The 71,338-nt window shown below is 48.6% G+C and overlaps 1 protein-coding gene and 1 long non-coding RNA gene across 3 annotated transcripts; one reads left to right on the top strand and one right to left on the bottom strand.

Annotated features, from left to right (window-relative positions):
• Positions 1 to 5,931: 5,931 nt before the first annotated feature.
• On the bottom strand, positions 5,932 to 22,375 carry LOC134736475 (uncharacterized). Of its 2 annotated transcripts, none has more exons than XR_010120501.1 (4): positions 22,197 to 22,375; positions 14,907 to 15,205; positions 12,024 to 12,190; positions 5,932 to 7,908 (listed from the first exon to the last, which is right to left on the bottom strand). It is a non-coding gene; the product is annotated as an uncharacterized lncRNA (long non-coding RNA). The 2 variants fall into 2 exon arrangements; XR_010120502.1 differs by having other exon boundaries at positions 6,039 to 7,556.
• Positions 21,341 to 44,919, top strand: XKR5 (XK related 5). The gene is made up of 7 exons (XM_055289124.2): positions 21,341 to 21,398; positions 23,926 to 24,109; positions 31,381 to 31,565; positions 32,346 to 32,555; positions 34,021 to 34,190; positions 39,978 to 40,089; positions 43,548 to 44,919. The coding sequence occupies exons 1-7, from the start codon at positions 21,341 to 21,343 to the stop codon at positions 44,687 to 44,689; spliced, it is 2,061 nt and encodes a 686-aa protein (XP_055145099.2). The 3' UTR covers positions 44,690 to 44,919.
• Positions 44,920 to 71,338: the final 26,419 nt, after the last annotated feature.

Raw genomic sequence — 71,338 nt, forward strand, 5'->3', positions numbered from 1 at the left:
CTCCTAAGGTGGTTTTGCTGCTTCTGTGGATTGAAGAGCCTCCAACTGTGGCCTAGAGTATGACTCAGGGCTGAATCAGAATATATGTACGAGAAGACAGAAGTCAGGTACAACTGGAAACTTGAAAGGCTTTGGAGCAGAAAGGATGTCACAGTTGAAGCTGAACAGACTAGAAATCATCCAGAGAGGTGAAGGCGAAGGCCTTGGTTCCAGTTCCTCTTCCACCACCCACCAGCGTGTCTACCTGGACAAGGACTTAAAACGCTCGGACCCCTGTTTTTCTCCCTTAAAATTATGGCAAACATGGTAACAGAACTGCAAAACGTTTATGGGAACTAATTCAGCAAAGTGTTATAACTGATTTGACTGATGCGACTCGTTAGGTATGTGAACCCCCCAAATTTGAGACAGGTTTCAGTTAATTTAGAAAGTTTATTTTGTCAAGGTGGAGGGTGCGTACCCATGACACAGCCTCAGGAAGTCCTGACGACATGTGCCCAGGGTGGTTGGAGCACAGTTTGGTTTTACACATTTTAGGCAGACAGAAGACATCAATAAATATATGTGAAAAGTACATTGGTTCAGTATGGAAAGATGGGACAATGTGAAGGAAAGCCAGGAAGACTCGAAGCAGGGAGGGGCTTCCAGGTCACAGACAGGTGAGATACAAACTTGCCTTATTTTGAGTTTCTGATTAGCTTTTCCAAAAGAGGCAATCAGATATGCATTCATCTCAATGAGCAGGAAGATAACTTTGACTAGAATGGGAGGCAGGTTGAATAGAATGGGAGGCAGGTTGAGTAGAATGGGAGGCAAGTTGAATAGAATGAGAGGCAGGTTGGCCCTAAGCAGTTTCCAGCTTGAGTTTTCCTTTTAGCTTAGTGAATTTTGGGGGCCCAAGATATTTTTCTTTCCCAGGGAACAAACCTGAAATGGTTTCTTCTTCCAAAAACTGCTAATGGTCTCTCAGTCCAATTCCATAGCTTTTTAGCAGCTTTCCATTGTTAAAGAATCTCCTTCTTTTTCCTGATGCCCCACTCACTGGCATGAGACATGGGGTCAGGCTCAGCCTCTCTCCTCCATCACCCCCATCAAAGGCAGTATCTTTATCTTCTGGAACGCTTTCACTCAACAAGTGGCCCTCTAATGAGAGGCAGCACAAAAACCACCTTTGCAAAATTATAACTGAGGAAATAATATCAGTGAAAGAGATCAGACCTAACGGACCCCTGGACCCCCATCTTCCTTCTAACCTCTGAACTGTCTTTGTTCATTCCCCCGCCCCCCTAAACCGAGCTAGCCTTGGGAAGGAATTTATAGTTTAAACTCTGAAACAAAATGGATAATGGCCCTTTCCCCCAAAAAACCCCTTTTTGCCTGGAGACCAGTCTGCCTTTGTAGGACTAACCAATTAGCTACAACATTAGATTTCAGAAAAACTCCTTCTTGCCTGGCGACCAGTCTGCCTTTGTAGGAACAAATTAGCTACACAGTCAGATATCATGGTTCAGGGACCATGCAGCCTCTGGCTACAAGAGTCTGGACCTCTCCCAGTTGCTCCCGGGAATAACATCACTATAGTAAAACCTAAGATCAGTGCTTGAGATATTTTGCAGACCCTATATTCTGGTGCAGCAGATGACACCACCCGGAATGATAATATGGCTCAACCAGTTCTGTGATCCCACCCGGGAATAGAAGTCAGCAAGAACTCACTTTGACCCCCTGTGATTTCATCTTCAACCTGACCAGTCAGCACTACCCACTTTCTGAGTCCATACCTGCCAAATTATCCTTAAAACCTCTGATCCCAAATGCCAGGGAGACTGATTTCACTAACAACAAAACTCCAGTTTCTGCATAAATTACTTTTTCTCCATTGCAATTCCCCTGTCTTGATAAATCGGCTCTGTCTGGGCAGCAGGCAGGGTGAACCCATGGGGTGGTTACAGGACAACACGTCAACTAAATGATCTAAGTCCAGCCGCTTTCACAGGGACGCTAGCAGAAACTAACAGATCCTTGAATGCAAGCAGCAGGCGTTTAGACCACCCACCCCAACACAAACCTCAGCTCTCAGCCCCTCCCTCCCTGCTCCTCCGTTTCCACCCCAGAATAATCCACTCCACAGAGTCAGCAATGTCCAGACAAGAGCTGAGCCCAAGTTAGCCTAGTCTAAGGATGCCCTCCAAGCTTGAAAAGAGAAAGAGGACATGATGTGTATTTGGGCTCCACACTGCGAGAGGAGTGGGACATTCCAGGTCTGCAAAGGCTGGTGACATCACAAAGACAGAGAGGGCCAAATTTACTGAAAACACAGAGGCCAGCGGGAATGCATTCAAAAGAGAACCTGGGCCAGGCGCGGTGGCTCACGCCTGTGATCCTAGCACTTTGGGAGACGGAGGAGGGAGAATCACTTGAGGTCTGGAGTTCGAGACCAGCCTGGCCAACATAGTGAAACCCTGTCTCTACTACAAATACAAAAATTAGTTGGGCATGGTGGTGGGCACCTGTATCTCAGCTACTCCGGAAGCTGAAGTAGGATAATTGCTTGAACCCAGGAGACAGAAGTTGTGGTGAGTCAGGATCCCGTCATTGTACTCCAGCTTGGGTAACAGAGTGAGACTCGGTCTAAAAAAAAAAACCAACCAACCAAACAAACGAAAAAACAGAACGTGAAAAGTCTTAATCTGAATGAAGTAATTTGGAGAAATATGATATTGAAAACTAGATGCGATTAGTTAAAATGTTCCAGCATGTAAGGAAAAAACAATCAAATCATTTGACAAGGAAAAAAGAGGAGAGAAAATAAAAGGAAAGAGAAGAAAAGAGAAAAGAAAGCAAAGAAAGAGATGGAATGAAAAACAGAAAGAAAAAGAAGGAAGCAGAAATAGGGAAGAAAGAAGGGAGTGAGGAAAAGAAAGAAAAAAGTATGAAGGAAGGAAAAGCATGAATTTTAGTCTGATCTGTTTGACACTGATTATTCTTTTCTTTTTTTATAGGCGTCATCATGATTGGGTATTTGCCAGAACAAAGAAAACAATCACAGAAGACCATAAAAGTCCTTTAACCTACAGATTCGTATGTCCTGAATAACGAATTCCCCCTGGGAAACCAACCAACAGGACCACTGATATCCCAGGTCCTGGGGGCTGACCTCTCAGATTAGTAGAAAGCCACCTCTGCAGGGAGCATCCTTAACCTTGCCTGCTGTCCTCCTGAACGGCAACTTTTAAAGTTAAGCTCTTAACAAATTTGAATTCTAAATCTGTTCAACAAAATTAAATCATCCTTGTGTTTTTCTGTGAATCTCTTAAAACCCTTTCCTTCTCCTTCTTGCCAGTGAACAGCCCTGTTACCAACTAAACGAGAAAAGACTCTGAAGGCGGACATGACACAGGAGATTGCTGTGCTGTCCATCTGTCCATCTGTAGCTATAGGGGCCCCTTATCCACCCACTGCCCCCACCAGGGAACCTTCGCAGGGCACTGTTAAGAGAAAACCACCTCCTTCGCCGTTCTTGTTTATACGACATTTTTAAATGAGGTAGTCCTAGGTCTCAGATTCCACCTATTACCTCACCCTGCAATATCTGGTGAGCACCTGCATTTTTTTTTTTTTTTTTTTTTTTTTTTTTTTTGAGACACAGTCTCTATCACCAGGCTAGGACGCAGTGGCATGATCTCGGCTCACTGCAACCTCTGCCTCCCAGGTTCAAGCGATTCTTCTGCCTCAGCCTCCAAGTAGCTGAGACTACAGGTACGCACCACCACGCCCAGCTAACTTTTGTATTTTTAGTAGAGACAGGGTTTCACCATGTTGGCCAGGATGGTCTTGATTTCTTGACCTTGTGATCCGCCCGCCTCAGCCTCCCAAAGTGCTGGGATTACAGGCGTGAGCCACCGCTTCTGGACTTGCATTTCATTTTTTAATGTAAAACCCACGGGCTTCAGGCATCCACTTTTACAGAAAGTTTGGTGGAAGAAGAGCTGGTTTCTGAAGGGTCCAAATCTTTGCTTTCTCAAGGCCGCCTTCTAGTGGCCAGTAAGGGTAACCTGGGTAATTTGGGCTCCAGGTCTCTTTCCCCAGGGCTCCAAGTCAAATCTCTGAATGACTGATTTTCCATTATTTAATTTTCCAAAAAAACAACTCGCTGAATACATTTTTCCCAATGACCTATTGTCCCGCAACTTCAAATTGTGCCAAAGACAAGTCACCAGATTCTTTTAACCTCCAGAGCAAAGAAGGACCAGGGTGAAACAGGGCTGGATGAGGGAGGGGGAAGGGGTGCTGGAGATGGGCAAGGAGGGGAGTAAGGCAGTCCCTGGGACGAGGGTGGAATGGGAGGGGCAGAGGCAGGCACCAGAGCAAGATCAGAGGTGGGAATCACACGGGGCCCAGGCAGGCATGAACCTGCCAAAATACAGATCGCAAACTTCATTTCAGGACAACCTCACACACCTGTCTATAAAACTGGGCATTTATATTTATTTACTTTTTGGAAATGGAGACTCACTCTGTCACCCAGGCTGGAGTGCAGTGGCACGAACTCAGCTCACTGCAACCTCCGCCTTCCAGGTTCAAGCAATTCTCCTGTTTCAGCCTCCCGAGTAGCTGGGATTACAGGCGTGCGCCACTGCGCCCGGCCAATTTTTGTGTTTTTAGTAGTGATGGGATTTCGCCATGTTGGCCAGGCTGGTCTTGAACCCCTGAACTCAAGTGATCTGCCCACCTCAGCCTCCCAAAGTGCTGGGATTACAGGCATGAGCCACTGCGCCTGGCCAACACTGAGTATTTTTGATGCACCTGGATTTGAAATATGAAACAGATATTTGTGACAAATCACAGAAACAAAACTGATATGGTGAAGACACAGAGAAGCTGAGGACTTTGAAAATTCTTACGTCCAGCACACCGGTCACTTGAATAGTCCACTTTTAGCAAATTCACCACTTGGCAGAAGATATGCTTTCAGTTGGGAGGGTTGCAATGAACTGACTTTCTGTCATTTCTGCATTCAGACACACTTACATTTTGTAAAATATGTTTGTACGAATATCTTCCTCTAGTTTTGAATTGACTTTCACTTCCATTATAGTGTCTTTAGCATAAAAAGGAAATTCTTGATTTTAACGGAGTAGAACATATCAGACTTTTTCCCATCAGTTCGTAGTTTTCCTGACTTCAGAAAAATTCTTTCCTCAGACAGGCATCATGGCTCACTTCTGTAATCCCAAGACTTTGGGAGGCCGAGGCAGGTGGATCACCTGAGGTCAGGAATTCAAGGCCAGTCTGACCAAAACAGTAAAACCCCATCTCTACTAAAAATATAAAATTAGCCGGGCATGGTGGCTCATGCCTGTAATCCCAGCTACTTGGGAGGCCGAGGCAGGAGAATCGCTTGAATCTGGGAGGCAGAGGTTGCAGTGACCCAAGATTGCACCATTGCACTCCAGCCTGGGCAGCAAGAGAGAAATTCCATCTCACCAAAAAAAAAAAAAAAAAAATTCTTTCCTACTTGAGGTAATCAAGATCACACACTACTTTACTCAAATTAACTTAAATTTCTGCCTTCACAAACAAGTCCTTAATCCATTTGGACTTATTTTTCTCTGTGATTTTAATTTTCCTTTTATATGTATGCATAATTTTTCTATTATAAAAATGGATATTATTGTAATTGGAAATGAAAAAATTCAAGCAAATTAATTATGTCACAATACTTGTATAAGTCTTCTGAATATTAGTACAAAATAATGTATTTTTGCCTCAAAGGTTTTTTGCATTATTTTTTAAGGTTTTGAAAAGTGAGATAGGTATTTTTTTAATTGTAGTGTCAGGAAGTAAAACATCACCAGTTTTCCACAAACATGTGTTAAGTGTCTAGTATATCCCAGGAAGTGAACTCCACCAAATGTCAAGGACACGAAGAATTTAAAATACTTTTAAAAATTGCTTTCCTTAAAGAATTCACCTGCTAATGTGAGCTGTCACATCCCAAAGGTAATTACAAATTGTAATATGATACAGAGCATACAAAGATAAAGACGTTATCAATGTTTTTCGCAAGACGGGGAATGTAACTGTCACAAAGTGGGAAAGACCTAGAGGATCAGAAAAGGCATTCTTTAGCTGACTGGGAGTCAGGCCTGTTGGACAAGGGAAAAGTTGGGATCAGCAAACAATCCAGGAGCCGAGGCATAAACAGGAACGGTTTGATGGTGCCTCATTGGAAAGCATTAGAGAGAGAGCCGATGGCTGAGTTGAGCTAAGATGAGATAATCCGTGCAGCATAACTGCACAATTTAACAATGTTGGGCCTTTTCCCATAGGCCAGAGCTGCTTAGATGCTCTGCAACATGCTTCACCTGCGTGGGCGAATGAGAACAAAGGCCCTACTGGTGCCAAAGGGGCTACCTGCTGGATGTTCAAAATACCTTCAAAGCCGCATCTTATCAGGCAAAGGCATGTGTCCCTTCCATTCTATTCCATTCCATTGCATTGCAAGGTAATCGTTTTTGAATCCTGAGAGGAAAAAGAACGCTCCCGGAAGGTAGACCATGTATGCCTGTTGCTGTCAAAGCTCCAGCAGACAGCTCCTGACCTTTGGTGGGGCACAGCCCGGGAGATGACGAGCCTCAGGAAGCTTTGTGTCCTTGAAGAGGTGACACAGTCAGACATGAAGTTCAGATACATTATGCTATGGCATGAATTGTGTCCCCAAGAAAAGAGACATTCAAGCCCTAACTCCAGTCCCTCAGAGTGTGACTTTATTTGGGAATAGGGTCTTTGCATAGATAATGAACCTGTAACGGAGTCATTTGGGGGGGCCCTAATCCAATAGGACTGATGTCCTTATATAAAGGAGAAACTGGACCCAGAGAGAGGGGCGTACAGAGAGAGGACGACGTGAAGACATACAGGGCTGTGTGACTGGACATGATGCCTCTACAAGCCAGGGAAGGCAAGGACTGCCAGCCATTAACAGAAGCTGGAAGAGGCAAGATGGGATCCTCTCCCAGCATTGTGAGATGGCGCATGGCCCGGCCGACACCAGATTTCAGACTTGTGACCTCCAGAACGGTGAGGCAATACATTTTTGTGGTTTTGAGCCACCTAGTTTCTCATACTTTGTTACAGCAGCCCAAGGACACTAATCCTAGAGGGAGCCCTCTAACAGCTGGGTGGAGTACAGATGTGAGGTCCAAAGGCAATTCCGGAGGTGGGGAGCCCACGTGGGAGCCTCTTGTATTGATCCTGGGAAAAACAATGGAAGCCAGATCCAAGATACTAAGAACAGAGAGGAGGAGAAAGATTCGAGAAACATTTAGGAGGTAAAAACAGGCAAGGTAAACTTGCCTGGGTGAGCCGTGTGAGGTCAAAGACAAAGACAGCCTCGAAGATCTCCTCCTGCAGTGTGGAAGTCCCACAGGACCAAGAGCAGTTTTCAAGGTGGCGGGAAAAGGTGAAGCCTGCAGTATAGATATGAAGTTGCCGCAGCTCTTGGAGATTCCCGCACATCCAAAATCCCAGGTCTGAGTACTGATCGCCTTTTGCTGCAACAACAAACATCCCCAAATCTCAGATTCTGGAAATCACAGACATTCATGTCGCCATTCACAGCTGGCTCTGTGGCCTCTGCAGCCGGCTCTGGACTGGGTTCAAGGCTGCTCCACGTGTGGCCCTCTCGGGGACACATGCTCAGTGAACACGGGCTGCCTGTGACACGCTCTCCCCATGGGAGCTGAGGGCTGAAGGCTGTGGGCTGAGATGAGACACACGCTGTCCTTTCTGGAACACGCACGCAGGCACTGCTTCCTGCTGGTCCGCACAAGGCACACTGTCAGGCCCAGGGTCAGCGGGTCCGGGAGTACAGTTTACCTGCTGAGAGCCACTGCAAAGCCATGGCTGAGGAAAGGCATGTTGGAGCAGTGGATTAGCCGTATCTCTTGTTGTCTGTATTCTCACGCCTTGATATCTGGGGCCTTGCCCCCTCAGAGTTAGCCAGTTCTTAGAGATAGTAGGCAACTCCCAGGAGCACCCCTTTCAAACGCAAACCAACCAATCGAAAGTGCACACCCCCAACTGCCCTCTTCAGAAGCTCTCGTGCTCCCGTCTCTATCCACCAGCCCTTACCTCCCCAGGGCCAGATACCAGACAACTAGGGACAGCCTCTGCGCCCCAGAACTGCTGAAATTATTCATACTAGCAAATCCCAAACCTGCTTGCCCTGTCTTCTCATTTCTTCCCATGGAAATCACAAGAAAGGCTCTCGCCCACAGTTCCTTCTCTCTCCATCTACTTCCTAATCCCAGTCTTCCCCGGGTGGCCCCCATGCTCTGTGTGCCCCTCCTGGGATTTCTGAGTATAACAAACTCCCTTTTCAATGGCACCATGTCCTGATCCATTGGCCTTACTGAATCTCTGATGCTATATTTTAAAGCCAGCAAAACTCTGATTCTATCACAGCATCCTAAAATTTCATATCCCCTTGACACACCAAAAACTCAAATCTAGGGGATCACAGAAGCCTCATTGAACCCAGGTGCCATGTCTGCAGAATGGAAAATTCAGCAGAAGTATCTAAGGTCTGCAAAAGGAAAATAAATCTTGGGGTCCCCCCACAAATCACTAAGCTAAAGGGAAAGGTCCAGCTGGGAACTGCTTAGGGCCAACCTGCCTCCCATTCTATTCAAAGTCACCCGTCTGCTCACTGAGATAAATATACACCTGATTGCCTCCTTTGGAGAGGCTCATCAGAAACTCAAAAGAATGCAACTATTTGCATTCTTGGAAGCCCTTCCTATGATTTGGAAGCCCCTCCTCGCTTTGTCTTCTCGCCTTTGCTTCAAGTTGTTCTGCCTTTCCAGACCGAACCAATGTTCATCTTGCACATGTTGATTGATGTCTCATGTCTCCCTAGAATGTATAAAACCAAACTGTGCTCTGACCACCTTGGGCACATGTCCTCAGGACCTCCTGAGGCCCTTTCACAGGCGCACAACCTCAACTTTGACAAAATAAACTTTCTAAACTAACTGAGAACTGTCTCAGATTTTGGGGGTTCACAGGCCAGATGGAGCACTCCAAACTCACTGCTCTTTCTAGACCAAGCAGCGTAAGGAAGACATTTGAGGCTAAGCAGGGAGTTGATGGATTCCCCATGGTCAAGTCCTGAAAGCTTTGTCTGAAGGTTGTAGAGAGTCTGTGGAGGTGCTTGGACCATGGCTCCCCATGCAGGTAGGCATTGCAAACTCCATCCTCACCACTCTTTTCAGTGGGTGTTTGCAATTTGACTTGTTTGTTCTTGAAACAAGATAGTGAAAGAACCAGGTGAAGAAGATTTAACTTGTGGTCTCTGCTTGGGGAAAGTTTCCGGGAACAAGACCTGAAGGGTTGGGGCTGTTTTGAAGGCAGTGTTTCTCCTCCAGGGCAGAAGCCAGCTTCTCTGGCGGCCCCCTGGGATGGGACCCAGTTCAGAGATCAGATAAACCATCAGAAATGCAGCAGAGCAGAATGCGGGCAGTTAGAAACATGTCTGTCTCCCTTTGACTGGCTGTGTGGAAAGACTTAGCAGCTGATCAGAGGGAGAAGCCAAGTGAGGAGGTTGTAGGAGAAGCATACAAGTACTCCGAGGTTTACAGCCTCAGGAAACACCCATGATTTGAGAAGCACTGCACCCTATTGTCAACGCAGGCGGAAGCTGCAGTCCTGCCCTGGGATGGATGAGTGATTTTCCCTGCAGGCAGCTCAGTTCCACCACAAATATTTGAGGACAGTGGGAAGAACACAAAGAGATTTACGTGCCAAGAGACTAATATTTAACAGCTATAAATCAAACTATCACACTGTTGACTAAAACATGTTCTATCCTCCCACCCTGAACAAATATACTCCCAAGACAACCTGGACCTCCAGGAAAAATGTAGGATCCTTGGACTCCCCCAAGTCCCGCACCAGAATCAGACGGCACGAAGAGGGCAGGGCCTTGGCCTGCAGCCCCTCCCCTGTCTCTCCCTACAGCCAAAACCATCCTCAGCCTCCAGGGTCTCATGCACTCCCACACAGGACCTCTCGGCTTGCATCTCTAAGCTGTGACACAGTCTCACAGCAGCCACCACTCGGGCCTATGACACACCCTGGGAGCATGTCTCACCTTGGGGTTCCAACCCAAGGAAGAAACTTCCAAAGGCCCTAGACGAAGGCTGGGGGCAAGTAATTCTTAGGTCATAGGAACCCAGAGAATGATTAATGAGAAGGTACATAGATCTGGCCAGAGAGAAGACCTCTTAACCCCAGGCCCGAGCAGAACCCCTCCTGCCTGGGTCTCCAGCTGGACAGAGATGAGGAAGCCCAAAGAAGTTTCCACTTGGCCCCAAAGGTTGGATTTAGAAAGCTTCCCAGGTTAAGAAAGGGAGTCATGTGCTAACCTTGATCCAGCCAAGGTGAAAACAGATTCCTGCAGGAGACAGAGATGCACGCTGCAGACACCCTCCTACTAGTAAATGGGAAAACAGACACTCAGACCATGTATGTGTGTGTGTGTGCATGTGTGGGCATGGGTGTTTGCAGGTATGCATGTGTGTGCATGTGGATGCGTGTGAGTGTATGGGGGTATGTGTGCATGCATGCTCGAGTGTGTGCAGGTGTGCATGTGTATCTGCATGTATGAGTGTTTAAGTGTGCATGTGTGCATGTATCGACATGTGTGCATGTGCAAGTGTGTGTATGAGTGTGTGCAAGTGTGCATGTATGTGTGCATCTGCATTTGAGGGTACGAGTGTGCATGTAGGTGTGTGCGGGTGTGCATCTGTGTATACGTGCAGGAGTGAGTGTATGGGGTGCGTGTGGATGTAGGTGTGTGCGGGTGTGCATGTGTGTATATGTACAGGTGTGCGTGTGCCAGTGTGAGTGTATGGGGTGTGTGTGTGCATATAGGTGTGTACAGATGCACATGTGTGTATATGTGCAGGGGCACATGTGCAGGTATGAGTGTATGTGGTGTGTGTGCATGTAGGTGTGTGCAGGTGTGCATGTGTGTCTATGTGCAGGTGTGCATGTGTGTATATGTGCAGAGGCACACGTGCAGGTATGACTGTATGGGGTGCATGTGCATGTAGATGTGTGCAGGTGTGCATGTGTGTATATGTGCAGGTGTGCATGTGCAGGTGAGTGTATGGGGTGCATGTGCATGTCGGTGTGTGCAAGTGTGCATGTGTGTATATGTGCAGAGGCACATGTGCAGGTATGACTGTATGGGGTGCATGTGCATGTGTGTATATGTGCAGGTGTGCATGTGCAGGTGTGTGTATGGGGTGTATGTGCATGTAGGTGTGTGCAGCCATGGATGTATGTTCATGTGTGCATGTTCCAGTGTGACTGGGTATGCATGCATGTGTGTGTGCACGTGTGAGTGCACACATACATGTGCAGCTATGGGTGTGTGCATCTGCATATGTATGGTGGGAAGCGGGTTCTGGTGTGTGGGATTTCCCCTTGCAGCGACCTGCCCTGGGCCCCTGGTCTCCCCTTGCTGAGTTGTCCGTCACCAGCTGTCCTAGAATCTGGCTTTGTGGCACAAGTGGACACTTGGTACTAACTTCTGCAGTGAGCTGACTTCTCACTGCAGAATTCAGCACCAAGCAGGGTGGTTCTGTGCTGGGCCACGACAGAGATCACCTTCAAATTCTTTAAATGAGAAGGTGACAGACATTTCCATCCCTCTCCTGGCCCTGGCTGTCTGTGTTCCCTGAGGCCCATTGAACTCTGTGGTCAGGTATGTGGGCCAAGCGTCCAGCCTTGGAGCTAAATATGAGGCCGTTCCCACCTAAACGTGTGGCTGGCCAGCAAAAGGGTAGGAATGGAGCTGCTCAGTCGGAAAGCACTCCCTGTGCAGGTAAGAATCAGTCTCTACAATTAAGTCTCATAACAGGCAACATTTCCAGATCTGTTGTATAAGCAGCCAGAAGCAGTATAAACAGAGGCTCTTCCAGCAAGCCTCGTGGTCTCAGAGGGACACATACCTTTTCCTTCTGTTACCCATCAGGTTCTCTGTTTTGGCTCCTGGCCTTGCGCATTCTTGCTGGTCAGGTTGCCCCAGGTAAGACCCGAAGCCAGGCAGCGTGGGGGGATGCAGGGTCTCCGGCCCAGGGAATGGGGATTAAGCTGTGTTTTGACAACGGCTCAGGGTCTAGAAATAAGAAATAAATCTGAGCATCAGGAAGAGGATCAAAATAATACAGACTCAAGGAAAATTCTTATATATTTTTTAACTTACTGAGACATCCTCCAGTATCTCTTTAGACTGAGGGTTGTTTCCCTGGAACAAGAACCGAGTTACCAGGCAGACAGTGAAGGGAATGAGCCAGGCTTTTAGGACAGCAGATATGGTTAGTGCTAGAAATAGGCCTTGCAGATAACTGCCTCATAGGAGGCACCTGTCCCCAGGGCTCACTTCCCACCTGATTGATTTCTCGGCCTGGGAGAAAGTGCAGGGTACAGAAGAGGGCTCGGCCTGGCAGCCAAAGTACAGTGTGTGGTTCCCAGCTCTGACACTCACTCGCAGTGGGCCTTCCTGCAAGTCACTGAGTTGTTCTCAAATTCAACCCTGTCTGTGTAAAAGAGGAATAAAAAACCCCACGTGGCACAGAGGGTTTCAGCGATGACACCTGAGGCTAAGCTCAGGCGGAGCCTCTTAAAGCATCACAGACATTGGAGGTACCGGTGATGTTTCTGTTGCTGTTGCTTTCCGGCTTCTGTTTTCTGTATTCTCTGCCTCCTCTCCCGCCGAGCCGGCCCACCACGCCGGCCTTCTGAGGCTGTGGATGTAGTTCAGTGGCCTGTGGGGTCCCAGTCCCCCGAGTCCTGTCCACTCTTTCTGCCCAGTGCCTCCTGCACTTCTATGCCCAGGGCAAGTAGGGACTGTGCTCTGGCTTGTCTTCACACTCATAGAAGGTTGCAGACATTCCTGTTACGGAATCTCCACCCCATTCTATCTCTTTAGCAGGGACTGGAAGCTGGGGTGCAAGAGGGAGCTAAGAGTCAGCATTTGGGGCAGATACTATGGAATCTGGCATTTTTAGAGTTGAGGCTATCCTGCAAGCCAAGAACCACTGACGGCGTGGCACAGATGGACACAGACCACAGCACGGGATTCACAGGGAATACCATTCTCAGCTGAGGAGCTGAAATACACTTCCCTCCCCACAGGTGATGGCCAACGCCTTCGGAAATCCCTGAGTGCTTCCGGAATGGCGGCCATTGTATATTCTCTTGCACAATATGGCAGATCCCCATTGGTTCTGTTACAGTGGAAGAAAGGAATACAGCCAGGGCCTGTGACGGGCTGAAGATCACCTGAGCACAGGGAACCTGGAGAGTGAAATAGAACACTCACTTTAGCTCTAAAGATTCTACCGTATTACCTCTTGAAAATAAATAAATGACCAGGTGCTGGATTTAGGAATGGCGATTACGATGCATGTTTGGGAGAGACTGGTATCTAGACGCAGAGAAGGAAGGAATACTGTGTGTGCATGAGAAGTAACCTCAGGTTACTTCTCTCAGTCCCGGAGGCTGGAAGTCTGACATCCGGTTATTGGCAGGGTTGATTTGGTTCCTAGATGGCCGTCTTCTTCCTGTATCTTTGTGTGTTCGTCCCTTTGTGCATGTGTGTGTCAGTATCCAAATTTCCTTTTCTTATAAGGACACCAGTCCTACTGAATTGGGACCACCTTAAAGGCCTCATTTTAACTTAATTACCTATGCACAGACCCTATTTCCAAATACTGTTACATTCTGAGGCACTAGGAGTTAGGACTTCCACACACGAATTCGGGTGCACACAATTCAGCCCTTCCCACTGGGCTTACCCCCGCATCTGCAGTTAGCTTCCAGGTCCACTTGGGGCTGGCTGCTACCAAGGCAATGTGAATTGTGGAGCCGTGTGAAAGGTGTCCTGAGGCCTAGGTTCATAACTGGCCCCTTCTGCTGCTTTTATTGGTCAAAACGAGTCAAAAGGCCAACTGGATTCCTGAGCTGGGGAAACAGACACCACTGCAGATGGGAAGAGCTGCAGAGTCAGATCACAAAGGGTCTGATTCAGGGGGGGATTCAGGGCCACAGTGGTGGCCCACCTCGCCATCGACCACAAAGAGTATCCAGGCTCCTTCTGCCTTACGTGCTTTGTGTGTGTGTGAGGGGCTTAACGTAGCCCAGTGTGCCTTGGAAGACCCCAAACACTGCCCTTCAAGCAGAAGATTCTCTGACAAAAATCCATGCGGATCAAGGATGTGCTTCAGAGTGAGATCCCAAGAGTGTGATGAAGCACAGCCCAGGAGCTCTGATGCCGGTGAAGTATTAGTTTTAAAATGTCATGCATGAGTAGTCGTTGAGGGGAAAATAAGAATTTCTGGACTTCTTTATACTTTTCCATTTATATTGCATTGGTTATTGGTTACAGGGAGGGACGGGGACCTAAAATATTTTCTGTTACAAAATCTAGACTTTGCCCATTCCTGGTGAGCTGAAAGTCACTTGAGGTGATTGTGTATCTAGGGGCAGTAGTAGGACTGAAGGAGGGGTGACAGAGTGTACTTTAACTTCCCAAAAACCTACTCCCTACAGCTACCCAAGGAACATGCAAATATTGATAAAAACAAAGAACTTGTAAAACAAATGTACCTTCAAAGCCATTCCACAAACCCTCTTCCAGCTTTATAGCTTTAGCTAAATCCTTCCTGCACAGTCCCTGCCTTTGCCCACACAGTCCCCAAGCAGAACAGTGCCTCAGAGCACCAACCAAATGTTCCTGCTCCATCTCCCCCAGCCCTCGCCCTCCTCGCGTGCTCTCCCACACACAACTGCCTGATCCCTGCGGACCAGGAAGGGCCTTGCCCCTTCTTCACCTGGCTTACAGGAGCCCCTTTTTCATAATGGTGGAACTTCATCCCTTTTTTCTCTGTGCTCCCAGAATATGCATTGAACCAATGCTGTTCAATCCTAAAGAGTGCAGGCGAGGAGAAGAAAAGAAGAGTCTTCACGGCTACTGCCTGGGGGGGCATGCTGTCTGCCAAATAACCATCACTCTGGTCCCCAGGTCCATTCATGCCTTCAGCCCATCGGTGTGTATTGAGTGCTCCCTCTGTGCCAGGGCCTGGGAGACAGGGGTGAACAAGTCAGATGAAGTCCCTCTCCTCCGGTGCTCCTGTAGAGGGAGACAGACGATGAGAAAATAAACAAATGAGATGATGTAAGTGCAGGAAGAAAAAGAGAGCAGGATGAGGGGGTGCAAGTGTCCAGGAAGAGGCCTGTGAGAACCGCCCACCTCTGCCCCACAGCCCCTCACAATTGCAGGATCCCCACCTCAGTTCCTGCTGCCCTCAGCCCACCCCATATACGCAACACACAGGCCCTGGGGAGGGCAGCCCCAGGGACACCTGGGCCGGAGCATCACAGCAGACAGAAGAGGGATGGCTGCTCTGGGCTTCTCCCTTACTGATTACTACTGCACTCACAGAAGACCTATTTCCTTCTTTGTGCCTTGTGTCTGCTTAGCCCCAGGAGGAGAAAGAGAAAGGAAACAAAAACGGGCCGCCACACTGCTCAGAGCAGCTCTTCCCATGTCCGGAGACCCTCCTTTCACTCCACACGCTGAAATGCGTCTCTGGAAACACTGCGGCTTGCAGGAGTTCCCGCTGGACTGGGGTCAGACACGCCTTGGCTCTGTGCCCGGCTCTGCATCCAACTCTGCCTCCAGCAGCCGAGAAACTGCCCTCTCTGGATCTCAGTGAGCAAATACCTGCCCTGCCCACCCCACGGTCTTGTGTGCAGTAACTATGGAGAGAGTATTCCCAAAGCATTCAGAAGCTAGCTGAGATTTTCAAGTACTAAGGATTATTTCAGTGGCGTTAAAATACATTTATTTTCACATTAAGTCATCTTCAAACCAAATGACGTGATTTGAAGACACAGGTTTTCCACTTCCTCTGTCCCAGAGTCAGAGAGCTCTGTTTAAACGTGCTCTGAGGGTTTGCAACGGCCGGTGTAACAGCGCCACCTACTGGGTGTTTGCCCTGGGACAAGACTAGACTGAGCTGCAGCGCTTCCTCGCTGCTTTCTTTCATTCATTCACTTACTTGTTTATTCACTTATTTATTCATACACCCAACATGCACTGAGAAGGCATTATATGCTGTGCACACTCTCATGATCTGCTATCTATGCAGGTGCAAACAAGCCATGGCATTACAGGGTCTGGATGGGCTTAAGGGAGGATTTGTTTACATGGCTTGGAGGAGGGGGCAAGAAGAGCCTTGGCAACCATGGCTTTCTCCTACGCACTAGAAGAGGGATGCTTAAGAAGTTGGGTGGCCTGACTGGCTCGTGGATCATCCCAGGGTTAGCGACAACAAAAGACACCAGCATCTTCCACATCAACTCCTTCAACTATTGCTACAAATTTATAGAGCCAAAACATTCTGTTTACTCTCATTTCTAATAACGTACTCCTGGAAAATTATCTAAAAGTAAACATTCCAGCAGAGGACAGTGGAGGAACTATGTTCCACAAATGGTTGTTGCAGTGGTATCAACACTACAAAAATAGGTAAACAAATAAAATCTTCAGCTGTGTCGGATTTGCTAACAATAATAAGTGCTATACAAATATTTGAAGGTACTCTTGATACATTAAGTGTAAAATGCAGAATATTAACTTCAAGGCTTATTCTTATTTCATTAATGTAACAGAAAAGATAGACAGATAAAGACCAGAAAATATATGCCCAACATTAAAATAAGAATCGCCTTAATTATGAAGGCACTGCGTCTGATTTTTAATCAGACTGTACCACACTTAACCTGAACTGCTCTAATCACACCAGCAGTGCCAGGGTCCCTGGAGCCTGGGACCTTATGCTTCTACTGAGGCTGGGCATCACCCAATTTGTAATTTTTGCCAATCTAAATATGTAATGTGATGTCAGGCTGGGAGTGGTGGATCACGCCTGTAATCCCAACAGTTTGGGAGACGGAGGCAGACAGATCACTTGAGGTCAGGAGTTCAGGACCAGCCTGGCCAACATAGGGAAACCCCGTCTCTACTAAAAATTAAGAAATTACCCAGACACAGTGGCACGTGCCTGTAATCCCAACTACTCACAAGACTGAGGCAGGAGAATCGCTTGAACCCGGGAGGTGGAGGTTACAGTGAGCTGAGATCATGCCATTGCACTCCAATCTGGATGGCACGGCAAGATCTTGTCTAATAAATAAATAAAGCGATGTCATTCACTTTGCACTTTTTAAAATATTGATAGGTTTAAGCATCACTTAAATTATCTTCAGTTTGGGAACATTTTCTTCAGTAAATGAGGCCTTTTCAGGTTTTTCTCTTCCATAAATTGCCTTTTCCCCTTTTTTACTGAGGTTGCTACCTCCCCGTTTTTGTTGAAATATAGGAGTTACTTGTATATTTCATATATTAATGACTTGTCAGTTTGAGAGATTGCAAAACACTTCTCCCACTGTATCTAACTTCTGTCTGTTAACATCCAGAAGGTCCTTCATTAAACAGAAGGCTTCAGTTGTTACACACACAAAAATGCAATCCATTTTTCCCTTGTGGTTTGTGTTTTGAGGTGTTGTTTAAGACATCCTTCTCCATTACTAAGTCATAAAAATATTCTGCCATTTTTTATACTTCTTTTGGTTAAAGTCTTATCTTTCATATGTAGGTCTTTACTCCACCTGGCGACCACCTGTGGCCATGTGCTAGGTGGAGATCTAGTTTTATTGTTTGGATCTAATGAGCTCATTTTATCACACATTCACTAAACAATTTGTATTTCTCCATTGATTTGTGGTGCCGCTATTGGTCATATATTTCAAGTTCTATATATTTGTAGGTCAGCTTCTGAGCTCTCCACTGCATTCTATAGATTTTTTGTCTGTTCTGTGCCAATACCATAATGTTCTATGAACATGACTTTTTCTTGATATATCTTAATATCTAGAAGGGTAGAAATCCCTCTTTATCCTTCTTTACAAAGTCGGCTAATTTGTGGACCTCCTCTCTTCATTCACATTTTAGAGTAAGTCTATCAAGTTTCATAAAGATTTAATAAGTTTGCACTGAATGTATAGATTAATTAAGGAAGAACTGACAACTTTATTAAGTTGTTTGAATCAAAAACAAGAATATATCTACTCAGATCATTTTTTACGTTCTTTATTAGAGTTTTATGGTGTGCTCCAGACAAATCTTATGTATGTTTTAAATCAATTCCTAAGCACTTTACAGACATTGTAACTACTACAACTATCTTAATTTTTCCAGTTTTGTATAGTAGGTGTACAGAGAAATGCTATTGGTTTTTGTAAGTTATATTAGAAGGCCTTTTGAACTTTTTTTTTTTTTGAGACGGAGTCTCGCTCTGTTGCCCAGGCTGGAGTGCAGTGGTGTGATCTCGGCTCACTGCAAGCTCCACCCGCCAGGTTCAGGCCATTCTCCCGCCTCAGCTTCCCAAGTAGCTGGGACTACAGGTGCCTGCCACCATGCCCAGCTAATTTTTTTTTTTTTAGTAGAGGTGGGGTTTCACTGTGTTAGCCAGTATGGTCTCAATCTCCTGACCTCATGATCCACCCGCCTCGGCCTCCCAAAATGCTGGGATTACAGGCGTGAGCCACCGCACCTGGCCGCCTTTTGAACTATTTTATCAGCTTGACAAGGTTGATTGTTCTAGGTAGACAAGCATCTGCAGATGATGAGTGTCTCACTCTTCCCTTCTGCTAGTTACATGTTCTTATTTCCTTCAGTTTCCTTATACATTAGGTATATCCTCCAACACAACATTAAACAGTAGTTGTGATACTGAGCATGCTTGTCTTCTTGTCTGTGAGCCACTGTGCCCAACCAAGAAAAATCATTTGATTATTTCAATCCTAGCACTTGGGGAGGCCAAGGCAGGCAGATCACTTCAGCTCAGGAGTTCGAGACCAGCCTGGCCAACATGAAGAAACCCCATCTCTACCAAAAATACAAAAATTAGCTGAGTCTGGTAGCACACACCTGCAATTCCAGCTACTTGGGAGGCTGAGACATGAGAACAGGGCTTGAACCCAGGAGGTAGAGGTTGCAGTGAGCCGAGATTGCGCCTATTCACTCCAGCCTCATGTCAGAGCAAAACCCTGCCTCAAGAAAGAAAGAAAAAAAGAGGATTTTTCTTGTTCAAAATGATAATGGAGTGACATCAAAGGATTTCTGGGTTGTGAAAATTCATAGTAAAACCTACCTTATCATATCATACTATTTTAATGTATTTTGAATTTATCATTTTACGTAGGATTTTTGCATCTGTGCTTGTCACTAAAATAATTTTCTTTCTACGTATATCTTTGTTCACAATCAAAACTACAGCAGTCTTTTAAAATAAGCTGGGTAAAGTCTGGTCTTTGTTTCCCGGAGCAAATTATATTAGGTAGCAGTTAACTGTTAATTGAAACTTTCGCAGAATTAATCTGTAAAGCTACCTAGACCTGAATAGTCTTCGACTACCAGTTTAATTTCTCTAACACTCACTGGACTATTCAAGTTCTCTCTCTTTTTTTTTTTTTTTTTTTGAGATGGAGTCTCGCTCTGTCACCCAGGCTGGAGTGCAATGGCACGATCTCGGCTCACTGCAACATCCACCCCCCAGGTTCAAGCAGTTCTCCTGTCTCAGCCTCCCAAGTAGCTGGGATTACAGGTGTCCACCACCATGCCTGGCTAATTTTCGTACTTTTAGTAGAGACAATATTTCGCCATGTTGGCCAGGCTGGTCTCAAACTCCTGACCTCAGGTGATCCGCCTGTCTTGGCCTCTCAAAGTGCTGGGATTACAGGCGTGAGCCATCGCGCCGGGCCAAGTTCTCTTTCTTCTTATGCTAATTTGAACATGCTTTCACCATGGGATGTGCCTGCTCCCCTTTCACCTTCCCTTATGAGCATAAGCTCCCGAGGCCTTCCTAGAAGTAGAGCAGATGCCAGCACCATGCTTCCTGTAAATCCTGAAGAACGGTGAGCCAATCAAACTTCTTTTCTTATAAATTACCCAGTCTCAGGTACTTCTTTATAGTCATACGAGAACAGCCTATTACAATATATGGGTATATACATGAATGACAAACAATGTCTCCTTGATCAGACTTTGGACAGCCTCCTCGGAGCTCTCTGCACCACTGGGCCCAACCTGGGCATTCCTTTCTCTGTGCCTGCAGAGTTTAGTTTTAGCAAGAATCCTGCTAAGTCAGTTTAACTCCAATTCCCCACCCCAGGTGTCTGAATACCCTCCATATCTGACCAAATTCCAACCCCTGCTCCACCCCACCCCCCATCCCGGATGTGGATCACCTTGGCCCACCCTCAGCAAGAATCCTGTTAGGTGAGGGGAGCCAGAACCCCCACTTGATGTCCCCTTCTCAATGACTTTCCATCCACCATCCCCCACCCTGCTCCTTGGCTATAAATCCCCGCTTTTCCTTATTATTTTTGGACCCCAATCTCTCTCCCCTGCTGAAAACCTCAGTGCAGTCCCTTACATCTCAGGCGATGGTTCTGAATAAAAGTCTGTCTTGCCGTTTTTAAAATGTCAGAATGTTTTCAGATATGTGTGTGTATATATCTCTATATCTGTAAATATATATAAATATAGATATAGATATCTCCGAAGAGAAGGTTTTCGAATGTGCAGTTTTTCTTCTGGCACATTGGGTTCTTAACCCTCAAGCACATCTGGAAAAAGCTTTCATGAGGATACAGCCTGGGACAGATTTGTGGGGGAGGTGTAGACCACGATACCGGGTACCGTGCCCTGTGTTTTCTGGCCACACAACTGTAAGATTTCAGAAAGACCCAATCAACAATTCTAACCCAACTCTACATATATTTACTCAAACACAGTATTACTCCCTGACTAGTGGTTAACGGACTTGCATTCGGCGGCCCCAGAGGCGGTGGCCAGTTTACCACCTCCCGAGGAACCTGCGCAGTCCCGACGCTCACCAAGCGCTTTCCTGGCGGTTGTAGGGTTGGGGGCAGCGCAGAACCCGCTTCTGCCCTTATCAGTAGCCCTGACCTGAGCTGGACTCCACCACCCCATCCCCACCAACCCTGGAAGCCAGAAACCCCAAGCATCCTCCCTCCCTCCCCTGCTGGCCACTACGAATAAACCAGACCTACACTTCGCGCCTAACGGCTCAGGGAGAAATGCAACCCGCAGTCGGGCCCCGGGCCGGAAACCTCCCCGACGCGGGGCCGCGGGCAGGGGAAGGGGCGGGCGCAGGCTGCGGGGTCGGCAAGGAGGATGCACGCGGGGCTCCTGGGGCTCTCGGCCCTGCTGCAGGCGGCCGAGCAGAGCGCGCGTGAGTGCGACAGCCCGAGGCTGTGCTCACCCCTGCAGCCCCCAACCCCACCCCGGCGCCAGGAGCCGCACAAGCTGCCTATGCCCGGGCGGGCACTGCCCCGGCCTGCGCCCAGCACTGCGCGCCGGTGACGCACGGTGGTAGCCACCCCACCTGCAGAGCACGTCCCCCCGTCCTTAGTGGATGCCCACGCATGCACGATCCCCCCAAGGATGCATGATTTTCCTCCACCCATGCTCGGTCCCCCGCCCCTCGACTGGTGCTTGACTTCCTCCCGCCCATGCACGATCCCCCCGCCCCACGCATGCAAGATCCCCTCGCAGAACCAGGGGAGATGTATCTGCCCTTCCTTCCATCACAAGCTTTGCAAAGTGCTGCGATGCCAAGATGTGCTGAGCGCAAGTCTGGGGGCGCCCGGGCTCTCCCCCGACCCCCGGCCGGCCAGGGGGACCCTGCGACTTGGAGGCCGCTGGCAGGAGGGGTGGCGGGGGGAGGGGGACAGGGCTCCGCATCCACGCGGCCCTGTACGATGGCGACTCCGCTTCGGGGTTTTGGACGGGGCGGGACGCGGCCCTCTTGGGCCACCTCCGTCGCAGAGGGAGCCCAGAGCCCGCCAGCCGCGGCGGAGCAAGATGGCCCCATTTTTCGCGCCCTTCTGGTTTGAACTCGTAACTCCTTCAGTGCCGGGAGGAGCGTCTCCGCCCACTTCCGCCGGGCTCCCTGCGGAAGCCTCTTCCGGGGCAGAGTCCCTGGGGTAGAAGAGGGGGGACCCTGGGGACGCCGCCTCGGGACTTTTACCTGAGATCGCGGGCGTCCCCGCAGGTCCGGCCGCTTCCGAGGCGCGCAGAGCAGGACGCACACGGAGGACGCGCAAGCGCTCTGGCTCCGCGCCCCGAACTGGAAGGGCTGAGAGGGCCTGCGGGGTCGGCACCCACCCCAGGTGTCCTCTCTTGCCCTCCAGCTGGGCACGGACTGGGTGTCAGCATTCCCCACCCCTGCAGTACCCAAGGGTTTTTGTGCAAGGGAGGCTGCCGCAGGACGCTCGGGGTGGTGAGAGCCGGACCCAGCCTGGGCGCTAAGAACGGCTGCCTGAGCCCGCGGTCCAGAGCTGCAGCGTCTGCAGCTGTACCTCAGGGGAGTTTTCCCAGTTTCCCTAAAATCCGCGGCTTGTGTTCATTCATCCACTTAGAACTTTACTACTGGAAAACCTAAGTGACAGTTGTGTGAAAGGATGCCTCTGTGCGGTGCCTCTACCAGCGCACCGCCTCCACGATCAGCCTCAGACAACCCTCAGGAGGGGGTGCTAGGAGTATTGGGGAGGCCCCAAGTTCCAGGCCAGGGAGTTCCCCATGTGAAAGTAGGAGAAGAGGGACCCCACAGAGCGAGCTGTGACCCCACAGGGACTAACTGTTCCGTAGTGCGGAGTTACTGACTGGGGAGTGCAGATTCTCTCTCCACTGTGTAACCAACATCAAAAACAAACAAGCTAACAAACCGGAGAGGAGGTTTCATCGTTCTCGAGGATGCACAAGATGCTAGGCTCTTCGCAAATGTCATATATTGCCCAACAGCTCTGGAAAGCCCTGACACTGTCATTTAGTGAGTGCCTGTCCCTGTTGCCAGAGGCTCTGCTGGCTCCCAGGCTGCTCCTAGGAGACTCTTGTTGGTGATGGGGACACTGTGTTGGTTGGTTACTGTTTTGTTTTGTTCTGAGACAAGAGTCTCACTCTGTGGCCCAGGCTGGAATGCAGTGGTGCAATCTGGACTCACTGCAAACTCCGCCTCCTGAGTTGAAGCCATTCTGGTGCCTCAGCCACAGGCACGCAGCCACCACACTTGCTAATTTTTGTATTTTTAGTAGAGAGGGGGTTTCACCATGTGGCCCAGACTGGTCTTGAACTCCTGATGTCAAGCGATCTGCCCACCTCGGCCTCCCACAGTGCTTTGGTTTTGTTTTTAATGAGATAGTTAGGTGTGGCCACAAGACGAGACACAGGAGAGACTCTGGAAAGCAAAGTTTGCTGTACTCACAGGTCCTAGGACAGAAGACGTAGCACACCATGCCGGGCCACAGGGGAATGTCACCAGGGTGGTCAGGAGGCAGGAGACAGGAACCAGGGGAAGTTAAGGCCAAACCCTTTGCTGGGGCAGGGCACCAGCTTCAGATTAGCTCTTTGAATAATTTCTGTGGCTTCGGGGTATAAGGGTGGTCCCTAGTTGCCTGGCACTGGGCCCTGGGATGATTAAGGCAAAAGAAGATTGCCTTCTGCAGGGGTATGGGCCAGGTAGGGGATGTCTGGCTCTGGCTAGATTTAGTTCGCATGTCAAAGGCAAGCTCCTCCTGGCTGGGCCCTTTGCTAGCTCAAATAATTGCGAGCACTGGGAGGGGCAGTCACTCCCCAGCCAGAAAAATTTGAAGAGGTCAGAACATCATAACATCCAGAAAATGTTAAATTGTTTAAAATGCAGGTACCCAGTCTCACTCCAGCCTTCCAACAACCTGCTTGCCTTTCCCCTTCTCCCCCAGGCCTTTACACCGTGGCTTACTACTTCACCACAGGACGGCTTCTGTGGGGGTGGCTGGCCCTTGCTGTCCTCCTGCCTGGGTTCTTGGTCCAGGCCCTGAGCTACCTATGGTTCCGAGCAGACGGGCATCCAGGGCATTGCTCCTTGGTGATGCTGCACCTCCTACAGCTTGGTGTTTGGAAGCGGTAAGAACAGCTGCCTCTTTCACCTCTGGAACACAATTGCATAAGTGCAGTGAGAGGAATCTTCTGTCCATGTGGATTCTGTCCTCAAGGTCATAAAAGTTCAGCATTGGGAAGAGGTTCAAAGCTGCCACAGCAAATCCCTGCTCTGATATTAGCATGCCCGGGTCCAGCCTGCACGTTGTTGAGCATCTCCAACCTCAGGGGCTCTTTCTCTGTGCAGCTGTGACCTTACAAAAGGCTTTTTCTTGTGTTCAGCTGAAGTCCTGTCTTGCTGTTTTGATTTGTTGGTTGAGCTGTTAGTTCTATATAAAGCAACTTGCTTAAGGCAGTTCCATCTGCACACCTGTCACCTTAGAACAGGAAGGTGGCATAGCTTTGGTGAACCACAGACTAGACAATGAAGCCAGCCTGTTGACATTTGCTTCAAGACTTCGTCTCAGGAAATAGTCATTTGGATGCCAGGGCTAATTTTTTCTCTAAAGAAGTAGCCAGGGATTGTTCTGGGGCCTGGTGGGCTTATCCGTGATCGACAGACCATCTCGACAGGTGAGGGCTGATTTTTTTCTACTTTGAGAACCTGGATTCAAGGAGCTATGAGAAGAGATGTGTCAGTGAGTTTATATCAAGGGCACATTTCAGCTGTCGGCTGCTGCCTCGTAATTCCATTGGGTTGATAGGGATTTTTTTTTTTTTTTTTTAGATGGAGTCTCACTCTGTCACCCAGGCTGGAATGCAGTGGCCCGATCTTGGCTCACTGCAAGCTCCGTCTCCTGGGTTCAAGCATTTCTCCTGCTTCACCCTCTCTAGTAGCTGGGACTACAGGCGCGTGCCACCACACCCAGCTAATTTTTTGTATTTTTAGTAGAGACAGCGTTCCACTATGTTAACCAGCATGGTCTCGATCTCTTGACCTCGCAATGCGCCCAACTTGGCCTCCCAAAGTGCTGGGATTACAGGCATGAGCCACCGCGCCCAGTCACGCATTTTTTTTAAGGGAGAAAAATTCAGGGATCAGAGCAGCGAAGCCCTGCCGCTCAAGTGTTCATTATATCATAGGCACTGAGGGTTGGAAAGGTGTTCAAGGGGTCGTGGCCAATGCTGCTCTGTGTCCTGGGGGTTTATGTCTGCAAGCTACTCTCAAGAATTTCTCCGGAGGCACTGAAATGAGTGTTGAGCCCCACATAGAGCATCATTGCGAGCAGGGAATGATGCCATCCCGCCCAGAGTAGAATCTCAGCTAGCAGGTAGAGGGTGCTCCTGAGAAAGACTTCAAGCACCCACTCTCAGTTTCACTGGACCCTCAGAGTTGGACCCTAAACCTCTAAGAGCACCAAAAGCATATTTGCAGCCACAGGCATTTTGTCAAAAGCTGAGCCTTTGTGTTCAAGTAGTGCCATTCCTCTGAAAAGATAGGGCCTTCCTTCCATGGAGGAGAAGGCAGAGAAGGATCTTTCGGAGGGCCTCGTAGGGTTAGAGCCTCTCCTGTGCCCTAGCTGCCATTGTCGTCCCCTTCCCTGATCGGCGCAGCCCAGTAATCAATCCATAAGGGCTCTGGGTCTTACTTGGCTTTGACCATCACAGTCGTGAGGCAGGAGCCCCTGAGGACAGAGGCCTGTTGAGTGAGTCAGCTGCCATAAGCCCATGTTTGGTAGCCCAAAGAGAGAGGTAAGCCCAGTTGGTCACTTAGAGAAACTTCCTGGGTAATAGACAAATCTGCTTTCTGAGGCTGTGTGGACCCTCAGGACCCATGGAATCCACTGCCTTCCTCAGAGATGGGGGCTGCCAGGGGACCACGGTGTGTCCAAATTCATGCTGCTGGTATTTCACAGTGGACTCCACACTGTCTTTCCCATGCACTCTTAATTTTCTTAAGTGATGCCATGATTTTCTGGTGTATATAAAAAAACCAACTTGAATAATCTGGTATATACTAGTGAGCTCATATAGATAAGTGAAGAAATACATGAAAATTATAAATTAGGAAAAACCATTGGTCATATATATTTATTCTTGTTTTTAAAAAGAAGTTAAGGTGACTTTAAAAATACACATCCTTAAAAGAACAAAAAAGAAAAGAAAAGAAGTGAGAAAGGCCAGGTATCGAGATGAAATGTTATAAAACAAGATAAAGCCAGAATGCACAGTTATTGGAAGCTGGTCACAATTTGGCCCTAAGGTTTATCACAGCCAGTGCAAGCATAAAAGCCGCAAGATTTGCAGTGTTTCTCAGGCTAAACATGAACCAAAACACAGAAATTTACTTCCATAGAGGAAAGCTTTGAAAGTGAAAATAGACAGCAGTAGATCTATTCCTCATCCTGAAACTAGCACATCGCGTTCAAAAACACTGAGAAGCGTTTTTAGCGAAGCAATCCAGCTTTCCAAATTGCAGTTCTGCAAAAGGACCTGTAGGGGGAGCCAAAACAATTGCGTTTTGCACAATTTTGACTTGCCTAAGAATAGGTCCCTTTCAGTGTCCTCATAACAAAATACAAAAGAATCTGCTAACTGAGAATCCAGTAAAACACAAAGTTGCTTATAAAAATGCAAGGATTGAGGCCTGGCGCGGTGGCTCACGCCTGTAATCCCAGCACTTTGGGAGGCTGAGGCGGGCAGATCACGAGGTCAGGAGATCGAGACCATCCTGGATAACATGGTGAAACCCCGTCTCTACTAAAAATACAAAAAATTACCCGGGCATGATGGCGGGTGCCTGTAGTCCCAACTACTTGGGAGGCTGAGGCAGGAGAATGGCGTGAACCCATTCTCTGTAGGCGGAGCTTGCAGTGAGCCGAGATTGCGTCACTGGACTCAAGCTTGGGCGACAGAGCGAGACTCCGTCTCAAAAATAAAAAATAAAAAGCAAGAATTTGGCCGGGCGTGATGGCTCACACCTGTAATCTCAGTGCTTTAGGAGGTGGAGGCAGTTGAAACCCCATCTCTACTAAAAATAAAAAAATTAGCCAGGCTTGGTCGCACACACCTGTAATGCCACCTACTCAGGAGACTGAAGCATAAGAATCGCTTGAACCTGGGAAGCAGAGGTTACCGTGAGCTGAGATCACGCCACTGCGCTCCAACCTAGGCAACAGAATGAGACTCTGTCTCAAATAAATAAATAAATAAATAGAAAAACGCAAGGATTTAAGCCATAAGTGTATTCAACTTTCCCAATAATACATACTATGTTAATTTTAAGTCTGACTCTTTTCAAGAGAACCTGACATTGGTGACCACTTATTTAAACAAAGATCATTACTTTCTTCTATTTAGGTTTTTTACTTCCACTTAAATAATGTATGTTACCAACATCTTTTTCATCTTTCTTTTTAAGCCCACAAATCCACTTGTAAACTCAGCATGAGATGACAGAAGAATGCCTATCTCATCCTTAGCATGCATCTTGGTTTAGCAATTTTTCTTTAGTGAAAGTTCAAGGTTCTCAAAAGGAAAGTTAAGGTAAACTCTAAAGGTATGTAAGACAAGTTCAGCATAAATGGGTGGAGATTTAATATTTAAAAGTATATAAAATATAGCCCTAGCCCTGGAGGGCCCAGTCCTGCCTCAGGATTCCTCGAGTGAGGCTTCAAGGATGTTATGATGTCCATCAATGTAGGGAGGGAACAGGCATTTCCGACACAAAGCTGCAGCCGCTGGTGCAAAGACATAGATGCGTGCCAGAAGTGGTGTGTATGGGAAATTAGGATAAGCTTCTTGAAACTAAAGGGTAAGAATTTCCTAGATGGCAGGAATGTGGCAGGAGATAAATGGGCTGGACAATGAAGAAACTTTTTTACTGGGTTAAGGAGTTTGGATTTTATCCTCAGGCATTGGAGACCTGTTGGAAGGGTTTGAGCAAAGGAATAATATGGGCAAATGAGCCTGTAGACAGATGGCACTAGGGACAATAAAATGGAACAGAGTTGGGAGGGACGGGGTCCATGCAGGCAGCCAGAAATCCAGGCAAGAGCTGATAAGGACCTGGAATGATGCAGTGACCGTGAGGACAGATGTCGGACACCATCTCATAGGACCTAGTGACCAAATCCCCACGCTCTCCATCCCCCCTCAGCTTTCACCCCAGCTTCCCTAGTGGCTGTCCAGGGGTCTCAGCCTGAAATTCTCCCTCTGCAATGGGTTCGAGACAGCTTGTTTCAGAAAACCGGGCTGGTCACCTTCCCACTGGTCCTCTGTTTCTTAGAAGAGTAGCCCCACAACTCAGCCTCTCCTGGCCCCCGCCTTACCAAGCACCAGATATTCGCTATTCCCAGACGTGGACCTTCATTTCAGAGCCTTGTACCCTGTGCCACGGACCCCAGACACTCCTTTAGGTTCTTCCTACCACCTGCCTGTCCAGAGTTTGCCTGTCTTCCTCTTCCAGGAAGCATTCCCTGACCACCTTATTCTCTCTGCCTGTGACTATGATTCCTCCACTACCCAAGCCACTCATTTTGATACTGATGATATATTTCTTCCTCTTTAAGCTTTTCGCATTTATATGTTTTCTTTCCACACTGAATCTTAGGTTTCTAAAAGACATCTTTCATTTCTCTTCCTTTTTTTTTTTTTTTTTTTTTGCGAGAGTCTTCTTGCTCTGTCACCCAGGCTGAAGTGCAGTGGCATAATTATGGCTCACTTGCAGCCTTGACCTTCTGGGCTCAAGTGATCCTCCTACCTCAGCCTCCTGAGTAGCTGGGACTACAGGCATCCACCACTATCCCAGCTCATTTTTCTTTTGTTTTTTAGACATGGGGTCTCATTATGTTGCCAGGGCTGGTCTCAAACTCCCAAGTTCAAGCAATCCTCCTGCCTTGGCCTCGCAAAAAGCTGTGATTCATTTCTCTTACTTCTCCTGTGGTCTCTAGCAGGTGGACTTTTCAAAGCCCAAGAAAAATGCATATTGAACAAACAAAGCTTTCTGGAAGAGCAAGAAGAGGAAACTACCCCGTGTCAGGAACAAATGATTTGAGAGTGAAAAGAAAACTACTGCCTGCCCTCATGGTTACATTTTTTAGTGTCATAGGTTTTTCTTAACATTAAGTTTATGTCAGGAATCAAGACACAGTAAGAAATGGGTTCACTCCAGGATTCCAAATCATGAAAAAGGAAAGTTGTTTTTCTTAGACATCTGTCGTGGGATCTCACGAATAAAGCCATTTCAAAGAGGAGTCCCTGAATCTTCAGCTCTGAACATAGAAATGTTTGCCAACCATCAGGGTCCAGCTTGTCACCTGCCAGTCAGAGCCTTAGGGGTCTCTACAGGGAGTTTTGCGGGTGACCTTCGAGATGCATCCAGCTTGGCTTCAGGAGTTGCTAAATTGAAGTGATGTCTAGTTCTTAACTCGGACAAGACAGGGAAGCAGAATCCGGTGGGTTTGCTGGGCAGCAGGCTCGCGTGCAGGCGGCTGTGGTCGTCTCCTGGTTGCTGCTGCTGGGTAGACCCAGAGAGGAATTGGTGGGTGGTGGCGAAATCTCACCTCCAGGCGAGAATCGAATCCTGACAGCCCGCAGGTGTGGTGGGGAGTGGCTTCATCGTCATGGGTTCTATGTGGCTCTTCAGGTTGTAAGGAAGGCGGCCTGTGCCACTTTCTACTCGAGATGAAGTTTCCAGTAAAGGTGTCTGGCTCATGGGAAACAGACGGAAGCAAGGACATGTTCTGACTTCTTTCTCTGGTGCTTGATTCCTTTTCCGAGAGCCTAGGAGGGCCACCCAGGCTGGGTGAGCAGATGTGTCCCCGTGGCCCTGGGCCACCCCATCCTGTAATCCACAGTGCAGACATCAGCAGCTCTCTCCGCTGCCTGGTCCTTGGCCTCCACCCACCCTTGCTGGTGTCCCTTTTGTATCCAGGCTCCTTAGTGGGAACTGTCCCCAGGGTGCTGTCCTTGGCCTGTGCTGTCTTCACACAGTCTCTTCTGGCCACTTCCAGTCCCTCAACCACAACTGGTCATCCAGATCGCTCCTTATGGGGGCTCCACCCATCCTCACATTCCTCACTGCTGAAGAAATTCCTATCTTAGCCAATCCAGCACTCCTCACCTGGCTTATTTCCATCGGTAGCACCACCATTTCCAAGTCATTTAGGCCTGAAACCTCAAAGCCACTGCAACCTCCCTCATCTCCCTGGTTCGGTCATCAAATCCTGATCTCCAACCCCACTATTTCCTGCACTTGCTCCCTACTTTCCCGTCCTAGGACTCCCTTCTAACTCAACCTTCACCGATTACTCCTGGAAGTATTCTATTAGCTCTATTTCTTCCTGATGTTCCTATCCCCTGTTCATACACACACACTCACATTGCACACGCTACACATACACACTGCACACATACATGATATACACACATATACCTTCATGCACACACATATATAAACATACACACCATACATATGCAAGCACATAATGCCTATATACATATGCACGTTTTGCACACTTGCACACACACGTGCGTACATGCACATGCAGATGCACATACACACACAAACACATGTACACCACGTGTGTGCACACATATACATGCACATGCACTAGGCACATACACATACATAGACACGCAAATCCATACACATTCATCTCATACCCCAAACAGTACATATTACCTCTGCCAAATTCATTTTTCCAGAGCAAAATCCAAACCCCATAGCCTGAAGTTCAGGGCCCTGATCTACTTCACTGGGACCACATCAGCCTCCAAGCTCCGCATGGTGCTCCAGCCACCTGCACCTCTGGCCACTCCCCAGCAAATCCCCCAGATCCTTCTTCCCTGTCTGCTCTTCGTGTGCCCCAGTTTTAGCAGCACAGAGTTCTACATTCTGTGAGGATGAGGACGAGCGTTGTTTCATCTTTTGTCCTCCAAAGAGATGACAACGCACAGTACCTTGCAACAAACATCTGTCGATAAATGAATTCCCTTCCCAGGAGGATCCGGGGTGGGACTCAGGTCGGGGTGATTGCCGAACCTCACGTCGTTGGCAGTCTGGATTCTCTTGCCATGCAGCCGCTCCAGCTCAGAGGGCCCCCAGGTCAGGTACTGGAGTAACAGACGTGGGAAGAGTGTGGCCTGGCTGAGCGCCATGGGACTCGGGGAACTTACATGGAATTAACATATTCTGCTTGCAGTCAGAGCCTGGCAACAGCCTAACTAGTAACTCTAGGTGACTAGTAAGGGCATAGGATATTGCTTAGCATGTAGTATGTCTCTAAATGAAAGCTGGTCCTATTGAATCTCGCCGCAGTCTGTCTCCATGTCATGTGCCCTCTGCTGTTCCCTAGGCACTGGGACGCTGCACTGACCGCTCTGCAGAAGGAACAGGAGGCTCCCCACCGAGGCTGGCTGCAGCTGCAGGAGGCCGACCTGTCGGCCCTTCGACTCCTGGAGGCCCTGCTGCAGGCTGGGCCCCACCTGCTGCTTCAGACATATGTTTTTCTAGCCTCAGACTTCACAGATATTGTGCCAGGTGAGTAACTTTCACCACAGAGCACAGACCTGAGAACAACTCAGGCCCCAGCAATATTTGTGTCCAGCTCCCACTCATTTCAGGCCATTTACATTCTCATTATGTCTCTCCCTGTTTCTCTCAGTTGCTTCTTGTTTCCCTCTGCCTCTCCCTCCTGCTATCCCCTTTTCTCCCCTCCTCTTCCCCACCTTCTCTCCCTTCCCACCTCTCCTCTTCCATCTTCATCTCTCCCTTCCTCTTTGCTGAGTGTCCACAATTGCATATGCATAAATTAAATGCTTCACATATATGCCTGCACTGTCCTTCCATCCATCTTTATCAAAGGGCCTGACACCATTTGATGTTTTGGTTCTTTTATCAAACCTCCTTCATATGGATAAAACAGCAAAGTACATTTGCGGTGGAACCATGTTCAGAGCCTTGTAGAATCAACTTTGTTACATACAGAGGACTTAGAGGATAAGGAGCTGAGACGTTTTTCTTAAGCGGCATACAAAGAAAGAGTCCAGCCCATTTGCTGGGAAGAGCATTTAGTACACTGGGCAGTGGAAATATTTCCTGCATATCCGCGTTTCTTCCTGAATATAAACATGTGGATTTGGGCATAGAGTTGTTATGTTACCTACTGGTCAAATTGGTGGGTTAGTGATACTCTCTGTGCAGCCAGGCTTTAACAAGAGGTTACACATCCCATTAAAGAAATGACATGAGTGAATCTTCACAAGGTACTGTTACTTCGGAAGCTTCAGAGCATACCACATCTTTCTGCTTCCCTTGCAGGGGTGAGCACCCTGTTCTCCTGGTCCTCACTCTCCTGGGCACTGGTGTCCTACACTCGCTTCATGGGCTTCATGAAGCCAGGCCACCTGGCCATGCCATGGGCCGCCCTCTTCTGCCAGCAGCTCTGGAGGATGGGCATGTTGGGAACCCGCGTGCTGAGTCTGGTTCTGTTCTACAAAGCCTACCACTTTTGGGTTTTCGTGGTTGCAGGTGAGCTGAGCTAATAATCTGGTCATCTGTTGCTGCATAACCAACCAACCCAGAAATGAAGGTCTCGAGAATAACCACTTATGATCCTCCATCCCAGGCCTGCAGGCTGACTGGGCTCTCTGCTGAATGGATCTTGCTTGGGGTGCCTCAGAGATGGCAATGGGGTAGCAGGTATTCAGATTCATAAAGAGCCTTGACAGGAATTAGCAGCTGAGAATTCCAATGGCGAGGAACTGGAAACTGCTAGTCTTCTGTAAAAACAGGCTCAGAACTGGCTCAGCATTGCTTCTGCTGTATTCTGCCAGTCAAAGCAAGCACAGCCAGCCCAGATTCAAGAGCATGGAGGACTAGACTGCAGCTCCCGATGAGTACACATCCAGAGCAGGAAGGAACACGTACTGACTCTCTTGGGAGATACTCTGCCATAGCTTAGACGTCCCAGCCCTCAACACTCCCAGCTAAATCTGGAGCAGAGAACTTCTCGGGAGACTGTTCTGTGTTACAGGCCAAAATCTTTTATGTAGAAAAACTGTCACTGAAACAGGAGGGAGGTACAAGGTCCCACCTGCCTCACCTGATATAAAAATATACAGTATATATGTGATACTGCACATAGATTCCAAAAGTGCACAATTTCCTTTGAATGCTGAATCTTGGACATCTCCTCTGTTGCAAATAGGACAGCTCCACTAAATCCAAGCCCTCCCTCCTCCCTCAGTCTAGGCACAGGCAATATAAATGGCAAGGACAGAGAGTCTATCTGGCTCTGGAGACTCCCTGAATAGGGCCTGTGTGTCCCTGCCAAGGAGAGCTGTCATCTCTGGTCATCAGTGAATATACTCTGCAAGAAGGAACAGTGTACTCTTGTTTTAAGAGAATTAGAGACATTAAGAAATATTTGCCCCTTGGGCCTAGAGCAAACATTAAATACAGTTATTGGCAAAAAAGATATTTCTTTGAAAAAAAACTGTGCTTCTAAAGAGAGATCAGCTATTTTGTTATTCTTTTTAAAAAAATTCAGCTTGAAATCCAAAAGGATTTATTCGTCTTAAAATATGGGAATAAAAATTAAAGCTGCACCACATAGGGTTCTTTCCTTTGGATGTGGAGGTTTTTAGCTCTTGTAACAATTTTAAAATAATTGGCAGTCAGTTTTATAACTGCCTCTTTAAACACTTTCTGGAATAAAAAAGGCATAGGTATACAATATTTGGCACGTGTTATTGAAGCTAGTCTTTCTTTTGCCATTTTCAAATTAGGTCAGATACACTTTATAAGGATAAAATGGGATAATACATGCAAAGATAAACTGTGTTGGTTTTGTGTCCCCCTCATATCTCTTCTGGGTTTTGATGTTTCTAGTCAAATGTGGTCGGAGAGGCTTCCAGCCCCTGGTCTCTGTGTCCTTTCCTGTCCCACCATCTCCCTGCGTGGACCCTGACGTCTGCACCCGGCTTCTCTGCAGGTGCCCACTGGCTGGTGATGACATTCTGGCTTGTTGCCCAGCAGAGTGACATCATCGACAGCACCTGCCACTGGAGGCTGTTCAACCTGCTTGTGGGGGCAGTGTACATCCTCTGCTACCTCAGCTTCTGGGACAGCCCTTCTAGAAATAGGATGGTCACATTCTACATGGCAAGTGGCACTTTTCTTTATCCTAATTTTTACAGCATATACAGCAAGGGGGGTGTATGTGAGTGTGTGTGGGGTGTGTGTGTGTGTGTGTGTGCACCAATGCACACCTATCTCTTGTAAAGGAATAGCTTAGTTTAAGAAAAATTCTTAAGGAAATTATAGTCTTGAACAGAGATGACAGGCTTTGAAAATGGTAACCCGACCCGCAGTTGTGGCCCTGCATTCAATGTGGCAACAACTGAGGCATATTTGGTGATGTCTTCTCTACATCAGCCCACCTGCTGAATATCATTACAATTCAACTGTATTATATCATATACTCAATGTCTTTGTTAATCAACTACATTTTTATCAGTGGTTTATGATTAAGATCCAGGCATGGCCCTAGATAGTATCAGAAACACAAAAGTGGCCTAATTCTTCTTCAGATTGCTTTGAGTCTAGTAGAGATTTCTTCCTATTTAAAAAAAATTATATTTGGTAAGTAAGTAGGCACCCAAATAACCAAAATCAGACAGAATGTGGCTAGATGCCAGGAGAGAAAAAAATGTCTGGGACTCATAGGAGTAGCTGCCAGCATCACCTCTCATCGGGATGACCACAGACACTTTTGGCTGGACCGTGGAGGTTGAGCTGGATTATAAAAGACAAATGAGAGAAAATACAACGACGTTGGCGGGGGCATGGGTTTTAGAGTCAGAAAAACATTCACTGGAGCCCAGCTCTGCTGACTGCTACCACCAGCTGGCTTCAGCCAAGAATTTCAACTGTCTGAACCTACTTTTTCATGCACACACTAGGAATAAGTCACCCCCCTCTCAGTGTTCCTGTGAAGATTAAATAAGATCTACATACTTTTCAGGGTTCCTATAAAGACCAAATAAAATAATATACATAAGTAGCTGGCACAAAACAACCCATAAATTGTAGCCATTATTAATATGAAAATGTGAGAGTTTTGTGGGAGGAGTCAGGCATTCCAGGGTAGAGACCTGGGTGAAGGTAAAGGCAGGATGCAGCTCCTGTCCAAGAAAGGGGAGCGTCCTAGACACCTGCTGATTTTAGGACCCATATGGCACAGTGACCCCATAGGCTATGGCGTAAGTCAGAGCTCACAGGACTTGCGATGTTGGACACATCACTGAGCCTCACCAACCTCAGCGTCCACATCTGAACGCCGAGCATAATAATAGCATGCATGTTGTAGATAGGTTCACGTGTGGCAGGGCCCAGGTCATGCATAAGCAGCCTCCCAATCAACATGATCCCCAAGTGAACAAAGTGGAATATTGATTTTCTCATCCAATTTGCTGAAGTGGCTTATTCATAGATGGACACCCCGTCTGCCAATGCCCAGATAAGCAGGAGCTCAATAAGGAGGAGTTTGACACCTGCCACCTTGTTTGCTTGCATTTGTCACACTCACACCTCAGTTGCCGTGTCATCTCCCAGGAGTTTGAGGGGTATTAGAGAAGGAAAGAAAGCAAATCCTTCGTTCTTCCCAGCTATCTCATACAGTCACTAGATCACTGAGTCAAGAGTGATTAAATAGGAAAAGCAGAAGTCAGACACCATTACATTTGGAGTGAGATCTACCACAGTGGGACGAGTGTCCTTATCTCTCTCCCTGTGAACAGACCCATCCAGGCCGGGCAGTCGTAGCCCAGGGGCTTGGATGCCTGCAGCATGTGATGGGGAACATGGGCTTTCGGCCTTGGTGCCCAACCAGCTAGGGCTTGATGCCAGGATCTTTCAGTTCTGAACTGTATGAGAGTCATCGGAGCTCCCCCGCCCCCACACCCAGTTTTTGCATCTCTGAAATGGTTGTTGCTAGGATTGACAAGGTGGTGGATAGAAAGCCAAGAGCCTGGTGCCTGGCACAGGTAGATAGATGTAGATGCTCTGAAAGATAAATAAATAATTCATAATAAATGAAACAGACATCGGGGCAAGAAAGGAGAGAAAGAAGGAAAGAAGGAAGGAAGGAAGGAAGGAAGGAAGGAAGGAAGGAAGGAAGGAAGGAAGGAAAGGAAAGGAAGGTAGGGAAGAGGAAGGAAGTGGAGGGTAAAGATAGCCAATATCACCATAAAGAGGTGAAATAACACATAACTCCCAGGATAACCTATTAAACTACTGACATTTCAAGAGTGCCTGTCAGTCACATTCTAAGGTGGGGCTGCAACCATGAAACTGAGGAAAAGGCGGAGATGACAGGTGGGCATGCTCGCCTCACACTGCACCATGCACACTGCCCAGACCTGAGTCTGGGCCCCTTCCTGTGCCAAGCAGTGCTGGGCAGCCCTGGCTCCGTGGCATGGGCCATTCAGAGTGCGAGGCAGCCTCTCCCACTGTCCTCAACACCCCCAGCTAATCTCCATTGATCCAATGTGCCTGAGTGGCCAGCACCTGAAGCCAGGGCCTCTGGGCAGGTTAGCGATGCCCAGACTGTGATCTTGGAAGCCTGGGGCCACAGTGCAGTGGACGCACTGGGGGCGCCACTCCCTGAGATGTGCACCCTGCTGGCACAGACCTGTGCTGCCATCCGAAAGCATTACCTTCTGCAGAGGGTGCCGGGACCCACGCAGCCCCAGCCTTCGAGAGAGCAGCTCACACAGGAAAGAGGCTGCCAGACCCCAGGTCCTGGGTGGGCCCCGCAAGAAGCTGAAATTCCTGTCTGGAAGCCCCAGCCTTGGGCAGCACAGCCCAGGGCGAACCCAAGCATCACCCACCTATGTTGAGCCTATTCCTGGGCCACTGGAGAGTGTACCACCCCCACATCCCTTCAAGTAGGAACATAAGGTGTTTTGTTTTTGCTTTTGTTTTTCTGAGACAGAGCTCGCCCTGTTGCCCAGGCTGGAATGCAGCAGTGCCATCACGGCTCACTGCAGCCTCGACCTTCTAGGCTCAAGTGATCCTCCCACCTCAGCCTTCCGAGTCACTGGGATCACGGGTGCATACCACCATACCTGGTTAATTTTTATACTTTCTCGTAGGGCCCTTAACCAACAGGCCACCGCCTGGCAGGGGTTCAGAGGTTTCTGCTGGAAGGATCTGGCAGGGGCTGGGGGCTGGGAGCCTCCAGTGCAGCTGGGCCTCAGCCCTGCTGGTTGTCAGTGGCACTCAGGGCGGCTTTTCTAAAGTGGAGATTCCCAGACTCACCCTCAGAGATTCTGGCTCGGTAGGTCTGAGTGCGACCTGGGAATCCGTGTCTGGAGACAGCCGCAGGTGACACTATGACCGGCCTAGCTCAGGAGCTACTCACCTGTCCTCACCTCCTGCTCAGAGGCGGAAGCCTGCCTCTCGATCACTTCTGAATGTAATAGAAGACCCGGTCTCACTTCTTTCACCCATCATGGGTTTATTCACATCAGCACACATTCAGCTTCCTCCTGTGCTGAAAATGGAGTTAGACACCACAGTGTGAGAGGGCCATGTCTCAGTGGCCACAAAGACATAGGCAAATCCATGCAGCCACTGTGATCAAAGCAGTGACGCTATCAAAACCCTACAGGACACGAGAGGCAGAGCCTGGGAAAGTCAGGGAAGGGATTACAGAGGGGACCTTTACGAGGTGGTGTGTGCTGAGCAAGGTTCACCTGAAGAAAAGGTGTGGAGGGCGCTAGGACATTTCAGGCAAAGCTGCAGAAGTAACGGAGAGACCCTGGAGTGTCTGGAGATCCACAGGAAAGTGAGTGCGCGCAGCATCAGAGGGAAAAAATGCCCTGCCCTAGTTAAAAGCAATGAAAACAGGTTGCACGGAGTCTATCGCCGTAGGGAAGAGCCCTGCATGAACTGAATCCACCTTCAAGTTGTGCAGAGGTGACAGGGCTTAAAAGGGAGAAAAAGGGAGGAAGGAGGAGGAACATCCAGGGGCTTGGGCAGAGACAGGGAAGTGGAAATTTACAAAAGGCAGGAAAGTGGGATCGTAAATGTGAGTGTGCCATCTGCGTTTGTTCATTGGCGCTTGTCACTTGTTGGGGGCAGAAACAAATTTCTCATTTCTTTATGACAGGAGGCAGGAGTCAGTCCTGTTAGAGCAATGCACCCACCAGGCTTGGAGTTTGTATTTAAACAGATGGCTCTTGGGTCCTTGAGGAGACAGTTCTGGGTAATAGAAGATGTATATCTCAGAGCACAGCAGAATGATTTGCAATTGCAAGCTTTCTAAAGTAACTGCTCGGAAAAGAAGTCCAGGGTCCTATCCGCCCATCACCAAGTTTTGGCTGGAATAAACAGTACATTCTCCTGGCAGCATTGCGCCTTCTGAGGCAGGATCTTAAAGGAGACTGAGGTCAGCATTGTAGGGGTGAGGCCTTGAGCTCCTGGAAACTCGGTCAGTGTTTGTTCCAGTCTCTCTGTGTAGGGAGGTGAGGGGAATCATATGTGCTCTCTCTGGAGTTCTCGTTGGCCAGGGTTGAAGACTCATGGAAAAGAAGGCTCAGAGAAGCCTGACTAGAGTTTGGTTGAGGAAAGACTGTTTGTCAGTGGAATGTCATTTGGGGAGGGCATGGTGGAAGATGACCCTAGAAAGGAAAATTTGGGCTAAGTGGCAAACAGGACCATCTGCTCTGTTGAGTAGTAGGGACTGGATCCTGAAGTTAAGGTAGGGCTGTTTCAAGGTGCCTCGGGGAGGAATGGCAAGCTGTAATCTCTGAGTGAAGTGGGTCGCCCCGACATTGGTGTGAAGGAGAGATTTCAGAAAGAGAATGAAGATAAGGGTTGCCAAGACAGGAGGCATGGGGCCAGAACCACGAAAATGGCGGGAAAGACAGGAGGCAGGTGATGGAGTTGGGACAAACTTAAGAATCTGAACCACCAGAACCACACAGCTGAGGAGTGGGGAGAGAAAGGCGCCTTCTGTACTGGCTGGTGGCCAAGGCACTTAGTACAGAAACCCTGCCCATTGCACCCAGAGGGACTGGGAGAATGGACATTCGTAGGATTATGAAGCAGCTCCTCATGATTTTTTTCTTTACTTCTCTCCTTGTTTGAATTTTTGAGAGTGAAAAATGAAGCCAATGAATAGCCATGGCAAATCTTTTGAAGAGTTTTAGCAAATCAGCATATAATTTAAGTGTTATTTTAAAATAAATAACATACACAGTATTTAAATATATCGTCTTTGAATTATGTTGAGTTCGTTTACTTATTTTAATGAAGACGCATATTTTTATATTTAAAAATTGGAAAGCAAAGTTAATAAGCCGACCCAGATGGGCGTACAAAGACCCTTCTGGATCATCTGCCATTTTGACCAGCTGTAGCCACGGGGCCAGGCTCCTTTGTCAGCCTGCGAGCTCCCGTCTCCAGCTGCCACCTGGTGGCCGCAAAGCAATTATTTTAAGGAAACAAAATCCTAAAGTTCTTTGAAAGTTTGTGGCCCTAGCTCCCTGGAATTCAGTGGCATCATGAGCTGTGTAGCTGTCTTTAAATATAACACTAATGCGTGCCTGCAGTTAGCATGAGGATGGAGAAATATGCAAAGCAGAAAATAAAAGTTTCCTCTCAGCCCAGACTGACTCTCTAAAGGCAGCCCCACAGCCATTTGAGGGATGCCCTTACATTTCCTGGGCCTTTATGATTCTGCAGACACTTTAATGAGCCACCATTTGCCAGAGAAGGTCTCAGTGGGACATAGCCCTGCTCCTGGATAGGCCCCAGCAGCCTGGAGTCTCCAGTGGGCACTCAGGATGGAGGGAAGGGGGAGCCGCTGCAGACGCACGGGACGGGGTGGTCCCTGAGCAGTGTGCACCTGACCAGGTGTGGTGCCCTCCCTGGGTCCCGCAGGTCATGCTGTTGGAGAACGTCATCCTGTTGCTGTTGGCCACTGACTTTCTCCAGGGGGCGTCATGGACCAGCCTGCAGACCATAGCTGCGGTCCTGTCTGGATTTCTGATTGGTGAGTCCCAATGTCACCTTCTTATCTGCATCCCCTCCCCAGTCAACTTTCTTTTTTTTTTTACAATGGGCTCAAAGGGCAGGAAACTGAGTTCAGACGTGGTTAACTGGAGACCAAGGAACCAGGCTCACTGCGCTGTGGGTGACAGAGCCGTCCCCATCAGAGCATGAGATATTAAGCTCAGCCTCATCTGCCTTGCTTGACTCTGCTCCGAACCTCACGCAAAGCTGGGGCTGTCCCTCTCTACCCCAAAGCCCCTGTCCTCCCCGGAGCTTCCTGCAGGGTTGAGGACGTGCCTTCCCTCTCCCCTCCCACCTAGGGGAACTCCTCGGATCTTCCTGACATGGCACCCCCTGCAGCCCATAGGCAAGCGCCCTGGGAAGCGGGTGCTCTAGCAGTGGAGGAGAGGACGGTGAGGCACAGAGGAGGCTGAGTCCCCGAAAGAGCCGATGGTTTGTAACAGATAGAGCTGAGATTCAAGCCCAGCTCCAATGCAGGCCTCAGCACAGGCCTGGCACTGTCATCAGCAGTGTTTTATGAACGCATGGCCCCAAGGTCTGTGTCGTGCCCACAGTGATGACCTCGCTTCCCAGATTGGCATGAGTTCTGCAGGGATTCCGCCCCCCACTTGAAAGGTGCGGACACCAGCCTCCTCTCCCAGCACAGCAGGTTTCCACCACTGTCATTCTCAGGCCTGCGGTGGGACCATCAAGGCCAACATCTGCACATCTCATGTGGGGCCTCATGCTTCTGCAACATGGGCCAGGACAGAGATTCCCCAGTCCTCTGCAACAACTCCTGCCCTCACTCCAAAGCCTGCTCTCTGTCACCCACACTCTGAAGAGGTGCCTGGAAGTGGCCTCAGGTTCTTTTCTTGCTTACAGCAGCTGGGGGTTGGACATGGCCTGTGTGAGTGGCCTGGACCTGGGAAAGGAATGACCTGGACACAAAGCACTTAGTGAGATGCAGGGGCTGTTCACGGGTCAGAGAAATGTCATACACTGTGGCCTTGTAACAAGCATTTGAGAGCCACAGACCACCCTGGGTTTCAGCTCTGTCCTTCTTCATGAGACGTCACGGGTCCTCACTTCTTCCAGCCTCAGGTAGTTGAGACAACCCCCTCTTTTTCAAATCAAACTTTTTAGATAATTGTAGTTTTAAGAAAGAATACAGAGCTCCCTGTACCCATTACTGGGTTTTCCCCCAGTGGTAACATCTCGCAAAACAGTGGCACAACATCACAGCCAGGATCTCCACGTAGTATGTCAAGGTGCAGGCAGAACCCTTCCATCACCACGAGGACCCTTCATGTGGCCCCCTTCCTCTCGCCCCTGCCACCTCCTTCCCTCCTGACAACCATTCTTCTGTTCTCTGTTTCTGTTATTCTGTCACTTGGAGAATGCTTTATGAAAGTACCACACAGTGTGTGCACCCTGGGGATTGGTCTTGTTCACTTGGCAGAGCTCTCCCGAGAGCCTCCCGGGTTGCTGTGTGTCAGCAGCTCCTTGCTTTTTATGGCTGAGTCGCATCCCATGGTTTGGACGGACCACAGCTTGTTTCATCATCGACCCGTGGACAGGCATCTGGTTCATCCTTTTCAGAATAATCATTTGAATAGCAGAGCATTGATTTCTAAGCTGTGTGTGTGGATAAATGGCCTATGGGAAACCGAGGACTTCGGGCTGCCCAGGTGAGAAGCACCACTCTCGCCACATTGCATCGTGAGCTGGGTGTTCCTGGCACATTCCAAGCAATCCTCCCGTCAGGGAGGGGCCGTGTGACACTTGGAATGAAGGGCCCTTGCCAGCCGGGAGGTCTAACAGCTCATCTAGATTTTCCAGTTCACGGGAGGTATAGCTGAGTCCTGAGGGTACAGTGTGCTGGGAGGGAAAAATGTCCCCTCATCTACTTTCTGGATTTTAACACTGATTCAAAAAAGATGTCCCACACCACTCCGAAAACCTGTCACACTCCTGGGAGTGGATGCCTGGTTTCCTTCCCATTCCACTCCACTGAGAAGACGTGTTCATGGCCAGTATGCTAGCCCACGGCACAGCAGGAGGGAAGTGAGCGGGGAGCCCATAGCCACAGGCAGCACCCAGCACCCAGGTGGCCGCCGGTTCACAGCCCCGTGCACCGCTCCTCCTCCGGCCTCTGATGGAGCTACCAATCCCCTGACTCCTAGGTGACCCTTGGGAATCCTCGGCAGGAAGATCGAACACAAATTATAGTCCAAGGAGCACAAGGTTGCATCCAGGCTCCTCCCCTTTTCCTTCCATCCTGGGACCAATATTCATTGAGTACCAACTGCATGCCAGCCTGGGGATGCCACCAAGAACCCCCATACCACATGGCCTCTGGAAAGTCTGTGTTCACTGAATAAGTGTACCCAGGACTTCTGTGATCAGGGGTCTTTGTTCATCTTTCCTGGCCTTGGGTGGCTGCTTGTAAAAGAAGAGTGACAATATGTCCCTCACCGGGCAGTTGTGAGAATTCAAAACAGTGCAGAAATTGGCTGAGCAGGGCCTACTGCAGAGGTTGCACTGAACATGGAGAAAGCCCACCTCCCTTTCCCAGCTTTGAGCCTGGCCACTAACCAGCTGCTTGATCCGGGTCTCCCAGTCCCCCAAGACACAAGAGAGGATTTGGGGGTGGGGGTGTCCTTCAGGGGGTCTTTCTAGCTCCGTCATGCTGCAATCTCCTGTCCTTCTCAGACATTACTTCAGGTTTTGTGCTGTTTATAATGAGCACCCTGAAACCAGGCACTTTATCCAGTACAACAGGAAACTGGAAATAACGTGGGAGGCTTACTGGAATGCTCTGTTAAAGAAATTATTGCAGCAGTCAACACTTCTGATCAAAATAAATTAAACTGACAACAATGTGATTAAGATGTTTATGCACAAAGGAAGTGTCGTTGTTGTTCATGGAAATTCCTTGATATGGGGTTTTTGATGAATCTGATTAACGTCTGTTTAGGTCTGACTTGTTTTTGAGGTTATTTCTTATGCCCTCCCTTCCCCCAGCTTTGTAACCCATCAACTACTGTATTGACCGTCGAATTTGCAGCGTATGGTCCAGTTACTTGAAAGTAGAATGCTTATTTCTACCAAACATTTTGTACATGTGTGTACACACACACACATGCATGAATGCACACTCACATGCACACACATGTAGATGACTGAACTGGAGCTGCCCTCAAGACAAAAGCATAGAATCAATCGGATTTAAGCCTTGTTATTCATGTTTAAGTTTAGAAACATTTACAGCTTGTAGAAGCTGGAACCTACTTAAATTCCCCCTTAATATCCAGTTCTGAGGCTCCAACAAGAGTCATATTTTGGATCCCAAATTATCTTACTCTACACAAAAGGGCCAGAACCTGAAACTGCACACCACAGGGAGGATGCAGACTTCAAAGAACATAACCTTGTGGTTTTTTTGTTCTTTTTCAGGCAGTGTCTCACTGGTAATTTATTACAGCCTGCTGCATCCAAAATCCACAGACATCTGGCAGGGCTGCCTAAGGAAGTCCTGTGGCATTGCAGGATGTGATAAAACAGAGAGAAGAGCTTCTCCCAGGGCCGCGGCTCTAGCTGGGAAGAGAACCGAGAGCTCAGGCTCATGCCAAGGGGCAAGTTATGAGCTAACCATTTTAGGGAAGCCCCCTACCCCTGAGCAGGTCCCCCCAGAGGCTGGACTGGGGACCCAGGTTGCTGTGGAAGACTCTTTCCTCCGTCATCACCACTGGCTGTGGGTGAAACTTGCCCTAAAAACAGGAAATGTGTCTAAGATCAATGCCGCCTTTGGAGATGACAGTCCTGTCTATTGTCTACCTGCATGGGGGTTGACTCAACAGGACGACCTGCAGAGGAAGGCCCTGTCTGCCCAGCAAGAGCTCCCATCCTCATCCCGTGACCCCTCAACCTTAGAGAGTGGCTCTGCATTTGAAGGTGTCCCTAAAGCAGAGGCCGACCCATTGGAAACCTCAAGTTACGTATCTTTTGCCAGCAATCAGCAGGATGAGGCACCTACCCAGAACCCAGCAGCCACGCAGGGGGAGGGCACCCCAAAGGAAGGAGCCGATGCTGTTTCTGGGACACAGGGGAAGGGGACAGGTGGGCAGCAGAGAGGAGGGGAAGGACAGCAGAATTCCACGTTGTACTTCAGTGCCACTGAAGAAGTGGCCACATCCTCACAACAAGAAGGCAGCCCAGCTACTCTGCAAACGGCCCACTCTGGAAGCAGGCTGGGAAAGAGCAGCCCTGCCCAGCCTGCATCACCCCACCCAGTGGGCTTGGCACCCTTCCCCGTCACCATGGCTGACATTAGCCCCATCCTAGGCACAGGCCCATGCAGAGGCTTCTGCCCCAGTGCAGGCTTCCCTGGAAGAACCCTCAGTATCTCAGAGCTGGAGGAGCCGCAGGAGCCCACAAGGGACCTAAGTCACCATGCAGCTGTTCGTGTGTGGATGTCATTGCCACAGGTGAGGACTGCCCATGAGCCCTGCCTCACGTCCACCCCTAAGTCTGAGTCTATCCAAACAGACTGCAGCTACAGGGAACAGATGAAGCAAGAGCCGAGTTTTTTCATCTGACCACAGTCATGGTGGGACAAGACAACAGGCTGACAAACCAAGCTGGTCATTTGGTGCAGTGAGAAGAGAAATCCCACTTCTGACACCTGTGTCCTTGGGCACATCACTGTCACCTCTAAATCTCCATCTGCATCCCTGAAAAATGAGGAAACAGGGCTGGATGATTTCGCAGGTCCAATGTAAACATCACAGACCCCACACATGCATAGGAGAGACTCGAACACACTTTAGAGGAGGAGAAAGAGATTCCAGTCAAAATTGTCTGCTGCCTTTTTTTTTTTTTTTTTTTTTTTTTTTTTTTTTTTAAGACGGAGTCTCGCTCTGTCGCCCAGGCTGGAGTGCAGTGGCGCAATCTCGGCTCACTGCAAGCTCCGCCTCCCGGGTTCACGCCATTCTCCTGCCTCAGCCTCTCCGAGTAGCTGGGACTACAGGCGCCCGCCACCACGCCCGGCTAATTTTTTGTATTTTTAGTAGAGACGGGGTTTTACCGTGGTCTCGATCTCCTGACCTCGTGATCCGCCCGCCTCGGCCTCCCAAAGTGCTGGGATTACAAGCGTGAGCCACCGCGCCCGGCCGTCTGCTGCCTTTTATGAGCTATAAGTTCCCTTATTTTATCTTTTTGCTGTGGCTTCTAGGAAACACAAAGGTAAAACCCAGATTCCTATTTTATTTGAGGTTCTTTTTACAATTAGCTTTGCCTCACACTTAGTGGTTATGAATCTCATTTTAATATATTCTAACTGCATTATGTTATGAAATCTCCTGGTAAGATATTTTGAATCCTTTCTGGGAGTAGATAAGGCCTGTGTGCTTGTAATAACTAACGTAACTGAAAGTGCAAATGTCATTCTAAGATTCCCATATCGTTTGGTTAGGGGACAATATTAGAGCCTTTAAGAAGGAAGGGTAGACTCACTTAGCTCCGCCTCACCCATGCTAAGGGCACATGCACACATTTTCTGCAATTCGCCCTCAGACCATCAGCATCTTCCTGGCCAGCCGCACAAATGTATTTTTCTGTGAAATGTGCAGCTCCCCTTCCTGCAGGATGGCCAGCCAGGAGTTCCCTTCCAGCTCCCACTGCTGCTTTCCACCCCATCTCCTTTGTCTCCAAGCCTTGTTCCCACTTCCATTCGATGTGAGACACTATCCATGATTTAAGCCCATCCAACAAGAAGGGAGCAAACTTCCATTCCTCTCGCACTCTGCTTCACTCTGACTCCTCCACTCTAAAGTGTTCTTTGTGGCTACGTATTTCCATCATTTCTTTAAGGCTTCCTTTGTAGCTGATTAAGGAAGTCCAGTCATAAACCGTCTCAAAGAGAAAGGCACACAGAGAGCTGGATGCAATTTAGGGATGGGATTTTTGTTTTGGTTTGGTTTGGTTTGTTTCATTTGTTTATCTGTTGAGACAGGGCCTCTCTGTCACCAAGGTGGAGTGCAGTGGCACGATCATGACTCACTGCAGCCTCAACCTCCAGGACTTAAGCAATCCTCTCGCCTCAGCCTCTCGAGTAGCTAGGACTACTGGCAGGTGGGCACCCTGCCCGGCTACATTTTTGTATTTTTTGTAGAGACACGTACTTGCCACGTTGCCCAGGCTGGTCTCCAACTCCTGAGCTCAAGCGATCTGCCCACCTCAGCATCCCAAACTGCTGGGATTACAGGCATGAGCCACCGTACCCAGCCAGAATGGGTAGTTTTTATTCTCTCCAAACACTTTTGGATTAGGGTACAATATTGGAGCTCTAAAAAGGAACAGTAGAACAACTTAGCTCAGCCTGACACGCACTAAGGGCACGATGCTGTTCGAGGCCCTGTGGACCAGCATGGGCTTCTCAAATGGCTTCCTCACTTCATGCCTCCAGAAAGCATATTGCCCGGTGATGAAAAGGATCAGAAAATACACATTATACTTATTAGAGAAGACTAATAAACGGACACTTCATTAAAAACTGCTTGCAGAGCACCTACCGAATGCTAGTCACTAGGATCACAGAGGTACACAGAAGAAATGTGACAGATGCCCACGGCGTCAGTGGGAGAAGCAGGTGAGAGCTTTATGGAGTCCCCTCTGAGACGGCTGCAGGAACCCACGGCAGGTCAGCTTAACAAGGACACGACTGTCATCTTCAGTGACCCGACACTCTTCTGTACAGGAGAGATTATGTTTTCTTCCTGCAGCTTCTTATGAGCCATGAGGAAACTCCTTAGGGCTCCAGACAGGATCTTTAAGACAGAGTTACCCAAAGGTGGACAAGGCTGTCCCTGGAGACGAGTGCATAAAGCCAGAACAGCCCCTTAGAGAAATGACTAAGAAGGAACCTCGAGGACTACAAGATGCAGCTGAAAGTGACTTTCCAGGTCCTGACCTGGAGCTTCAATGGCTGGACATGGGTAGCAAGGAGGCACAGCAGGTGGAGACATTAAGGTCTGTTCCAGGACTTTTTCCATTTTTTTTTTGGTAGAGATGGCGTTTCATCATTTTGACCAGGCTGGTCTCGAACTCCTCACGTCAGGTTATCCACCCACCTCAGCCTCACAATGTGCTGGGATTACAGTCATAAGTCACTGTGCCCATCCCATTTTCTACTATTGAGAAGAAGGGAAGAACCAGAGAAAGAAAACCAGTGCATTGAGAGAGACCTGAAGACAAGCATGTCGGCTCCCTGCTCTCATGCAGCCTCTGTGGGTTAGGTTTTGCAATTATCCACAATAACCAGCCTTGAGTATCCATGACGCTTCACCCCAGGAGATCTCATGCCTCTGCCTGTGGAAGGACACAGAGGACCTCAGTGGGGATGGAGGAAGGGCCTTCTCCTTGTCACCAGCTCCCAGGACTGAATACTCACTGCTGTCTTGGGGAGAAGGGACTGGGTGGTGCGTTGGACCTCACTAGCCCCCGCCTGGATCTATGTGGCTGGGCCCATGGAGCACGACCATGACATTTGGAGACAGCTGTGCTAATGCCCTTCAGACAAAGACCACCAGGAACCCCCTGTAACTGAACTAGTTGGGTTTATGACTCTTCTCAGCAAAGAAGCACTCACCCCATTGGGGACTGTGAGGCCGCTCAGTGAAAGGAGATTGGAAAGGACTTACAGGATTTGGCCTTTGCTGGGTGAATCTGGGGAGGGTCTAGGGAAGCCGGGTCTACTCAGGGTTGGGGGCAATGCTGTGACCCAGTATTGCTGTCAGTTGCATCTGTAGGGAGGGCCTCGAGCAAGCATAAAGCTGTCATGGGTAAAGAAGCAGTCATCACTCACTTAGTGGGAAAGGGGGGGCCTAGTGTTTTGTGGCTGCATGGTGACCTTTGGTCTTGCTATGTCACGGTCGCCAGTGGCCGCGTCAGAGGCTTCTCACAGGGGTGTCCTGTGAGAAGCTTTGTGGGCAACAGGAGAACACCAGGGCCGGCCTTAAGCATCAGATCAGGTCCCAGAGTTCGGGGACTGCTCTTTTCTTCATCGGATTAGTGGTGGTTTTGTAGATGTTTGGTAGCCTAAATATTATCTATTGGATCACAACCAAAACAGTAGCTTTTCCTGAGTCCCAGCGGCGGGTCACTCATCCTCCATCAATGTCTGGACCCGAGTTTGCATTTCAGCCCATCCCGTCCTTAGTGCAGAGCAGACCTCATGTAGACCGGCTGCATTTGTCCACAGCGTACACTGACGTCTGGAGACAGTAGATACAGCCGTGTCTATCACAGAAGCCCAAGGTCACATAACCATGACCCACCTGCCCGAGGGCGAGGCTGAGCCAGTGCAGAAAGCTGGATGCTCCTCACAGGCTGGCAGAAAGGACAGGGACCGGCCCTGCCCATGCTGTGCCATGTCCAGTGCATGAGAAGCTCCCGCTTGAGTCACCATATCGGTCCCGAGAGAGGTACGACCTCCTCCTTTCCCTGACACAGGGAGTATGGGAGGCAAAGCCATACTCGTGGGAGAACTCTCCAAGTCCACAGTGAGCAGGGCGCAGATTCTCCCCGTATTTCCACCCACTCACCCTCCATTTCCACCAGATTCACCCTCCTTCCCTACCCAAACACCCTCCATTCCCACCCTTCCCACCCACTCACCCCCATCCCCACCCACTTCCCCCCCATCCTCACCCTCTCACCCTCCATCTTCCCCACTCACCCTTGTCCCATCCACTCACCCTGCATCCGCCACCCCCACTAGGTCCTTTCCAGCCTCCCCCGCCATAAAACTGTGCGCCGTGAAAGATCGCTCCTCGCCTCAGGGACTCCTCCCTCCGCTCGCCCGCCGTGTCTGCCCTGACTTGGTGCTGCGGAGAACCACCCTCAAGCAAACACCAGGGTACTTGTGGGCCGCTCTCCTGGGCTGCAGCCTTCTCCTGTCTCTGTCTCCTCTTCTGATGCCTCTTCCTCAGGAGGTGGCCGTCACCCACAACTTCACAATGGCATTTCCCCTCAGAGCATTGCTCATCTGTCTGCTGCGGCAGCTACCAGGTCACTTCTCTTCATTTTTTAAGTCCACGTCACTTCCCTCTTGCCCCGTGCAGGTACCCCTCTTATGCCCTATGCCACAGACTGCACGGCACTGCTGTCTCTACCAAAACCAGGGAACCTCTGCTAGCCAGGACCTGTGGGAAATTAGGCTTGATTTAAATGAATGTTTCCATACCGATTATAAGCTCCTTAGGGCAGGAAATTTTGTTCAACTCTCTGTCCCCTTGAGACCCTGCTTGATAAATGGCTCATGGCAAGCACTCTTACCGTGGAATTCGATTTCCAGGCTTTTCTGAATGACTCAGGATTTTACCTCCAGAAGCAAAGCTTCTGAACCCCCATTTTGTAGGCAGGTGTTTGTGGAAACATTTTCACTCCCTCCCCTGTCCTCTGTAGCGGAGAATTCTGACGTCTCAGAACATGGCCGCTTCTCTCTCCCCTGCTCAAGGGAGCTGTTTACAAAGTGTGGAGTTGAATTAGCAAACCCAGGAGGAATGGCAGAGCTCTCTGCCTGTGGCTGCAGCCCCGAGGGCGGGCGTGGGGCTGCTGTCGGCCCCCAGAGAGAGTGCTCGCCGCCCTTGGTCCCCCCTATCTGAGCTGTGCTGTTGATAAGGACTGCAGCCAACCCCTGGTGACCTGGCAGGAGAAGACAAATGTCCTGCCCTTCTGCTAGGACGACCAGCATTGGCCAGACCTAACCAACGACGTGGAGTTTCCATGCAGTCTACAAAAATCAGCTCCCATGGCCCGGGGCAGGGCGAAGAGTCAGTCTGGAGGGGAGAACTGAAGACAACTGGCACTGCTACCACGCTGAGATGCCTCGGGGACTTGTCTTACTCGCTGCCAAGCACTTGGCCCCTGCACCAAATGGCCCCCAAGCTGTGGCCTTTTAAAATATGTGTGTCCACTTCTCACAGTTTCCTCTATCTTCATGCATATGAAAATAAAACTATTTTCTGTATCTAGGACTTAGATTCTGGACTGCTGGTGATGGTCTTTCTGTGGCCTTTGGAGGCACATGCAACATAACTCCTTTAGACACTTTTATTAAGAAGCAGAAAAGTAAGAAGGGAAATTTTACATCTTCTGTCTCCCTATGACAACAGAAGAAAGCCTAGAAAAAAATATAATTTTGAGACCCTTTTGCAGTTATCCTATAGGAGCAGCGCGACTGAACAAGAACTAACTACGCCTCCTAATTGAATTATATTCACTTTTTGAAGATGGATCTATTAACAGCATAAACAGCAGATTCAACTGCATAAAAGCTCATGGGTGTAAAACAGCAAGCATGCATTTTCCGCTGGGGTCTGCATGTCATCTAAGGGGGCTGTGGCTCCAGTCACCTCTACTCACATCCCAGGCTTCCGGGCAGCGGCCAGGCTGGAGGCAGAGGTTGGAAGTTCCCCGAGGGGCAAGTGGAAACTCTGCCATCCTGCCTCACGCATGGCCTCAACAAGCCCAGCTCCCATGGGGCAGGAAGCACACTCCTTCCATGGCGGTGGGTGAGATGGGAGAACGTTCTGTCACACAAGGTCAGTAGCTCCATGTCCGCCCTTTTCCTCCATCTTATGTCCCTGGAACTCATAGCAATAGAAGTTACAGCCGCAGAAAGGGCTCACAACAGAGTCACCAAAGGCCCAGATCCAGAAACGGATTCCATACATACCCTGAAGGCTCAGGATTTATAAATCCACAAATAGATTCAATATTCCCGTCCTGAAGGGTCTGTTTGTAGAATTCTATTTGACTTACACTTTGAAATTGATAGAGATGTTCTCCTGCCACTCTACAGAGTTGTCAAGTTCATTGACTGGTGTTTTTGGCCATTGCCCTATTCTTGCCTTCGTTTTGATTCTGTATTCCTTCCTTTCTTCTAAGCTCACTCAGTCCCCCAATTCCTAAAAGTCGGCCATTTTCACAGTACTTGGAAAGGCAGCCAGAGCAACCTGAGAGCTTCATAAAAGGAGGAGATCCAGAAGGCAAGGCCCCTTGAATGAGGCAGGATGTGGGGCCTGGATAGGAAGCTGGAGCTCCACAAATCAGCCCCCACAATCCTTCTCTCCTGCGCCCTTTCGTTTTCAGCACAGAGAAGAGGTTTTGGAAGAACAGCCAAGGGCCTGTTAGGAAGGGCTTGGAGAAGAAAAACCCTCAGCAGTAGCCTCTGGGGAGGGCCTGATACCCGTGAAATGTCTCATTCTGTTCATGCCTCCAAATGGCCAGAGGATGGGTTAACCCATGAAATTGTTGGGCAGAACAATGACTTGTCTGGTTTTCCATATGACATTCTGCCACACCAAGCAGGGATTTTCACATTCCTTCTGAGCCCTTTCCTGAATCAGCTCTCAAGCTAATGCTGCTGACACTAAGTAGGATTTTTGAAGTACCAAGAAAGAATTTCACTTGAAAACTCAAGTCTGCTTGCTCTCTTTAACACAGACTGTTATAACAGCAAAAACCGCAATTACTTGTATACCAACCTAATACTCGACTGTCCTTCTAAATTTGATTCTATTTTCCATAGGATCTGGAATGGCCAACTGTCCTGCCTTCCCCAGGATGGAGGGATTTCCTGGCTTGTGAGATTTTAGTGCCAAAACTGGATGGTCCCAGGCCAGTTGGGATGGTTGGTCACCCTAATACCAGTTAGCCATATTCAGCCTTTCTACTTTCGTATTAGTCATCATGTCAGAAAAGAAAGACAGTACTTCCTGGTTAAAAAAATCTGAAAGGCAATACAAGCTTACCTAAGCTAGCTCCTATACCACCAAACCCCAACCCCCCAACTGCCATCAGTCCCGCAAAGTATCAATTTGACTAATATCCCCCTTGCTAATCGTGACTACCAAAGTCAATGTAATAGTTAACTTCAAGCTATAGTAATGCCAGGAGTGACCCTGCTCTAAAGTCAAAGCTATCATCCAGATTTTAAGTTAACATCTCTCAGGGAGGAAATCTTCCGTGGAAAAATACCACGGAAAAATCCACTACTTTGACCGCACAGATACACTCATTATGGCACAACCATAATTACAACATTGCCTGTCAGGGTTTCCATTATAAATGGGATCTGAATCTTGGTGGAACACAATTCTTTCCAGCTGGAGTGAACCATGGACAGGTTTTCGGCCCGTTGGGGATTTTTCTGATTTGTTTACAAATTGGCAAGGCTGGGGTTGGGGGGAAGGGAAAGAGGAGACGATGAGATTGGGAACAGAATAAACCATATGGAATTTTGTTCTTAGTGTGCCCTTTAAACTGAAATAAGAGAACACAAACAAACAAAAAAACAAACAACCAAGACCAGTTAAGGATATCTTTCAGACCCTAAAGTGTTAGATTCAAAAGGACACTTTGTCTTTAAGCTACTTTAAAAGATAGAGCATTTAGAGAAAAGAAGGGAGATTTGTTCTTTCTTCATTTTTTGTTGCTGTTGTTGTTTGTTTTTTTTCTTATATCTGAAGTTTGGCCAAGTACTGAAGACATGAACTTTTTTGGCTCACTGTGCCTTTGAGGGCAAAGCAAAGAACTGAGGAAAGAGACATGGGAGGTGAGACCTGGGTTCTCTTCCAGGCTCTTTTTCCAGCTAATTCTGTGACCAAAGATAAATGACCTAATCTTTCTGAGACTCAGTTTCCCTTTCTGTAAAACAGGGATATTGATCATTGGTCTGGCTAGGTCATGGAATTCCCATGCATATCCACAAAGGCAATGGATGTGAGCTGTCTCAACCATGTGGTAACAGTCTCCTTTTGGCTTTTCTGGTTTCTCAAGCTGAGTCCCCCAGGTCCCTCCTGAGAGGATGCAGTCATCATTTGCTGTCAGGGGTCGGCTGTTGACTGGGACCAGGGAAGAAGGGCGGCACCTGTACTTTCTGTACCCCCTGTCCTCCCTCCCCGATACTGCCTCACCTGGTTCACCCCAAAGGCAAATGCACACTGCACCCTGAGGAGGGTCAAGCTTGCTTTTGTTGATAGTTTTACAGTAATTATGCCAAAGCCATAAAATCGTCTGAGGAGATTTTGCCTTCATCTGGTGACCTTGGAGGCTTCACAAGGGCAAAAACCTCATCCATGGAATGTGAGATCCTTGTCTTCCCCTCTCACCCCTAGAACTTCTAGGAACAGTGAAGAAAAAGGGATCAATCTTAGTTGTTAGTTTTGTTGTTGTTGTTTGTTTTTTTGTTTGTTTGTTTTGTAGATGGAGTCTTGCTCTGTCACCCAGGCTGGAGTGCAGTGACATGATCTCGGCTCACTGCAACCTCCGCCTCCCGGGTTCAAGTGATTCTCCTGCCTCAGCCTCCCGAGCAGCTGAGACTACAGGCATGCACCACCATGCCCAGCTAATTTTTGTATTTTTCGTAGAGACAGGGTTTCACCATGTTGGCCAGGCTGGCCTCGAACTCCTGACCTCAAGTGGATCTGCCCGCCTCAGCCTTCCAAAGTGCTGGGATTACAGGCATGAGCCACCGTGAGTGGCCTGTTTGTTTGTTTTAAGTAACAGCCTTTGCAGAATGAATGACAAACTTCCAGTTAGATCATCAGACCCAACGTTCCATTCTGAAATGTGTTAAGAGTTTTGAGGTCAATACACATATATTTTTTTGCTCCAGCAGTCGAGGAGTCATGTGACAAACCTGAATAATGGAGTTAGGTGGACAAAAGCCTAAGGTGAATTTCGTAAGGTTATTTTTTAATAACCTTAAACGTTTTTACGTTCAGGATTTGTAGTCATTTATTTTCAGTGACTGTCAGCGAAAAGCTTACTCTGGCTTAGTTTTGACTTAGTCTTGAAATAAATGTTCCACGGCCACCTTCTCTCACTTAATTCATGGTAACATTGAGCCGTAATTCTACACTGCAAAAAGCCGTTCTTCGTGGAGATCATCATCAAAGTGACATCCTGTTGACTCTCATAATAAAGCCGTTCTGCGGCGAGCTAGTGAAATAGGCGTGTGATGGAGTTCAGCGTATTTCACGTTCAGGCTTGGCTGTAGGAGAGGCTGGGGCTGCAAGCTCACTAATTCTCAGCCCTGTGGAATGGTGGGACTGACCCTGCACTTAGAGCTGCCCCCAGGCTGGAACCTGGGCTCCCCGGCGCGGCCACCAGGTGGCACTGGCGCCCTCCTTCGCGGACCCAGGCTCCTGCTCTTGTCCTTTCAAGCACAAGCTTGGAGGCCTGATTTTCAATCAGTTGCTTTCAAACGCACAAACGCCAGCAAGGACCCCACCAAGGGGCTTATGAAAAGCTTAGCAGTGCAGGACATTTTGCGTTTTCCCAGCAAGTTGCCTGCCTGCCCTGGTCAGAGAGCTGTGTGTCGGGGTTTATGAAGATAATTAGGTGATCAGATGCAGTTACCAACTTTCAATAAGAAGCAATACCACAGCTTTTCATGTGCAACAGCAGGTGCCCTTAAAGGCGAAGTCAGCATTGCCGAAGCATCCAGGGCTCTCTGCTTGTTCATCCATGGGCGGGTGGTTACTGTGGGGACGGACACGTTAGCGTCCAGTTACTGTTGTCATTAAGGAAAATAAGGTCACCTTCTGTGTCTCTCCAGGGACAGTGATTTCTGGAACGGGCCACCAGGGCCACCCATGTTCAGCTCTAAATTCTATAGATCTAGAAAGTGCTTTTCATTTCTGTGAGGTGCCCCTCTCAGACACTGGGACGTTACTCAGTGCTAAAAAGAAATGAGCCCTCAAGCTATGAAAAGACAAGCAGGAAATTTAAACGCATGTTACTAAGTGAAAGAAGCCAATCTGAAAAGGCTGCATACTGTACGATTCCAACTTACCACATTCTAGACAAGGCAGAGCTATGGAGACAGGAAAAAGAGCAGTGGCTGCCAGGGGTTCGGGATGAAGGAGGGTGAATAGTTGGAGCACAGATGATTCTTAGGATAGTGACAGTCCCCTGTCTGGCACTGTGGCCGGGGATGGATGGCATGGTATATGTGTCAGACCCATAGAACGTGCAACCCCAGAGTGAGCTGTAATGGAAACGATAGACTCCGGGTGATGGTGAAGTGTCTGTGAAGGCTCACGGACTGTAACAAATATACCACTCTGAGCCAGGCATGGTGGCTCACGCCTGTAATCCCAACACTTTGGGAGGCCGAGGTGGGCGGATTACCTGAGGACAGGAGTCCGAGAGCAGCCTGGCCAACATGGCAAAACCCCGTCTCTACTAAAAATACAAAAAAAAAAAAAAAAAAAAAAAAAAAATCAGCCGGTCGTGATAGCAGGGGCCTGTAATCCCAGCTACTCCGGAGACTGAGGCAGGAGGATCACTTGAACCCGAGAGGCGCAGGTTGCGGTGAGCTGAGATTACCCACTGCACTCCAGCCTGGGCCACAGAGCAAGAGCCCATCTCAAAAAAAACCCAAAAAACAAATGTACCACTCTAGTGATAACGGGAGGCTCCGGAGAGATGGGAGATCTCTGTACCTTCCTCCATTTTGTCTAAACCTATAGCTTCTTTAAAAATTAAAATCTATCTTTAAAATTCTTAATTATGCTGTCTCAGCCATAGACCAAAGCCTATTCTTATCCAGTGAAACTACATGCACCAAGGCCTGTACCTAGTGCTAGAAATACGAGGTCCAGCTCTTGAGCCCAGTGGAAGAAAGTTGCACAATAGCCCAGCATCCCCTTCCCACGGGCTGCTGCCAGGGTCCGCGAGGCCCACCCACTAACCCACCAGCACAGTTGTAGCCTGTGACGGGTGCTCTGCACGTGTTTACTCCAATCCTGTGGGTTTGTCTGAAGAGGACCCTGGCTGAGTAGGGTGAAATGAGAAAGGCTCCCAGGTTTTCCGGCCACCCGCCTTGGCGGGGCATCTCTCTCCGATCTAGTCTTGTGACGTACATCAGCACTAAGGTGAAATCAACCTGCCCTCTCCCTGACCAGGTGTGTGACTTCAGCAACTTACTGAACTTTCCAGGGTGAAGTTTCCGTCTCTCTAAGATGAAGGTGGTAACAATGGCCTCTGCCATAGCTTGTGTGCAGGATCGAGTGAGGGGACATCCACAAAGCTTCTAGCAGTAACTGGCCCAGATTAAAAGCACAACGTGAGTGAACATTATTTTTCCAGTTGGCAGGCATGTGGGGAAAGGTGACTGAACCACGAGTTTACTACCTTTGTGACTATGTGTAAGTGTACATCTTTCCTCAAAAGCACTTGCAGCCCCCACTCAGCAGCCTTGCTCTGCCCTGCGCTCCCCGGGAGGGGCTTGACCCACAACAGGGACGGGAACCAAACCAAGCTTCCTTTGCCCCTCGCAGGACTGCCTGTCAACCCTTTTGGCAAGAATGCTCAGATTTTCGCAAAGCAAATGTGAAACTCCCACAAGGTCTCTTTGGGTCAAAGGTAAACAGAAAGTCTTAGAATTTTCTTTAGAAAAATAAAAGGTTCCCATTTTTTTCTGGTTCAGAGAGTTCCTGGCGTGCTTCTTCTTGTTTTTCTTCATACTTACGGACGGCAGAAATGATACATGGCCTCCCCACAATTGAGGGGTGCTCTCCAGTGGACCATGATATATTTACTGAGAAATTTTTAATAAGTAAACCACAGACTTGAACCCATGCACCCTTATAAACCAGCCCGTTCTCATGGGGGGAGTTCAGGAGTTTTTATGGAGCAATACTATGTTCTCATGAGAATTTTATTAGAAATCAGAGACTTGAGATGCATCAAGCAAGAAATTTATGAGGTTACATGGGAACCATCCTTTCATTTTGTCATTCTGGGTTAAATTACTTCTTTGTATTCTGTTGATTTACTCTGTAAATTTTAGTTGTGAACATTGTTCTGAATTTCTCAGCAAATTCAAGCCAGCTAATTACTGATTTCTTGAACTTTCCACTTTTATCCTTCAAATAAGATAAATAATTGATAGTCTAGACCCCAAATCTACGGGAATCACAGATAAATCATGAAAAACGTGACCAAGAAGTTCTTTCCACAACATCAAGAAATAAACAAGAAGCTTAGTGGAAAACACTTTTAGAACCACCGACAATTCTTTATGCCTCTAACTTTTCCACTTAATAGTTTCTTCAAATTTTTTTTAAACTGTTTTGCGAAGTACCCAGCTAAAATTTTACTAGCCAAAATAACCTGTTGTTTATCATCACATAACCCAACTTGGAAAATAGCCCAAACCCAGAATAGATGTTTGTACCGGTGAAGTGGAGAGGAAGTGCTCTAAACAAGTTTTTTCTCTGGGCTTGTTCCAACATCTCATTAGATGTCTGTGTTAATGGTGTGAGGAAAGACGCCAGGCCAGGCTGGCCTTGGCTAGCGTGGAGAAAGTGAGAGAGCCACACAGCAACCAGCCTTCTATTAACCAGCTGACCCCATTGCCGCTATTTGAGCTCAATTCCTGGGTAAAGTCCCAAAATTAGGTAATTTTTCTTCATCTCTAAATTTAATTCTTACATTGGAACTAGGTATTTTTCCAGCTGAATTCTGGCTTTGGGGATTTAAGTTTGCTTGTCTGCCACCACGGGCTAGTTGGTTGGTTTTAACCTTTTCTACCCATCATCCAAAAGCTCCTAGCCATCTACTTTGGAAAAAAAAATTGTAGTAAAACAAGGCAAGAAGGCACCCTAGTTGCCAGGCTTCACGTTTCTTGGTACCAAAGACTGGTACTGGCTGTCTTGCCCAAAGTCACCTCTTCTTTGGACTAACAGAATTTGGTCATCCCTCCAAAAGCAAATTGAATGATCACTGTCACCGTTAACTAACCTTTTCTAAGTTGTTTGCCATGTGCCAGGCTCTGTGCAGCTAATGAGTATTTACGACTCAAAACAGCTCCATGAAGCAAGTGCTCTTGTTCTCCCCATTTCACAGATGAGAAGCTTGAGGCTCAGAGAGTTAACTGCAGCCTCCATGATCACACAGCGGACTTGGCTCGTACTCACCAGGCCGTGTCTGGAGTCTTCAGGGAAAGGCATCAACCCAGGCAGTGGGAGCAGACAGGAAAGAAAAGCTTCTGCCCTCAAAAAGCCCACGCTCTAACTTTAGGGACCCTGAGAACAAGGCCGGTGCTCAGATCCCAGTGACTGCCTCGTAAGACACTGTCACTGTGTGGGGAACAATTGCCCTGGGTGGCAAAGAAGCTGATGGAAAGATGTCAGCGTCCTAGGTGATCAGAGAAATGCAAACTAAGCCATGAGATACCACTGCACACCTAGTAGAGTGGCCAGAACCCTGAACGCTGTCCACACCAGATGCCGGGGGCGCTGCGGAGCAACAGGATTCTCACTCATTGCTGCTAGGCACATAAAATGGTGCAGATGCCTTGGGAGAGAGTTTGGCAGTTTCTTGCAAAACGAGGGTGGAGTGGTGCATGCCTGTAGCCTAAGCTACACACGAGGCTAAGGCAGGAGGACCACTTGAGCCCAGGAGTGTGAGGCTGTACTGTGCAATGATTGTACCTGTGAAGAGCCACTGCACTCCTGCCTGGTGTCTGTTAAACACCACACACACACACACACACACACACACACACACACACACACACACACACTAAACTTACTCTCACCATATGTTCAAGCTTGTGCTCCTTGATATTTACCCAAAGGAGTTGAAAATTTAGGTGCACACAGAAACCTGCACACAGATGTTTGAGTCAGCTTTACTCATACTTGCCAAAACTTGGAAACAACTCAGGTGCCCTTCAGTCAATGAATGGATAAATACACTGTGGTACATCTAGACAATGGGATTTGTGTTTTTGTTTGTTTGTTTTTGAGATGGAGTTTCACTCTTGTTGCCCAGGCTGGAATGCAATGGCATGGTCTCAGCTCACTGCAACCTGTGCCTCCCAGGTTTAAGCAATTCTCCTGCCTCAGCCTCTCAAGTAGCTGGGATTACAGGTGCCTGCCACAACGCCTAGCCAATTTTTGTATATTTATTAGGGATGGGGTTTCACCATGCTGGCCAGGCTGGTCTTGAACTCCTGACTTCAAGTGATCCTCCTGCCTCAGCCTCCCAAAGTGCTAGGATTACAGGTATGAGCCACCGCGCCCAGCCCAGACAATGGGATATTATTTAGTACTAAAAGAAATGAACTGTTAAGCCATGAAAAGACATGGAGGAAACTCACTGCAGGTTACTAAGTGAAAGAAGCCAGTCTGAAATGGCTACCTCCTGTATGGTTCCGACTCTGTGACACTCTGGAAAAGGCAAAGCTATGGAGACAGAAAAAAGACCAGTGGTTGCCAGGGCTTAGTGGGGAGGGACGGATGAACACAGGACTTTTAGGGCTGTGAAACTACCATGCATGATACTGTAATGTTGGGTCCATGTCGTTATACATTTGTCCAAACCCACAGAGTACACAACATCAAGACTGAGCTCTAAGGTAAGCTGGACTTGGGTCATGACCACAGGTCAACGGATGTTCATCAGTTGTAACAAAGGCACCACTCTGCTGGGGGAGGTTTCAGGGGGTGCAGGGAGTCTATGGGAACTCTCTGTACCTTCCTCTCCATTTTGCTATGACCCTAAAAATGCTATTTAAAAAAAAGTGTTAGGCCAGGTGCAGTATCTCACTCCTATAATCCCAACACTTTGGGAGGCTGAGGTAGGCGGACCACCTGAGGTCAGGAGTTCGAGACCAGCCTGGCCAACATGGTGAAACCGTGTCTCTACTAAAAATACAGAAATTAGCTGGGCATGGTGGCACCTGCCTATAATCCCAGCTACCCAGGAGGCTGAGGCAGGAGGATCGCTTGAACCTGGGAGGCAGAGGTTGCAGTGAGCCAAGATTGTGCCACTGCACTCCAGCCTGGGTGACAGAGCAAGACTCAGTCTCAAAAAAATAAAAAAGAATTTCTTTAAAACCCTAAAACAGCAAAATGATGCCCTGAGCTTAGGAAACATTCACCCCAGCACTTCTGGAGCAGACTGCTTTCAAACTGGGCTGCACCATCTTAACAAACACAAAATCCAATCAAAACCACACATCCTACTCATTGGTGTGAAGCACACATCCCATCCTGTAGGGACAGTGTTGATTAGGAGATGGAGGACAAGGAAGGCTTCCTGGTGGAGGAGGCTCTGCGGCAGGACTTGAGGCATGTGGGTGAGTGTCTGGATCTGGGCAGGACACAGATGCAATGCTAGGGGCATGCACAGGAGGCTTTCACTCGGCCTGTGATCTTTGCCCTGGGATTTTGCCTCTAGATTCTCCCCAACGGCTGCCCTCTTGTTCCTGAGAATTGTACATTGGTTTTCCTCCACCTCAAGGCAAGTGTTTTGGTGACAGGTCAAGGAAAATACCCAATGAATACAAAGCAGGCTCCTAGAATATGCCCAGATAGCACCATAGCAAATGCTCTGTCTCACCAGTGCCACACCACAGCAGCCTGCCTTGGCAGCGCCTGACATCCTGGGTGCCGGGGCATGTGGCAGTGCCACACTGCCAGGGGGTTCAGCCTCTGTGGGGCTGCTGGAAAGGACAGACAGGCCTGATGGGCTTCCTCCGGCCCCAAGTTGGGACATTTCCAGCCACCACACACCGAGAAGAATCTTCCAGCCCTGGGAACAACCCCGGTCCCTGGGGTGAGCTCCAGAGGGCAGCTGCCTTGATGCTAGAGGCAGGAAGGCGTGGGCCGCCCAGGAGCGGGGGCCCCTCAGTGCTGTCAGAGAAAAACATGAGTCCAGAGGACCCTGACTTAGCTCAAGCCTCCCTCAGCCTCCAAATCTCAGCTGGTTGGATGGCTGTGGTCCTGCAAGATGAAGGAAATACACTCATCACCTGAGATTCCAAACAGGGGCCCCCTGGGTGGGCTGACTGCCAGCCGGTCCCCGAGGCCTCTGTTACAAGCTGGGAAGGTGACCTGCAAGCCAGATGGCCCTGCCCCACCTTCCCCAGTGTGATGGACTGAATATTTGTGCCCCCAGATTCACCTGCTGACATCCTAACTCCCAGTGTTTGGTCTCAGGAAGTGGGGCCTGGGGAGGTGATGTGGTCATGAGGGTGGAGCCCTCCTGAGTGGCATCAGTGCCCTTATAAAAGGGGCTAACAGTGAGAAGAGGATGCAGGGAGAAGATCCCATCTGTCATTAAGGAGACAGGTCATCACAGACACGGAATGTGCCAGTGCCTGGATCTTGGACTTCCAGCCTCCAGAATGGTGAGAAATTTCTGTGGTTTATGGGCCGCCCAGTCTGTGTCACTATGTGACAGCAGCCGGGGTGGACGAAGACACAATGTCCCCCCTTTTATTTTCAGACGGCATCTCGCCCTGTCACCCAGGCTGGAGTGCAGTGGCGTGATCTCAGCTCACTGCAACCTCTGCCTCCCAGGTTCAAGTGATTCTCCAGCCTCAGCCTCCTGAGTAGCTGGGACTACAGGCATGTGCCACCGCATCCAGCTAATTTTTTTTTTTTCAAAGTAGAGACGGGGTTTCACCATGTTGTTGGCCAGGCTGGTCTCGAACTCCTGACCTCAGGTGATCCACCTGCCTTGGCCTCCCAAAGTGCTGGGATTACAGGCCTGAGCCACTGCATCCAGCCCTTGTCTCCTGCTATTAACAGTTGCCGTCTTTGGTGGTTACTCTGCTGAACGCCTCCCAGGGTGCATCTTTTTATTTTCCTGAAGGGAGTTCTGAAACATCTGAAAAGGATATGGCGAAGCCAGAGTAAAGGGATTGAGCAACTGAGCAAACATCTCCTTTCCTCAGGGAAAAATGATGACTCAGGACCAGCAGCCATTGCCTCAGATGACCAGGATATTCCAAATGGGGATGGAGCCTTCAGACTCTGCCCTCCCACCTCAGAAGATCAAGCAGAACGTAGCAGCACGTAGGTCAAAGGCATCGGGCCTGGAATCTCTGAGCCTAATCAAAATGGAAAACAGCTTCATCTCGGAGTGAGGAGCAGAAAAGCTGGCCAGAGTCCAGGTAGATGACGGAGCCCTCAGCGCTGAAAATCAACCCATCTTTTCAGCTTTGTTCCTGCTCCAAAAGGAACTAGCATTTGAGCACGTCCAGCAGCGGGTTTTAAATCTGCTAAAACGTGAGCTCCTGGAGAGCAGGGTCCTCACCCGCCCTGCCCGCCCCCCGTATTCCCAAGTCTGAGTTTGTTTTATGTTGTGCTAACAGGATACCACAGACTGGGTAATTTATAAAGAACAGAAATGTATTGCTAAGGCTGGGAAGTCCACGATCAAGGCCCTGGCAGGTTCGATCTGGAATGAGGCTGCACCCTCCGGAGGGGAGGAAGACTGTGTCCTCAGGTGGTGAGGAGAGGAGGGCCTGTCCTCATGCTGGGCCAAGCCTCTTCTAGAAGGGCCTTAATTCCACTCACGAGGGAGCAGCCCTCACGGCCTCATCACCTCTGAATGCCTCGCCTCTCAACACCATCCCGTTGGCAACACCTGAATTTTGGAGGTGACACATTCTAACTGTTGCACCCCACGACTTAGAGCAGTGCTTGGAAGATCCCATGTACTCAATACATGCTTAGTAAATACTGTTTATGCCTTTGTCTCTGCAATGAAGTGGTAACAAGGCCTCAGCTCCTCCTCTTTAGTCGTAATGAGCCAAAATGAGGAGCACTCTCGGAGTGTGTGGCAGGAGAATAGGAAATTAGGGGAACGGGGCTCAGCAGGTGCAGCCAGTTCGTATAAGCAGAAGAGCAGCAGGTGCCGCTTATAGGCCACATCCTCACTCGCATAATTACAAGCCACTTCAGCCTCTGACTGGTCGCAGGCCAATCCTTCATGGGGTGTAGCCAATTGGAGGCCTCTAAAGGGCACCAAGTGGTGTTGCTGAGTTTCTTTAGCTCAGCAGAAACCCCTAATTAAGGAGGCTCTTGAGGCGCTTGCTCGAGTGGGCTCCCACCCTGAATTGTCTTCAATAAATCTGTGCTTTCATTAATCTGTTATTTTATTGCTCTGTGCATTTTGTTTGATTCTTTGTTCAACACACCAGGAACCTGGAGAATTCTACCCAGTAAAATGAGGATGGATTCCTGGTATCTGAAGCGAACTGCAGGTCCTCAAAATGGGTACAATACGCCGGTGCTAGATGGGCCCACCCCACAGCAAGGAGACACAACCCATTGCTGACGGGAACAGAGCCTCTCCCTACCCCATCCAGATCACAACAGGCCACATTGTGACTCATAAATCAGAGACATGATGGCAATTTTAACCTCATGCTGGAGCAATAACAACCATTTTCTAGGATCCAGGAGAAAAATCAGCAAGGCAGGACAAGAATTTCAGCATAAATGCACCCTCTCCATTCTGAGTGAGGCTCTTTATGCTTTTCTGGAAATGCTTGATGCATTGGCCCTTAATTCCTAACGTTTTCCCCATGGCATTTGCCGCACACAGTGTCTTCTGTGCTTTCTCTGAAACTCCCGGTTAGCTGGGAAGATGGAACCCATCCGAGTGGAGCTCCTTTAACGCCCCACGTTTCTTATTCACTTCACCATCTAGGGTCTCCTGCTGCCACAAACACCCATCTCCCTGCCCCAGCACCTTTGACTCTCCCTGCATCTTCCCTCACTTCCTCCGTGGTGAACCCCACCTCACTTTCTAGATGCTTCCCCCAAGACTCCAAACATCTCTGAGGGTCCACCAGAAAGAAATGGCTCTTCGGACCCTCCTCAAGCCAAAGCCACCTTTCTCTCCCCTTCCTGCCTCTTCACCAATTCCAACTCCACCCCTTCCATTGGCCTGCATCCTCAGGGCTCTCCCCAAACAGCCAGTGACCTCCAGTTGACACAGAATAGATCTGATCTGGAAGAAACCCCAGAGGCATCCAATCCAAACCATCCCACACCCCTTTTAAGGTTGACGGAGCTGGAGGGGACAAGACCTGCCCGAAGTCGCAGGAGTTAGGCCGGGTCAGGATCATGACACTGATCTCCTTTTTCATGTTCAGAGCTCTCTCAGCCCCTAGACAGCTTTTTCATCCCAGGCCCACTGACCAGGGAGTTCCTCTTAAGATGCCACCAAATGCCCCTGCCCAGGCTCACCACCCTCTTGGCACAGCTGGCCTCCACTGTCCAAGCTCCCCCATCCTCTCCTGTCTCTCTGAGTCTCCAGCTCTGCCTAATCTTCTCCCCAACCCTCAAGATGCTGTCCTCTGCCCACTGACTCCTCCCTCAGCCAGCACATTTCAGCCCATCACTGTATCAATGAGGCCGTTGATATCATCGCTCCTTCTCCTCTGCAATCCAAGGCGCGGTGCCAGTTCTCTGTGGTTCATTTTCTAGGCTTTGCTGTTGATACTCAAAGCCAAACTCAAGCAATATCTTGTCACATTTTGGCAATACTTTTCCTTTCTTTTTTTTATGAGAGTTGGGGTCTAACTATGTTGCTTAAGCTGGTCTTGAACTCTTCAGTCAAGTGATTCTCCCACCTCAGCCTCCCAAGCAGGTGGAATTACAGGTGTGAGCCACCGCACTTGGCCATTTCTGTAATAATTGTGAAATCAGAGTCTACAGAAAGACTCCTTGCTCCTTGAATAGTAGGAGAAAGAGCAGAGGCAAAAGATTTTTAAATGATTTACTATCCAATTATTAGTTTGCTACATGTAAATATTTTCATAATTTCCTTTAAACAATATCTACTTTTCTTTCTAGAGGACAGATTCAGTAATCCTCTTCAAATTCTTTTTTTTTTTTTTTTTTTTTTTTGAGATGGAGTCTCGCTCTGCCCCAGGCTGGAGTGCAGTGGCACAATCTTGGCTCACTGCAACCTCCACCTCCCAGGTTCATGCAATTCTCCTGCCTCAGCCTCCTGAGTAGCTGGGATTACAGGTTAACGGCACCACACCTGCCTAATTTTTGTATTTTTAGTAGAGAAAGGGTTTCACCATGTTGACCAAGCTGGTCTCGAACTCCCAGTTTCAGGTGATCCCCCCCCCACTCCCTGCCCCCCAGTCCCCTTCGCACCCCGCCCCCGCCCCCCCCCACCTCGGCCTCCCAGAGTGCTGGGATTACAGGTGTGAGCCACCGCACCGGCCCCTCATCAAATTCTTTACCCTCCTTCTAAAGGAATTCTTGAGTTAAAGCACCCCCGTTGGGTTTTGTGCCAGACGCTGGATGCAATAGAATCTACTTGACAATTAGCATCAAGATTCTTGTGCCCACCGATCAGTAGCACATTTTTTAAAAAAGCAAATTCTCTTTTCACGAGAGCGACTTCTGTCTGGATGTAGCACAGGTACTAATGGCATAACACGTGGCTAGCCTGTGTCCGGAGAAGCTAGTCAGAGAAATCTTTTTCTTTCTTTTTTTTCCCAAATATCTCCAAGTTGGTCCTTGTGCAGAAAAGGGAAAAAGCAACTTTAGGACCTGTTCACTGCATCATAACGAGAGATAACTATAGCACTTTGTGCAATAGTGTCTAATGATGTTATTTAAAATGCCATATTTGTAAGACTTAGCCACTTTCAAGGTACTTTTTCATCATGCTTTTGCCATTTCACAGAAAGATACTATTTTGAAAATTTACATAATATCTATGAATGCAGGTGGAAAATAAAATGCATCATTGAGCAGTCCTTCAAGAAGGACAGTGCAGTCAATGTGAAGGAAAACCCATGATTCTGAGTGGAGCAGGCCTGCTGCTTGAGTACCTACCTCTGGTCAGGGATCCGTGGCTCCGTCTCCCCCTCCACACAGTGGGCCTGATGCTAGCACCTGTCTTGCAGGGAGCTCGTAAGCAGTTTTCAGATTTTTTTTTGTTTTTTTTGAGACAGAGTCTCGCTCTGTCCCCCAGGCTGGAGTGCAGTGGCGCAATCTTGGCTCACTGCAAGCTCCGCCCCCTGGGTTCACGCCATTCTCCTGCCTCAGCCTCTCGGAGTAGCTGGGACTACAGGCGCCCGCCACCACGCCCGGCTAATTTTTTTGTATTTTTAGTAGAGACGGGGTTTCACCATGGTCTCGATCTGCTGACCTCGTGATCCGCCCACCTCGGCCTCCCAAAGTGCTGGGATTACAAGCTCGGGCCACTGTGCCCGGCCCAGTTTTCAGATTATATAAGTAAAATGCCCACCAAGGCATTTGCCATACTAGACTCTAGGTACATATTAGTTTCAAAAAAAGAGAAAGAAACTAAACTGAAATACTATAGCAGTTGATAAAAGAGAAACTTCAGCCGAATTTAAAGTTTAATTGAGCAATGATCGATTTGAGAATTGGGCAGCCCCCAGAATCACAGGAGGTTCACAGAGACTCCAGCACAGCTAGGTGGTGGAAGAAGATTTATAGAGAAAACAAGGTGGGTGGGGGGGAAAATGCTGTACAGAAATTAGAAGTGAAGTTTAGAACAGCTGGATTGGTTACAGCTCAGGCATACGCCGAGCTGTGTGTGGTTGGCTGAGTATGGCCGCTGGGGTTAGCAAAGACTTAGCTATTGTTGGAGGTGCATACTAGCTGGGTATGTTTTCAGTTTTGTCTGCCTGTTAAGCTAGGTTACAGTTCATCCACCAGGACTCAAATATTGAAGTACGGAGTCCTTCTCAGGCCATATTTAGTTTGCTTTCACACAGTTAACGTGCTGCTGGATGTTAGTCTCTTCCCCTCTCTAGATTGTCAATTCCTTCACCCATGTCTACAACCCCGCACTCACTGCATGGTAGATCCTCAGGTTCGAGCCACCACTTGTGGCCCTTTGTACAAGTCAGAAAAGCTTCCCTTTGTGGGTGGATTTGAGCTCCCCAGACACCTGCGCAAAACACAGCTCACACAATTGTGCTCAGTGACCCCTGACTCTTGCAGTCTCACTTAGCTTATAAGAAGGCTCGATGTTAAAGCTTACTCAATCCCTTCCACGGATCTGCCCATTCAGTCCTCTAATCAGCTGCTCTCATGCCGTGCAGATAGGTAGTTACCTGTGGGGCTTAATTTTCCACCATGTCCCCAGTGCAAAAGGCCTCCGTGGAGCCTGGGATCTTTGCCACGTATTCATAAAAATAGGCCTTTGAATTGCCCCTGGTGGAGGTCTGGATGCCGGTGGAACACATTCGTGTTAGCTGGGACCCTAGCAGACCTTAGGAAGAATGACATCAGCTGGAAAAACTCTACAAGGAGCTGTCACTGTGCCAAGCTGAACAGTTTTGCCAGGAGGAGTGAGGAAGCAATTACTCTGAACTTGATTGAATACAGGAGGCATCTCAAGTGGTGCTCCTGCAGCTGCAGGCACTTTGCCTTCTGTCCCTCCTCCCAGCAGCTCAGCATGCATCCTGTCTCCCAGCCATGGGGCAAGGCTGTGAGCTGCAGCTTTGTGCACTCGCGGTCTTTGCAAAGTGTTTTGGAAGTTCTGTCAATTCGTCTTGGCCTGGAAAATGGAAAATTGGAACAGTGTAAACACATCACGTGGTGCCTGTTTCGTGCTTGGGGAGGCAGACAAGGAGAAACTTCATGCGGTCAAGGTGTGGGTGGCTGTTGGCTTAAAGTCAGTGGAGAGCTTATTTATTCCCTTGGAGGAAGGGAAGAGCAGATTAGAACAATCAAAGCTTCTTAATATTAGCTCTGGGTTTTTTGGTGGGGGCAAGTGGAGGGAGCAGGGTTAATTATACGGCTGACTGTATGTAACCAAGCAGAATCTGATCCAATCGTGGCTGTCATTGATTGAGCCAGGTGCTGTGCTAAGGGTATCGCATGCATCAACTCAATCTAATCCTTGCATTGCTCTTATTATTTCCATTTTACACATAACAAAACTGCGCTTTAGAAAACTGAGGGATTCGGCCGGGAATGGTGGTTCATGCCTGTAATCCCAGCACTTTGGGAGGCCGAGGCAGGTGGATCACGAGGTCAGGAGATCGAGACCATCCTGGCTAACACGGTGAAACCCCGTCTCTACTAAAAATAGAAAAAATTAGCCGGGCGTAGTGGCGGGTGCCTGTAGTCCCAGCTACTCAGGAGGCTGAGGCAGGAGAATGGCGTGAACCCGGGAGGTGGAGCTTGCAGTGAGCCGAGATTGCACCAGTGCCCTACAGCCTGGGCGACAGAGCAAGACTCTATCTCAAAAAGGAAAAAAAAAAGAAAACGGAGGGATTCACCCAGCATCCCAGGCTGGCAGTTGGCAGAAGCAGGCGTGGAATGGGCTCTGTCCAGCCTGGTTCTCCTATCTACTCCCCCACCCCACCCAAGCATCTCCTAAGGCTGCTTCCGGGACGCCTCATCTCCCAGACACCTTTTCAAGGGTTCCTTTACCCACTACAGACCCTGCACCCACTCTCCTCTCCAAAGTCACCCGCACTTCCCCGGCCACGCTTTGCTGATCTTTTGAACTTGCTCCGGAATCCTCCCCACCTAGGATGAAGCTCTTGCCGACCCCAAATGCACAGACAACTCACTTCTTGCCACCAAAACACTGGCTGTCAACTGTGCTTCTCCCACACCAGGAAAGGGTGCCAATTAGGCAGACTGTATTGGCAGACAAAGTTCCTAACAAAGACGGTACAGTAAGGTGATAGTATTTGGAAAATTGGAGAATCAGGTTGTAAAACAAAGATGTGAGCATCTGTACCCTAAAACATAAAGTGTTGATACACATTTTATAAAAGTGCTAGTAATGGAATCCATTCTCATTACGATGCCATTAGGGCCTTTCACAAATATTCCATGGAATTATTGTACTTTCTGTCCCCGTTGAAGTTAGGCCTGGCCATGGGACTTGCTTTGACCAATGACATGTGAAAGCCAAGGCTGCACATTGCCTCTGGTGGCAGTTTTAAAAGTCTGCTATCTTTTCTTTTCCTGGGACAGCCACCTTGGGAGTGCATGTTGCAATGGGCTTCCTTAAATGTGCGTCCCTAAAGGTTGTAATAATCCTTAGGGATAACTTGCCAGCCGCTTTGGCCTGGTAGCTGTAGCAAACAAACAAAAACAAAGATCAAAAAGCCTTTTCTGTTCATTTTTTGAGACAGAGTCTTGCTCTGTTGCCCAGGCTGGAATGCAGTGACACAGTCACGACTCACTGCAGCCTTGACCTCCCAGGCTCAGGTGATCCTCCCACCTCAGCCTCCAGAGAAGTTGGAAACTACAGACATGCACCACCACACCTGCTAACGCTTTTTTTGTCCTAATTCCTGAGATTTTGTGGTTTTTTTGGGAGTTTTTGCCACCATAACATACCAAGCCCACCTGATTAGTATTATCATATAAACACATTTATTAAAATAAGTAAACAAATTTGACATAATTCAAAGATGATATATTTAAATACTGTGTATAAAACATTGAAAACAACACTTAAATTATCATACTGATTTGCTAAAAGTCTTCAAAAGATTTGCCAACTTTATTCATTGGCTTCATTTTAACACAAAAATTCAATTAAGGAGAGAAATTTTAAAATTATGAGGAGCTGCTTAGTAATTCTATGGTTGTCCATTCTCCTGGTTCCTCTGCGCTCAGGCAGGATTTCTGTACTACACTGGTGCAGAAGAGAAAACTGCTGCACAGTGCCCCTACGCAGATAAGAGGGGACAGCGCACACAGGGACGGCTTGGTGTGGCCAGCACAAAAAGGTCATCCACAGATGCAGGACAGAAGGTGGATAGAACAGGTACAGTGGCTCTTACCGGTAATCCCAGCATGTGGAGAAGCCAAGGTGGGAGGATCACATGAGCCCAGGAGTTTGAGACCAACCTGGGGAACCCCTATCCCCCTGTCCCTCTAAAAATAAGAAGGTAGGCGGGGAACGGTGGCTCACACCTGTAATCCCAGCATTTTGGGAAGCTGAGGCAGTTGGATCACTTGAGGTCAAGAGTTTGAGACCAGCCTGGCCAACATGGTGAAACCCTGTCTCTACTAAAAATACAAAAATCAGACAGGCATGGTCGCAGGTGCCTGTAATCCCAGCTGTTCGGGAGGCTGAGGCACAAGAATTTCTTGAACCCAGGAGGCAGAGGTTGCAGTGAGCTGAGATCGTGCCACTGCACTCCAGCCTGGGCAACAGAGCAAGACTCTGTGTCCAGCACAGCGAGACCCACATGCAGGAAGAGCAGCAAGGGAGTGGATGGTGTTGTGGAAGTTCCTCTTGGATTGCTCCCGTGGGATGGTTCATTTTCTGGGTCAACTTGACTGGGCTATGGGCATCCAGATAGCTGATAGAACTGTCTTTCTGGGTGTGTCTGTGTGGGTGTTTTCAGGGGAGATGAGCGTTCAGATTGACAGACTGAGGAAAGAACATCCACTCTCACCAATGTGGATGGGCATCCAATCCACTGAGAGCAGGGATAGAACAAAAATCAAAGGAAGGGGGAATCCTCTCTCTTCTTGAGCTGGGACATCCACCTGCTCCGTTCCTTGAACACCGGAGCTCCTGTTTCCCTGACCTTCAGACTTGGACTAAATGACACCACCAGCTTTCCTGCGTTTTCAGCTCGCAAATCGTGGGCCTCCATATGAACCAATCCCATAATAAATCTGTTTTACTGGAGAACGCTGACTAGTAATTACAGGTTTCTTTTTTCATTGAAGCAAAATTCGAGGGTGTCAGCTGAGTGGGATGATGATGGAGGAGGTGCTAGACCAGTTTGAGGAGCATGTCCTGGGAGAGGGGGCAGTGACTGGACCAGGAGCATCTAAGATGGTTTCTGAGCTGGCTCAGGGGCCTCTGGGGGTTAATGATCAATCCTTACGGGGAACTGGTCACCACGGCTGTGCAGTGTGCCCCAGCCTTGTGGGGTTAAGCAGGTGCCAAGTGGAGGGTGCATTTACCCAGGGACCTGACTGCTGTGCTACAATAGAGTGGCAAGGCCGCTGGAGACGAATTCGAGGCAGCAACCTGCGTGGCTGCTATGGGATTTAAGCCGAGTCAGAAGGGAGGAAGTCAAAGGGTGAGGAAGAGTGAAAAGGAGTTGAGGCCAACCCACTGCAATTCCCCAAGTGTTGAAGGATTTTTGAAAGCGGGGTGGTAGCAGGAGTGAGCTGGAGAGAAAGAAGCGTGACAGTGGGATATTGGACATTGGGATATGGAAGGATTGTGTTTATTACAGTAATAAGATCAGCCTTTAAACACCGGCATGAGTGGCTGAGTGGGGAGGACAAGCCTATCAGGAGAAACGGCTGACGCGGGGAGTTCAGTGAGTCTTCTCCTTTCTCTGTTCTGTTTTGCACCTGGCGCTCATGACAATTCATCATAAGAGATTTGCCTGTGTGCTCAGTGACTTAAACAAGCCGCTCAAGAGCAGA

This window comes from Symphalangus syndactylus, chromosome 1 (genome assembly GCF_028878055.3).
Source record: "Symphalangus syndactylus isolate Jambi chromosome 1, NHGRI_mSymSyn1-v2.1_pri, whole genome shotgun sequence".
In the NCBI taxonomy this organism is placed as follows: Eukaryota; Metazoa; Chordata; class Mammalia; order Primates; family Hylobatidae; genus Symphalangus; species Symphalangus syndactylus.

Excerpts from the sequence above, each read along its gene's own strand:
- XKR5 (XM_055289124.2), top strand. The coding sequence starts at position 21,341 with ATGCACGCGGGGCTCCTGGGGCTCTCGGCCCTGCTGCAGGCGGCCGAG. Across the intron at positions 24,110-31,380 it reads CAGCTTGGTGTTTGGAAGCG|GCACTGGGACGCTGCACTGA; the intron begins GTAAGAACAGCT and ends GCTGTTCCCTAG. Across the intron at positions 32,556-34,020 it reads TTGGGTTTTCGTGGTTGCAG|GTGCCCACTGGCTGGTGATG; the intron begins GTGAGCTGAGCT and ends GCTTCTCTGCAG.